Source organism: Bubalus bubalis, chromosome 12 (assembly GCF_019923935.1).
Source record: "Bubalus bubalis isolate 160015118507 breed Murrah chromosome 12, NDDB_SH_1, whole genome shotgun sequence".
Lineage (NCBI taxonomy): Eukaryota > Metazoa > Chordata > Mammalia > Artiodactyla > Bovidae > Bubalus > Bubalus bubalis.
The window spans coordinates 98,397,946-98,455,636 of record NC_059168.1 but is presented as its reverse complement, the minus strand read 5'-3'; the positions used below and the strand labels follow the sequence as shown (position 1 = coordinate 98,455,636).

Sequence of the window (57,691 nt, the reverse complement as noted above, 5' to 3'; positions counted from 1 at the left end):
CTTTCTCAGAATCATCCTTGGACTCCAAAAAAAAGCCATCCCTTTGCCCTTCCTGGATTACCAACACTCCTCTCTTCTGGATCCTTCCTTCAACATTCCAAAGGACTTAAAGTTCCCCCAACTTAAAATATGAATACAGTCACCTGCTGGCCCCCAGTGGCAGCCCTATCTCTCTCCTTTCCTCCAAACCTCTGGAAAAGGGGGTGTGACCCATGCTTTGCTTCTGGTCTCACTTCTCCACCTTCATTCCCTGCTTGACACACACCAACGCTTCTCCAGCCAAACTGCTGCTGCCAAGACCTGCATCCTCCTGGCCCCTCCCCCAGTGGAATTCCTCCTCATCCAAGAAGGCTCCCTCTGACGCCTGACCTCATACACCACTCCTTCTTTCTGCAAAACTGACATGTATCTCCCCTTCCTGCTGCTGCTGCTGCTGCTAAGTCGCTTCAGTCATGTCTGACTCTGTGTGACCCCATAGACGGCAGCCCACCAGGCTCCCCCATCCCTGGGATTCTCCAGGCAAGAACACTGGAGTGGGTTGCCATTTCCTTCTCCAATGCATGAAAGTGAAAAGTGAAAGTGAAGTCGCTCAGTCGTATCCAACTCTTAGTGACCCCACGGACTGCAGCCTACCAGGCTCCCACGTCCATGGGATTCTCCAGGCAAGAGTACTGGAGTCGGTTGCCACTGCCTTCTCCACTTCCTACCAGGACCCATCTGTCTAAAATAGAACTCCAGTCTTTCCTCCAAACCAGCTCCCACTCCAGTGGCCTCCCTCCAACTTGGGGACCTGATGATAAGTGCCTCTCTCTCCGCCCACTCCACACTCTCATCATGGCCAGGCCACCTCAGTGTCTCCTGCACATGGTCACTCCTGTGGCTCAGAGCATCAGCACCACTCCCCCAGGCCACTGCACCTCCCAGTACTCACACCCCTACCCTAGGCCTTCTCTCTGGAAACCGTTCTGCACTGAGTGGTCCTTTCTTTTTCTTTTTTTTAAATTTGGCCACACCGCACAGCATGAGAGGCTTCCCTGGTGGCTCAGACAGTAAAGAATCTGCCTGCAACGCAGGAGAGCCAGGTTCAATCCCTGGGTCGGGAAGATCCCCTGGAGAAGGGAATGGCAACCCACTCCAGTATAATTTTCCAGTATAATCCCATAGACAGAGGAGCCTGGTGGGCACAGTCCATGGGGTCACAAAGAGTCAGACACGACTGAGTGGCTTCACATGAGGGATCTTAATTCCCCAACCAGGGATGGAACCTGGGTCCCTCGCTCTGCAGTGAAAAAGCCAAGTCCTAACCGTTGGACCACCAAGGAATTCCCTCAGTGGTCCTTTCTAATCGGCATGATGTTACACCCACTGGGGGCGGCCAATGCCCTCAGCATAGAGCTCAGATTCCTCCAGGAACAAGGAGACCCTTCATGGACTGCCTGATGCTTCTCCATCTTCCCTGACTTCCTCTCCCCTATCTCCTGCCTCAGCCAAACTGGACTATGTACAGGTTCCAGAACACTCTGTGCTTTAAGACCTTCCCATATTCTCTCTGTCTCTTTTTTAATTCTTCTGCTTGAACTGATCTTTCTCTTTCTGGTCAACTCTTCCAAGCCCTCTGGAAAGCCTTCCCGGATGTCATGTTGGGGACCTACCACTGCATTGCATCCTATATAGTCCCGTTCTCTCAGCAAATATTTACCGAGCACAAGTCATATGCGGTAGAATTCTAGGTACTGGGGATACAGAGGTTCCGTCTCTGTTCCTAGGGTGCTCACATTCCGATGAGGGAAGACAGACAGGAAACGAGCAAACTGACAAATGAATAAATAATTTCAGAGAACAGTAAATGCTACAGACGAAGTAAAACAAGTTAACGAGAACAGACAGTATCCGAGGGTGGAGGCAACACTGAGTAGACAGGTCAGTGAAGACGTTCCGGAGCATAAGGGGAGCCAGCCAGGAGGAGATCTGGGAGAAGTTGTTGCATATGGACATGGGGCCAAGACCCTGTGGTGGGAACAAGCCAGGAGGCCAGGGCAGTCGGTGCAAAGTGAGCAAGGGGAGTGTGGTAAGAGGTGGGGACCACTTAGGGTCTTAAAGCTATGGTGGGATTTTGGATTTTTTTTTTTAAGTGCAATAGGAAGACATTGGAGAGTGTAAGCAGAGGAGTAACATGGTTTGTCTTAAAAAGATCGCTTTGGCTGCAGCTCAGAGGGTGGACTCTGGGGGCAAAGATGGAAGCCCGGGAAAGCATGTTACCAGGAGAGCTGATGATGGGCAGGGCTGAGATGTATAAGTGATTAGATGTGAGAAATGGAGGGAGGAGTCAGGTGACTCACAGGGTGTGATGTGGGCTGGGACTGAATGAAGAAGATCTATGCAGGGGCAGTAGAATGTGAAACCAGGTTCTGCTCTGGACCTTGTTGTGAGCTGCCTTTTATCAGACCTGCAGGTGGAAAGATCACATGCCAGACCTGCCTGGCTGTGAGTGCTGAGGCAAGGACCCGTCTGCCTTTCTCACTACTTATCCCAGCCCTACAGCAGGGCTAGCCCGGCATTGGGTAGGCTCTTGATAGAAATATGATGTTACTGAGTAGGGTGGGCTGATCAAGCGCCTGTACCCTTACTGACACTCATATATATATATATATATATATATATGTTTTTTTTTTGCCTTATAATATAAAAATAGGACATACTCTTCAAAGGTAATATGACATCAAACTCAGAAACTCTAAAGCAGTGATTCTCCAAGCATGGTCCTTGGACCAGCCAGCATCAGCCTCGCCTGGAAACTGTTAGAAATGCAAATTTCTAGTTCCCTCCCCATACCTGTGGAGAAGGAAATGGCAACCCACTCCAGTACTCTTGCCTGGAAAATCCCATGGACAGAGGAGCCTGGTAGGCTACAGTCCATGGGGTCGCAAAGAGTTGGACATGACTGAGCGACTTCACTTCACTCACTTCATACTTTATCACTGGAGAAGGAAATGGCAACCCACTCCAGTATTCTTGCCTGGAGAATCCCATGGACAGAGGAGCCTGGCGGGCCATGGTCCATGGGTTCGCAAAGAGTCAGACACGACTGAAGTGACTGAACACGCATGCACGCCCCATACCTGGGCTTCCCTGGTAGCTCAGCAGTAAAGAATGCAGGAGACTTGGGAGATGCCAGTTCCATCCCTGGGTTGGGAAGATCCCCTGGAGGAGGAAATGGCAACCCACTCCAGTATTCTTGCAGGGAAAATCCCATGGACAGAGGAGCCTGGCGGGCTACTACAGTCCAAGGGGTCTCAGAGTTGGACACGACTGAGCAACTGAGCAGCAGCCGCACCTCTCCATACCCGCTGAATCAGAACCTCTGGGAGTTCAAGTTAAACAAACCAACAAGCCTTTCAGGTGATTTTGGTACCGACTCAAGACTGAAGCTGCTATTCTATGGGGCCTAAGGTCTCACTCTTGGGGTAATGCCTAGAAAAAAATGTTTGGGTCCATCTGGCTGAATAGGACCCAGACCACCCTGGACCAACATCTAGCTGGGCTCTAGATTCCTCCCCCCACCAGCACCTTCACCCCCATCCCTCAGTCATGGTAGTTCTGGCCAAAGCCAGGCGGTGGCGCCAGTGCCTCAGGCTCCGCTCTGGCTTCCAGAAATAGAGACCCTGGAAGGACTATCCCCCTCCCCAGCACCCTCTTCTTCCCTCTGGGAGCCTCAGCTCCAAGGTCTGCCCACTGGCAAAGGCTCTGCAGAGTGGCCTTCATCAGAGAGGGGGCTCTGAGGTTGGCACACCCAAGGTGAGGGCCAACCCCCTCTTCCTGGAGGTTAAGAGGGTGGGCAAGAGGAGACCCTTAGGTCAGAGAGAAATTAGGGGTCTCTGGCCTATGGGACTTGGGGGTCAGGAACCCTGGCAGGTGGCTGTGGTCTGGTGTACCCTGGCCACACCCCCATTAACCCTCTGCCTTCCTTGCCCAACCTACCGTGAGGTGAGGTCTCAGGTGCCGTTTCCCTTCCAATGGGTGGGGGCAGCCTAGAGGTACCCCAAGACCTGGACAGAGCCCCAGGGCTGGGGGTCTTCACAGCCTGGAAGCCAAGTAGATGGGGAGGGGAAGCCCACGGCAGAGGGGGTGCACGGATGGAGCTCTTACCAGCTGCTAGCTTCACGTCTCCTGGGTTGGGGGCTCTCTGGGCCCCTGTCCTGCTTTGTGGCCAAGGGAGCCCAGGTTCCAAGCCGGAGGAGGGGCCCACACATGGCTCCTCATCCTGGTATGCCGCTCGGCAGGTGGGGGTCCAGGAGCCCCCACCGGGCTCCCTCCCACCTCCGGTTCCAAGCTGGGTTCCAAGATGACCCAGGGCCGAGCGCAGTCTTGCCCCCCATCTGCTCTGCTGCCCCTCATCCTTCCTATTTGAGGGGAGACTGAGGACCCCCCCTCCAAATCCCAGCTGGAGTCACCACTCTGCTTAGACCTAGAATAGCTCCAGCCTTCTCTCCAGGAATCTGCCCCTCATCTCCAAGGGTCCCACCCAACGCCCACCCCACCCCAAAGGACCACCCTCTTGCTCTTGGCCAGGCCCTCGTCTCCCAGGAGCCCAGATGTGGAGCTGTCCTCTGAGGCTCTGCCCCGGTCTTCAAGAGGCTGGGGCCCAGCCAGCTGTTTTCCCCAGGCAGCCAGCTGTTTTGCCCATCACGAAGCCGCCCTGGCTCCTCTGCTAAGATCGTTGCCTGCTGCGTTGCTGTGGCTGGACTGCAGCGTGGCAGCCCCGCTGGGCCAGGGCCTGGGAGCTGTTAACTCCTCTGGGCCCAGGCAGCCCCTGCCCCTCCCAGCCTGATCCCTCTGGCCTTCCTCCGACCTACAACCTGCAGCAGTAGCCTGCTGCCACACTTCTAGAGACCCCTAAGCAGGCCAAGCATTACTGTCCCCACCCCCACTCAACAACTGCGAACCCAACCCGCAGCCCCTCCCCTCAACAGGGCCTTGTCCTCAGGTGACCCCAGGTGAGAGGAGGGTTCAAAAGGATAAACGCTACCCCATTCAGAATAATAAGGGGAATAGCTCTCATTAACTGTGTGCTGTGTGTGCCAGGCATTGTGCTAAGTGCTCGAAATGCATCATCAAACTGAATTTTCACAACAACCCTGTAAAGTAGGGAATATCTTAATTTTATAGATGAGAACACCAGGGCACGGTGAAGCTAAGTCACTAGCTCAAGCCCACACAGAACCGGGCTTTGAAACTCCAACTAGGCTGACTGCCCCTCTGGCTGGCCCTGGTGGGTTGCTGTTTAAGCTTCCCTGAGCGTCTCACCCCAGGCTTTCTTTCTCTGGTCTAAACCTCAGTAGTGCCATCTGTGAAATGGGAAGCTGACGGGTGGAATCACACCACCACCGGCTCCGTGGGCTGAGTCGGGAGCCATGCCAAGCTCTGTGCTCAGCACCTTCCAAGTATTATTAGCGGATCATTCCTCTCGGTGGCAGCGGTCAGCCTGGGCTGAGATCCCAGCTTTCCTGCTTCCCAGCAGCCTGGGTTTGGGCAAGGGAGTTTACCTCTCAGAATCTCCGTATCCAAAGCTGGAAAATAAGAACAGTATCTACTGTTGATTTTTTGTGAAAAGGATGAGCTAAAGCAGGTAAAGTGGCTTACAGACACAGACAGAGTGGGTGGGAAATGTTATTCCTTCCTATTATGACTATAAACCACAACCCGGGGACTTGCCTGGCGGTTCAGTGGCTAAGGTTCCACTCTCTCAATGCAGGGGGCACAGGTTTGATCCCTGGGCAGAGGACGAGATCCCACATGCCGCAGCTAAGACCCAGAGCAGCCAAATAAACAATAAGGGCTTTCCTGGTGGCTCAGTGGTAAAGGATCTGCCCTGCCAATACAGGAGACATGGGTTCAATCTCTGATCCGGGAAGACCCCACATGCCTTGGAGCAAACAACAAAACCTGTGCACCACAACTACTGAGCCTGTGCACCCTGGAGCCCGAGCTCCACAATAAGAAAAGCCACTGCAATGGGAAGTCCGCGCACCACAGCTAGAGAGTAGCCCCTGCTTTCTGCAACTAGTCAAAAGCTTGCACAGCAATGAAGACCCAGCGCAGCCAAAAGTAGATTAATTTTTTAAAAGTCAATAAATAAATATTAAAAAAAATAAGATAGGGAACTTCCCTGGTGGTCCAGTGGCTAAGACTCCATATTCCCAATGCAGGGGACCCAGGTTCAATCCCTGGTCAGGGAACTAGATCCCACATGCTGCTGCTGCTAAATCGCTTCAGTCATGTCCGACTCTGTGTGACCCCATAGACAGCCGCCCAACAGGCTCCTCTGTCCCTGGGATTCTCACATACTGCAACTAAAACCCAACACAGTCAAATAAATAAATAAAAATAAATATTAAAAAATAAATGAATAAACACAATCTGGAAGGATCTGAATGGTCCACCCACCATAGTGCACCCCCATGCCCAGCACGGAGCTGGCATGTTTGAGGGCTCTGTCATTTCTTGTGAATGCGTGCACCGTGGTCCAGTGATACTCATACCCACCCGGGCACAGCAGGCTTGAGAGGGTGCACCGTTGTCCCCATCGCATAGTTACGGGGGTAGAGCAGTGGGAATCCCCAGGTGCCCGGCTCTGAACACATCCTGAGGCCGGAACCTGGCCTGTCGGGAAGGGCAGGAGAGACCAGGGAACAGGGACAATCCCAGGGCCGAGACAGCCCAGAAGGTGACTGGGCCGATGCTGGGTGGGATCCCAGGGTCTGGGAACGACCCCTCAGGATGCAGTGACCCGTGCTCTTCCCCTTTGTCCCCTCCCCCCTGCCCACCATGGGTCAGCTCCCTGGTTCCAGCCTAGACATCTGGAACTGGGACAGACAAAGGGCCGTGAGGAGGGACAATAACCTTCTGTCCATTTTCAGATGCCGGGCCGGGCCTGGCCAGGGCTGGGGGCCGGAGCCCCGGCAAGGCGGTGCCAGGCCCCCCGCGGGCAGCGGACAATGTTGGCAGTGATGGAGAGGAGGCATTTCAAAGCGTTTTGTTCCCGGTGACCCCCTCCCCCCAACATCTCGCCCCAGCTTGGGGTGAGGCCCCAGCCCCACCCCCAGCCACCCAGGCCCCTGCTCCGGGCAGCTTGGGGACCGGCCACATTCTTGACCTCAGGGGAAAAGTTTAGACTCTCTGCGCCCTGGGCAACAATAACAGTGTCACAGACCTGATTTAGGAGCAGCGCTTACCATCACAAAGCGGCAGACAAAGAGCCTGGTCTGAGAACGCGCAGGGCCTCTGCGCCTACTCCTCCAACCGCTGTTCACTCCTCTCCAGGGCCCTGCCTGGGCAGGACTGGGTACCAGGGCCTGACCCTGGGCATAGAAAGCCAGAGCAGGACTCAGGAGTGAAGGAAAAGGGATGGAGGATCCAACTGGGAATGAGGGAACCTGAGAGCTTTCCTGAGAGTACCTCTCCTCTCTGGGCCTCAGTTTCTCTCTCTGTAACCAGGTGGCTAAACTATAAGGCTCAAAGTAAGAGGCTCTGATCTGCAGACAGAGGAGGTCTCTTTGATGATGATCATGAAAAGGATTTCTCACTTCATTCTGGGCGCTTCACAGAAGCCAGGCACTGAGATCACTGACTGACCCCTTGCTACCTTAAGCCACCACTTCTTTTTCTTTTTTAAATGATGGAGACCATGCAGCAGCATCCTCTGCCTCTTACTCACCCAGAGGAAGAGGAGAATTATCAACAGCCAGTGGCAGTTGCAGAAATAACCCTCAGAGCAGGTTGCACACTCGAGAGAGAACGGAGAGCCTCTTCCTTGGGGTTTCTGGTGTTTGACAGGGTCAGAGAAACTTATCTAGTAATGAACTATAGACAGGATTCCTGAAAGGAGAGTTTTTCATCCCCTTTGATCATTTAATCCTCACCAACCTCACAAAGCGGGTGTACCGTTAACCCTAGTATGCAGTTGATAACTGAGGCTCAGAGAAGCTGAGTTGTTTGTCCCAGGCCACACAGCGTGGAGGTTACAGAGCCGAGATACAAGGCAAGGCTGGTTCCCCTCTGATTATAGATTCTACTGTGGAAGGAAGGAGAGAAGGACAACGAGAGGCAGCTGGACCCTGCTGAGTCCTGGGTGGGAGGGCCTCTCCTCCCAGCCAGAAGGCTATGAATAAATAAATGTCTGATTACCCCCAGGGGGAATTCCACCCTTGGAGCAGGTGCCTTTAAAAACTAGATTGATTCTTGTCTGTCAGCAGAGGTTGGCTTGGCCAAACACCCAGATGCAGGGGATTGGACACAATGACCTCTAGTGGAGACCTCCTAGTAATTAGAGGCAGGATAGGGGGACATTTAAAGGCTTAGGATGCTGGAGGCAGCCTGTGAGTTCGAATCCCAGTTCTGACTTTTCCTAGCAGTGTGTCCACAGACAAGTGACTTCCACTTTCTGCGCCTCGGTTTTCCAGTCTGCAAAACTGCACCCACCTTCAAGGAGACCATTCAGCGAAGTACAAGCAAGGCTTTGGAATGGCCCCTGACTCAGTGAGGGCTGTCTGCTACACAGGGCAGGACACCTCAAGGTGGGCACTTTGGGGACCCTGTGGTAGGCAGGCAGCTGTTGGCCTCGCTTTCCAGGGAGTGGTTGGGCTTTGATTACAGCATGAGGCACTATGGTTACACCCTGAGCTCTAAGGAGGCCCTGTATTCTGGGATCTGAAAAGCCGAGGCCAACCATGGCTTCCGAGGGGCCATCAGAAGAGACTGACTTCTCTGATGCCTGGGCAGGGGCTCTTGGGCCCTGGGCACGGTGCCTGGAGAGAGGACAGAAAGCGAAGGATGCCCTGGGAGGTGCTGTCTGCAGTCTGCCCTCCCACTGCTGTCCCTGAAAAATCCAGAGGGACCAAACCATATGTGGAGGGGGACGGCCAGGGACCTGTGCATGGCCGGCATCCGCAGCACAAACGGTACTGCCCCTGGCGTCCTCAGGGGGCCTGGTGGGCTTGAGTTCCAACTCCGCCACCAGGATGAGTTGCTACCCCTCTCTGAGCTCATCCCAAAGGTCGTTTAGGATCCAGAGTGTTCAGAGGAGACCATCCCAGGAGCCTCTGTGATTCCACAGGTCTAATCAAAAAGTTGGCTTGGAATCCAAGAGTCCTGCTTGCCAGACTCCAGCCCCTTCTGCCTCCCTTCATCTGCAGACTTCAGCTCCAGCTCCTCTAATCACCCTTTGGCTCCTCTCACCAAACTACCAGTGCCACGCGCACCGCAGACAGAGGGCGAGACAGCCCGACAGAAACTGGCGCGGATTTCTGGGGATGCGTGGGGCTCCTGGGAGCCCCAACGAGGACAGCCTCCCACTCCCTCACTGCCTGCTTGGGGGCGGGAGGAGCACTCACCTGTGGGGCAGAGCATCTGTCTTGGGGTCCCCTCGGCCCTGGAGGCGGGTGGTACTGCTGGAGCCGCCGTCTCTGGCACAAGGTGACTTCCCTACCCAGTTCCTGCTGCTGAGAAGGGCCGGTCAGGCAGGCCTTCAGGTGCCAGCCCACCCTTCCTGGGCACAGATTTTCCTGGCATCTGCCGGGTAGGGAGGGCACTGGCTGAGGGCTGGGCCATGGGGATGGGCAGGATTGGGGCAAAGGTGTCTCCTAGGGGGCTTGTCTGCGGTCCCTGAACCCACTCCTTCTCTGGACACTGTGGGCTGGGGGTCCAGGAAGCCATGGCCCCTTGAGAACCTGGAGAGGGTGGATGCAGCAAGGCTGAGAGGAGCCCCAGGCCCTGCCCCATCTGCCCCCCGCACCCCTCCATGCCCCCGCCCCAGCAGGCCAGCACGGGCTCAGGCTGAGGTGTTTGTTTTTCCTGTCTTCACACTGACTCCATTCAGAGCGGCCTTTCTCCACCCCCGGCCAGTGGCCAGGGAGCCAGAGCACCAGGGAGAGAGATCACTGCCCCCACCCTCCTCTGTTTGCAACCCCCTCCTGCCATCTTCCCCTCGGGAATGTCAGCCTCCTCGAGGGCTTCCTGGTTTGGGGCGTACTGCAGAATTTGGGGGGGACTGGGGCAGGGGGGCCCACCCCAGAGAAGAGTAAAAGAGGGGAACCAAATGGAGCCGAGGCGGTGGGGAAGAGGGGTGTGACGTGAGGTCAGGAAAGAAGAGAAGAGGGACAGGGCTGTACGAGGGCCTGGCAGGGAGCAGGGCTCCTCACACAGGAGGCTGGGGCAGAGGTGGGTGGGGCGGGGGGCGCACACAGAGCTGGAGCAATGGAGCAGGGGACGGCACTGGAGGCGGGGAGCACCTTGACAGGCTGACGCAGGGCCGCATGCCTGGCCCTGGGCCCTCAAGGCTTGGGAGCTCCTGACTCCCACCTGAAGAGTAGCCTCTTCCTCATCCCTGGGCCCAGGGCCCCAGGCAGGGAGGCGGGGGGGGGGGGGGGGGGGGCTGTGACCTGGTCTGGGGCCCCGGGGGAGGGAGGAGGGTGAAAAGTTTCCCCAAGTCAGAAGGCCACGGGGGAGGATTCTCAGGGGGGTCCCGTTCTTTGCTCCCTCTGACTGTCACGTTGGTACATAAAGGGGGTAGAAAGGTCAGATGTGGCCTTTCAGGCCCGTGGGAAAAACTCTGCCCATTTCCCTAATCCATATTTATTGGTGTGAGACACTGGGGTGGGAGGAAGCCCCCCGCCCCCACCCGTCGCCCCGGCCAGGCCAGGTTAGCACTAAGAACAGGCTCCATGTCACCCAAATCCTACTCTTTGTCTCCAGATTGGCTCCAGAGTCCTCCCCCTTCCCTCCTCCCCTTTGCTCCCCTCCACCCCCTTTGGGGTTGCCAAGCAACCGTGGAAGGGTAGCTGAGATATTTTCTTTATTACAAGCAAAGGCAAGACAGCATCATGGCCCCAGGAGGGGAGTAGGCTGGGGGCTGTGCTCTAGGGGGACCTCGCTACCTCGGTCTGCTCCTGGGTGTGGGCAGTGGGGAGACAGAGCCTCAGAGCCCAAGAGAAAGGGGAAGGCGGAAGCGAGTGGCGGTGACTAGGTGGACGGGGACACAAATGGGGACCCAGTCCACAGAACGCTGGAGAAGCGGTGGAGCCCGGTGGCCCAGGCCTGAGCCCTCACCTGTAACCCACCAGCTCTGCGTCCTGGGCCAGGTCACTTCCCTTCCCTGGCCTAATTCTGCCCCTTGATAAAATGAGAATAATAACGTGTATTATCTCATTTAATGCTCACATTAACCCCATGAGACATTCATTCCCCTCCACCTTTTAACGGCTTAGGAACCTGAGGCTCAGAGAGAATGTGATGTGTTTCCCAGGGAAGTGGCAGAAAGTGAAGATTCCTGAGCCCCAACCGTTTTCTTAACACCAGCTTTATTGTGATGTAACCCACATACCATACAATTTGCCCATTTAAAAATGTACAACTTGGGGACTTCCTTGGTGGTCCAGGGATTAAGAATCCATCTTCCAATGCAGGGGATGTAGGTTCAATCCCTGGTAGGGGAACTAAGATCCCGCATGTCATGGGGCAACTGAGCCTGCACCCCAACTAGAGAGAAGCCCACACACCCCAACTAAAGAAGGCTGGGCGTGCTCTGATGAAAGATGCCGCATGCCACAACTAAGACCTGATACAGCCAAATAAATAAATAGTTTTAAAACACAAAATGTACAGTTTAATGGCTTTGAGTGTATTCAGAGTTGTGTGACCATCACCACAATCAACTTTCAAACCTTTACATCACCCCAAGAAAGAAACCCCGTACCCATTAGTTTTCACTCCCTATTCCCCCCAACTTCTCTTCTCTCCATCCCTAGGTGACCACTTTTTGCTTTCTGTCTCTATGGATCTGCCTATTCTGAATATTTCCTTAAACGGAATCAGACAATATGTCTGAGTCCCAACTTTTAACTTCCAGTGGCTCCAACATCACCGGGTTCTGGGGAAATAGGGGTGTCAGATGGTGGCTTGGCTAAGAACATGGCCTATGCTGACAGGCAGACTTGGTTCTAAACCTGGGCTCTGCACCTGGGGGCAGTCACTTCCTTTGTCTGGTCCTCGGGTTCCTGGTGTGTACAATGGGAACGCTAACAGTGTTCCTTACAAAGCCGTGAGCCTTGAGAAGTGCTTGGCCCAGGGGACTTCCCTGGTGGTCCAGTGGCTAAGAGTGCACTCCCAATGCAGGGCGCCTAGGTTCTATCCTTGGTCAGGGAACTAGATCCCACAGGTGGCAGCTAAGACCTGGTGCACCCAAATAAATAAATAAAAATAAATATGTTTAAGAAGTGTTTAGCCCAGCACCTGGAACTTAATATATGGTTGTTTTGAACTAGATTACAATAACCCATACATCTGGCCCACCCCTCTATTAATATTTATCTCTTTACCCTGGCAATTAATAAAAGCACCTTCTAAGAGTCAGGCATTCTTCTAGGAGTTGGAGACAGAGCAATGAACAGGACATGATCCCTGTCCACATAGGGTTTACTTTCTAGGGGAGAGACAAATTCGACAGTGGGTAAATAGCAGGCTTTCAGGGAGGGCTACGTGTAATAAAGGGCTTCCCTGGTAAAGAATCCACCTGCCAGTGCAGGAGATGTGGGTTCAATCCCTGATCTGGGAAGGTCCCTTGGAGAAGGAACTGGCAACCCACTTGAGTATTCTTGCCTGGGAAATCCCATGGGCAGAGGAGCCTGGCGGGCTGCAGTCCATGGGGTCGCCAAAGAGTCGACTGAGTGACTGAAGGACAACAACAACGTGTAATAAAGACAACAGCACAGCATGAGAGGATGAAGCAGGTGGGGGAGGTCGCTACTTCAGTGTGGAAGGTTTCTCTCTCCTGCCTCTGCTCGTTTCATGGAGAAGAACGTCTTTCGTAAACTGCAATCTATTGCACAGGGTGGAGGGGCCCTGAGGGTGCCCTCTGAGTGGGGCCAGTGGCCAGGCTGTGTCATCTTCTGAGACTGGGGATGTGTCGGGTTGTCCATTCATTTCCAGGGCAGGCCACTCAGCCTGTCGCCATGTAAGAACACTGGCTGCTCTTAGAGAACTCCGCACGGATGGGGCAGTAGGAGCCCCGAGCCGGCAAGGGCCTAGGCTGGGGAGACTCACTGAGTCATCACTGGGCTCTTTTCTCTCTCCCAGGCCACAGTGAAACCTGGACTGACGGGAGCATTCGGGGACAGGACTCCGGGGGTGGACATATCTGGAACAGGGATGCAGCCTGACTGACCTGTGGCCACAGCTGCTTCCTATGCACCTGTCGCCAAACTCTGGTCCTGAGCCTGCCTCTGAAGCACAGAATCACAGCTGCAGCGTGAAGGAAGCCCCCTTGAATGAGCCCCCCGTGGCAGTGCCTCCAGCCCCACACTTAGAACCTCAGCTGAGTGGCTATATTATGCACCCACAGTGAATTCCTTATTCACTTTATCTTCCATTAACTGTCCCAATGTCTGTTTTCTCATCCATCTATCTGTCCGTCCATCCACCCATTCACTGAAGTACGACTCCTATAAAGCATTCACCCATTCATTCAACAATTCGATTACTTGAGCATATCCTTTGTGCCGGGCACAGTGTCTGGTCTAGTCCTTGGTCAGATGCCAGTCCTGGTAGGAAGGGCATGCCTAGCTGGCAGTGTGGGTGGCTCGGCCACCTTCTTCCTGAGAGTTGGTCTTTCTTAATAAGGGAGAAGGGAGAGAGCAGAGACGGAAGATTTGCGTGCGCCCTTGAGCCTGAACGTGAATGTGCGTGTGTGTGTGTGTGCTGGAAGATAACGACAAAACCTGACTGCAAGCAAACGCAAGGTGTATATGGACTTTCCCAACACCATGACCATCTAACCGTCTCTAGGGAAGCAGAACAGGCATGATGACCCCATTTCAAAGAGGCAACAACTAAGGTTCAGGCTGTAGGAATTCACTTGCCTGGAGGTGCAAGGCGATGCTGCCTCTCCCAAACACCGGCTCACCTCCTTCCTACTGGGAGAATCAGTTAGTCCTGTACAGTTGCAAAGGATTTTGCCAGAACTTCAGTTAAAGGGTTTTCCTGTGGCCCTCATCCTTTCACTGGGGCTGGTTCCTTTCTGTGTGCCTGTCTGTCTGTCCACTGGATGGAGATACTTCTGGACAGGTAATGTCACTCTGTTCATCTTCCCCTTCCCCCTCCTCCCAGGTACCGGCATACACATGGTACAAATGCTCCCTAAATGTGACTCATTGCCAAGTAACCTGAGGTCACCCGGACTGCTGTTAAGAACTGGGGGTGGGGGGCGCGGGTGCTCTGCTTTGCCATCACCTAAGCCCAGCTCCCCCACCAGCTCTCACCTGCAAACCACCAGTAGCCTAACTGGTCTCCGTTGTAGGCCAGCTTGCTTCTATATTCCGCCCCCCTCCCCTCCCCCTTACTTGCTACACTCCAGCGCCAGCAAACCTTTAAATATGTAAATCTGAACTTCTCAGACCTCCCAGGATCCCCACTGCGTTTAGGGTAAAATCACAGATCCTCCCAGCATCCTTCGGGGCCCTGTGGGGGTCAATCCTGGCTCTAACGCCACTTCCCCTTCGCGCTCCAGCCATGCCAGAGCTTTTTCCCTCCCAGAACTCCCCAAGTTCTTTTTTCGCCTGTTGGCTTTGGAGGTGCCCTTCCCTCCTCCTCAGCGCCCACCCGCCTTCACCTCGCCAGCCCCTCCTCTCCTCCGGACGGCTCTCCTTTCCTGGCGCTCTCCTCTGCTGGGCATCTCCTCCGGGGATGTCTGCCCACGGCTGAGTCCCCGCCTAGCACACAGTAGGCAGGCTATAAATATCTCTTCAGTGACTGGCGGGAGGACCCTTCAAGGCGCCTTCCTTTCCCTGAGGGTGAGGGGAGCTGACCCTCCTCTGTCCGGGACTGACAGCTTTAAGTAGCTCTGACAGACACCCGTGTAGAGACTCCTCTCGCTCTCTCTGTCAAGGTTGTGTTTCTGCCAGGCTGGTCTGGGGCTGGGCCTGGATTATAATTTATAAACAGACACAGGGTGCCTCCTGGGTTTCAGTTCTGAGTGTGCACTTATGCAAGTCCTCTCCGTATCTTCTGGGTATCCATATTTCACATCAAGGGTGGGAATCTAGGGTGGGAGTTGGCTTCCAGCTCTGGCTCTGTCACCTGCCACTGGGGACTAGGGACTTAGCTAGCCACCAACCTCAGTTTCTTCATCTGTAATATGGGGCTGACAACAGTGCCTACTTCCCAGGGTCGTTGTGAGGAGTTAACAGGCTCCTACCTTTAAGGCGCTTAGTGCTCGGTACTTAAGGCACTTGTCACAGTTATTATTATCAGATGGAGCATTCCCAGGGAGTGAGTTAGGACCTGGTGAGCAGGGCTCCCTCTCTATAAAACCTCAACTTCGAGTATTACTCATCAGAAGTCTTTTTTCTCAACTTCCGTATGAAATTCCAAGAAGTTCATGGGGTTCGTGTTGAAGTCAGCGATGGCTATTCAGTGATTGTCTGGGGACAGGGCACGGTACTAGGCTCTCAATGCAAAAAGATCCGGAAGACCTACTTCCTGATCCAGTGAAGAACACAGACCGACGGAGACTTGCAGTTGAGTGGTGGCCCACGGAGTGTGGGCAGAGGAGAGGATTTCAGCAGCAGGGGCGAGGCTGCTTTGGTGCCTGGGGAACCCTGGAGTACATGGAGAGCGGAAAGGGAAGAATGGCGAGGCGTGAGCTCTGCGGGTCAGGAACTGGGTCTATGTCCCCCTGTAGATTGAGAGCCTTCTCTGCATCAGACCTGGCTGGTCTGGGCTGGGGTAGGCGCATATCAGACCTAGATGGAGCCCCTGCCCTCCTGGACCAGAGTGGCTGTCCAGTGGAAAAGACAATGACCAGACAAGAATGAATAGATTCCACGCCCCTCTCACGCCCTTCTGCTCCCCCACCCCACCCCCACATCCCTGGCAGAGCTGAGATATCCAGGAGCCCGCCAGGAGGTATCCTGGGAGTAAGCCCTTGTCCTTGGCTGGGGAGAGGGCAGTCTCCAGACCCCTAGTGGGGGTGTGGTCTCTGGAGATGGTATCTTCAGCCAGGGGGGCTTGGGACTGCATCTCCCCTCCCTTATCCGGCAGCACAGCCTTTTAAGGGGGTGACCCTCTGACCTCTATACTGTTTCCCCTCACCCTCCAGCTCCAAGCCCCTGGGGCAGGAGCTTAAGGCAGGAGGGGTCCTGAGGCCTCAGGTTTAATGCAGATGTGTTTGTGTGTGTGTGGTGGGGGGGTGGCGCAGGATTGAGCCTTCAAAGATTCTGGGGTCCCCTGGGCACTCTTGGGGATCTCAGTCAAGGTCAGGGGCCTAAGTTAGGTCCATGGGAGTGCAGGGCCGAGATGCGTGTGCCCGGCCCAGGAGGAGGGAGGGGGCGATGGGCAAAGGGTTCAGTCGAGGGAGCAGGCGGGGCACTGGGAGTCCAGGATGCAGGATGGGGGTGGGAGGGCGAGGGGTCCTGCCGGTGCGGGGAAGGGGGGCGGCCCCCGGGGAGGGGCACGCTATGTCTTTAAGAGCTGCCTGAGCGCAGGTTGCAGCTGCCTGGCCAGCCCGAGAGACAGCGGAGATTCATTACCCGCCGACACAATGACCATTGATGGCCCCGTGGCGTTATTCAAATCCAGTACCAATTGCAGCCGAGCCCCTTTCTCCGCGCCAGGCCCGTATTGTTGGAGCGGCCCACTAAAAGCCCGCCCCGGCCCCGAGCCGCCAGAGGCGCCCGCTCGGGCTCAGCCCTGCGCCTCGCCAGCCCGCCGGCTCCCAGCCCGGCTCCCCGGGCGCTGCAGGTGACCCGGCGGCGCATTCCAGCGCTCCCCGCCGTCCCAGCCACTGCCGCCGCTGCCACCGCCGGCACCCCGGCCGCGACTCAGCCACAGGGAGGGAGAGCGCCCGAGCCGGTGCGTGCGCGGGGCTGGGCGGGGGCGGGAGACCCAACGGTGCAGCAGCCAGGACCCCGGGTTCGGAAACGCGACCCCGCCTCGGGCCCCCGTTTTCCGGATTCCCAGCGAACCCGGGGAGCCCAGGCTGGGGGCGGGGAGAGGGGAGTCGGGGTTCCCCAGGCCTGACACAGGAGGCTCCCCCGACCTGGGGCGGCGCAGAGACCCAGCGCGGGCTACTCTAGGGACCCCGGGCCGCGATCGAAGGAGACGCACGCCGGGGCGACGGGTATCCCCACGCAGGGTCGGGATCCGCGTGCTTGCTCGTCCACCTTACCGCGGGATGGGCCGCGATCGCCGAGCGTCTGCGAGGTCCGCGCAGCTCCGGAGATCTGGTCCGGTGCTTTACAGGAGCGAAGCGGAACCCCGCAGGAGACCGGGGCCCTGAACTCAGGAGCTTCGCCACTGATTGTCCAAACGCAATTCTTGTACGAGTCTGCGGCCAACCGAGAATTGTGGCTGGACATCTGTGGCTGAGCTCTGGGAGCGACAGGGGCGGGAGCCGCAGGGAACCGAGCTCTGCGCAGGCAAGACCCTTCGGGTGGCGGCTGGCTGGCCCCAGCGCGAGCATCGCGGCCCCGGCCGGGAGCGCAAAGGAGGGACGCCGGTCCCTGTCACCAGCGCCGCCATCCTCCTCTCTTCGTCGTCGTCGTCGTCGTCCTCCTCCTCCTCTGCGGGTGACCAGTCCTGGCTGGCGGGGTCCTCCAGCCGACAGCGTCGTCTCCCCCCTTTTTCAAATTTCGGCCGGGAACGAAGCTGGCATGCCACGGCGGGGCCCAATTGTGGTCCGGAGAGCTCGTCCTCGGCCGGAGCCGCAGGAAGTCGGGGGCGAAAGGAGATGCCGGCGGACTGCGCTTGCTAACTCGTTTTGAATTGATTATAACCTAGCTTCCCCTGCCAATACCCCCAAAACAAACCTAAATCGACCCCTAAATCTCCAATAAACCGACCCCTCCCGCCAGCTCCTCCAGAGCTTCCTCCGGCTGCTGCTGGAGTCGGAGAAGCGTCCAGAACGATGCGCTCCAGCCGGGCAATCGCCTCGGCTTGGGAAACAACTTGGAAAACGAATCCTTTTCATTAAAGACAAATCTTCTGAGATAGTGGGGTTTATTTGTTTATTTCCTCAAAAGTGGGTTCAGGAGTTGCCTTGGCAGGGGGGCAGCTGGGTGGTGTTGGGTCTGAGCCCAGGTCATCCATCCCTGACCCTTAAGTGCTCAAGCTGGAAAATGACCCCAAATGCTGTGGAGTGTGGCCCTGGCGAGTTTCAGGGCACCCCTCCTAGCGTGGAGAACCTGCTTTCCCCAGCAGCGTGTCTTCCTGCCCTACTCCTCAGCAGTAATGCACTAATTCGGGTACTGGGGAGGAAGGGCTAGCCCGTTTCTACCCCTCCTCTCCCCAGTGCAAGCAGGAAAGGAATCCTCTCACCCAGTTTCCAGGACTTGGAATGCTGTGGGGAGGGGTGGGGTAGGGAGTGGATAATGGGGCACCGTAAAGCCCAGCGGGGCTGAAGTCCTCCCTTCCAGGTTACAAGAAGCCGGACAGGCTGATCCTTAAAGCGAGGCTGTCCCTTGCCCTGCTGCCTAACATGGAGACCCTGACCTCAGCACCTAGAACGGCTGGTCACACATCCTCTCTCTTGACGGGCACCTGCACCCACGCTGGCCTTCCCTTGCACCCATAACCTCAACATGGCTACCCCCACCCACCCACACACACACCCAGAGGGCCTTCCTCCACCTGCAGCAGCGCCGGAGAGCTCACCAGCCAGGGGGGCATCTGTCCCCAAGGCCTTGAGAATGAGCACAGCCCCCAGCACTGCTAGGACAACTGTTCGACACTTCCGTCTCACTGCAGAGTGAGAGCAGTTCCACCTTAAATTATTAACATTTAATGAAAAGCAATGTTTGGGGCGGGATGATGTTAATGCCCTATTTTTTTTTTTTTTTTTGAGGTCTCCCTCCAGCAAACAAAGCTTTTTCTCCAGGTCTTGGGAAGTGGGGCTCAGCAGTCTTAACTATGCTTCCTCCATTCCGCGGCTGCTGGCTGCGGCTTGTGGGACAAAGCCTGGCCTCGGACATACGGGTAGGGAAGTGTCCTGGGACCCAGACTGGTCAGCACAGACTGGCCCTGCCACCCCTTCTCCAGATGGCCCAACCATATCATCCCTTCTCAGTGTCTGGATAGTCTGGGTTTCAACTCCTGCTCTTTTTTGGGTGAAGGTCAGTTCTGAAAGCCCTGGGGTGAGGACAGGGAGGGTGGGACCAGCGAAGTGACTGCCAACTGGGGGAATGTGGGGTCCCACCGGTTTCGGTTTCTAAGGATGAAGTTCCAGGCAAGGCCAGTAAACAACTTAGTCTTTTATTTGCCCAAGGCCAGCTGTTGCAGGCATTGAGGCCCCTAGACTTCCAGAAGGGATGGGGGTGGGGGGAGTCACCCTGCCTCCCAGGTGCTGCCTGCCCCATCCTGCTTCCTGCAGGAGATGGGAGAGTAGAGAAAGTGTGCCCTTGCACCATCAAGTATCTCATTTGTGTGTGTGTGTCAGTTGCTCAGTTGTATCCGACTCTTGCAACCCCATGGACTGTAGCCCACCAGGCTCCTCTGTCCAAGGGATTCTCCAGGCAAGAGTACTGGAGAGGGTTGCCATTTCCTTCTCCAGGGGATCTTCCAGACCCAGGGATCGAACCCACATTTCCTGCATTGCAGGTGGATTCTTTACTGTCTGAGCCACCAGGGAAGTCCCCTCAGTTTTCAGATATTATAAAAATTCCATTGTCGTTAGGGAGGAAACTGAGGCACATTGACCCCCCACCCCAGGCCTCTATTTGCCAGTCCAAGGTCTAGCGTACACCCTCCCGCTCTCCATTCCCAGTGGAATGAGCTGCACACAGGCAGCCTTTTGCCGTGTGTGGGGGGGAGGGTTTCAGGAGCCCATCTGGTGGCCTGTGTTGGGGGAGGCTGGCCAGGGTCAAGGGCTGTGGGTGGGGGAGCAGGAGGAGGGGTGTGGTTGGAGGAGCAGCTGCTGTGTGTGTGCGTGGGGAGCAGTCGGTGCTGAATAGGGGACCCCAGCTGGGGTTTCCATAATTATATCAATGGGGGACAGGCAGAGCCCTCTGCTGTCCAGATGGGGAAACTGAGGCGAAGGCTCCTCCTGTCTTTGAGAGGGGAGGGGCCTGCCATCAGCTAGTGAGGTTCATTCCTCTTCCCCAGGAAGGCACCGCAGCCCAGGAGCGGCAGTGCCTTGTCAGCAGTCACTCAGGGAGACACAGGAGGGACAGCAGCTGGGTCACCTGGCCGCACAGACCCCCTCCACTCCGGCCATGCGGAGGGGTACCCTCCCCCACCTCAGCTGCTGGGAGGAGGAGTGCCCGGCTCGGGCGCCTGCCTTCCCCTGCTCACGTGCCCGAGAAAGGCTCATTTTTAGCACCTGGCCTCTTTTCCCTGCCTGGAGGGAGCTCAAGGGACAGAGTAGGGAAGAAAGCAGCCAAGGGGGACAGGAAGATCTGGAAGTAGGGCCCCAGGGGATTGTCTGATTCTTCTGTTCTCCCGACCCCAAGGGGGTCCAGGCAGGGAGAGGGGCCCTTAGCCGCCATGCAGCGTGGAGATGAAGAGGACGCTGTCTTGGTCCTGAAGCTGGTAGTCCAGCTCACCCTGGTCCAGAAGAGAGAGAAGAAGACCGTCAAGGGCACTTTTCCAGTTTTTCCCCGGGGTGTTGAGAGGGGAAGTGGGGCATGGGGGCTAGCTGCTTTGAGAGGGGAGGACAGAATCTATCAGAAAGAAGTGGGTACCCTATCTGCTAACTAGCAAACCTCCAGGATAGAGGGCAGCTCACCACTTCCCCAGCAACCCACGCCTTCCTCACTCAGGGTGGGAGGCTTGAGGAGCCGCCGTCTGGACACCAGGTTTGGACAGAGGGTGACCCCGCCACTCTGGGCCTGATGCGAGGGAGGTCCAAGGCTTTCCTACCACAGCGGTGGGTTGGGGAGGGGTTGAGGGAGGGCTGCTCCCCGAGGTACTGACCAGCAGTTCCCAGTCGGCATCGTTAACCAGCACCAGAATCCCTGGCCGCCTGTGGGAAAGATGGTGGTGAGTAGCAGGGTGTGAATGGCAGGAGCTGGCGAGAGCAGGGGCAGAAGCTTAGATGTTTGGGCTGCAGAGTCTAAGGGGTGGAGGGGCGCCTTTGCTCTGGGGGGTTCCGTCAGAGAACACCCAGGGAGAGGAGGTGACAGGCAAGTCTGAGGGCCAGATGGAACACATGTGAGAACTCCACTGCCACCTCCCAGATCTGGGGCATTGCTTCGCTGAGCATCAGTTTCTTCATCTGAAAATAGGGTAAATCCTAAGTGTCTTCCTCACAAGCTCCCTGGGGAAGATGAAGTAGGATGTCACGTGGGAGCTGCCAGGGAACCACTGGCAGCAGCCTGTCCTTCCAGGGGTCTAAATTCACTGTCCCAGGCCTCCTGCATGTGCATCCTGGGGAGGAGGCCATCTTGGCTGCTCTGAATCAGGGAAGTCTGCCAGTGGCCCCCGAGCCCCTGACAGCCTGAGAGCCGCCCTCCCTGGAGTAAGGCAGGGTAGGCCGACATCTGGACAGGCACCTTACTTAACCTGGTTCCTGCTGGCAAGGACCCAAAGAGCACTGCTGTCCTTGGGGGTGGCTGCCACAGCTGCTGGACCATGACCTGGGCTCCAGGCTGGATGGCAGCCTGAGCCCCCAGGGCCTGCTGGTGAACCTCTGCTTCCGCAGAGGAACAAGTGCCACAGGTGCCCTGCCCACTTCTGTGAAGTATGAGGATGGCCCTGTTGTAGGGGTAAAGTGACTTCTTGGCACACGGAACCTGGATCCTTTCCCAGGAGGCTGAGCTGGGCCTGAGACAGACACAGAAGCTTTGGGCCAGGTGAGGGGTGTCCTCAAGTGAGCACAAACATGCATGTGTGTGCACATGCGTGCAGTGACCCCCTGTAACCCGAGACCTGCATTGTACGGCCCGGAATCTATGAGGCACACTTCAATTTAAATTACATTCAAGTAAAACTGAACACTTGGTTCCTCAGTCACACTACCAACATTTCGAGGTTTCAATATCCTCAACGCCTAGCAGCCACCACACTGGATAGCACAGAGAGAGAACATTTCCATCACTGGGAGGGCACCGTCTGTCCCAGGCTGTCAAAGGATGAGAGAGACCTTGGGGATCATCTTTTCTCAGTGCTACCTGTACAGAGAGAACCGTTGAGCCCAGAGAAGGGAAGTCACTTAAGCAAGGTTCTTTGGCAAGTTTGTGGCATCCAGAAGGCAGGATCTAAGTTTTTGTGTGTTGTTTTTTGGTAAATTTACCAATCTCCTGACCTGGACTTTTGGGGGAAAAAAAAAACAAACCCAACAGTCCAATGTAGTAACAAGAAAACTGAAATAAACTTCCACAGAGTTGGGCAGCAGCAGCCCTTCCTTGGAGGGCTAAGAAGAGGATCGAGGGGAGAGGGCCTGGAGGAGGCGGAGTCTGAACCAGGGCTTCAGACCTCCTTCCCTCAGCCCGCCCTCCTTGGGGAAGGGGAGAAAGGGACTCACACGCTGTCTCCTTGGATGAACAGCTCTGGCCGCTCTTTTAGCAAATTCTTCTTGATCCAGACAAGGAGGCTGCGGATATCCCCTGCAGAGGAAGGCACAGAACAAAACTAACGTCAAATTCAAGTGCTTCTGGCCCTGAGGGCCCTGCCTGGAGCAGGAGGACATGCCCTTGGGGCTCAGAGGGCCTCTTTTAGACCTGGCTGCCATGGCGCCTGGACTTGTGGTTTCCAAGGTGAGGAAATGGAGAGACCAGAGAGGTCTTCTCAGAGGCAGTGGCACCTGGCCTTGCTGAAAGCTGTAAGAAGAGGTAACGGGGACTCAAGGTGGATAGTGGGCGGAACAGTCACGTCCGAAAGGGCAGACACAGACCTCCACTCACGAGGCCTAGGAGATTGTCTGACACTGCCAGGGGCAGGCTTCTCAGAGAGCCTCTCCACCTCTATCTCCCCAGCCAGTCCCAGATGGGGAGCATTCAGCTTTGCTCTGGGAAGGTCTGCATATATTTCCCTTTGTGAGGGAAGAAAAACAATTGCTGAGCTGATAACATCAGTTAATTTCCTCTGGCAGAAGGAGAAGGATCCTTCACCAGCCAGAGATGCTGACAAATCACAGTCCCTCTGCTCCCCACTTTGCAGAGCCCTCTAGGCCAGGGGCGGCTACCAGGGGGAAGCGAGAGGCTAAGGTCAACACAGCCTCTCCTGCTCGGCTGGACACTGAGACCTGCCTCTGTGTGGTTCTGGGGCAGCCACCAAGCTCTGCACCTCATCTGGAGGCTAGAGGCCACATGTCCCCAGGGCCACCTCTCCTTTTCTGGGGGTCAGGTCCCAGGTCACGCACACTATCACCCCTTTGAAGGCTATGGCTCTCAATGATCCACTCCTCAAGCAGAGCATCCCTGAGGCTGCAGGACTTTTCTCTCCCTGAGAGGACAACTAGTCTCTGGGAACCCAGCAGGGGGCTGGAGGTTAGCCATGCGCCTCCTGAGTCAAAGTCTCAGAGGGGACTGCTGTCCTGGGCCTGTGCCAAGACAAAGCTCAGGGGCTAAGATGGAGAAGGGCCCACGCACTGCCTTGGTTTCCCTGACTGGAGGCAGACTCCTAGCATGCAGGCCAGGAAAAGGCTGTGGGTCAGGAAGGGGCCCGGCTCTCCCCAGGCTAGGCCCAGCGCGTGTCACCCACAGCACCAACCTTGGGCAGGGTTTTAAGGCACTCTTACGGGCCTGCCTGCCACCCCCTCAGGAGGCAGGCAGGCTACACCCTGGATGGCCTGGCTCACTCTGCTCTGTGCCAGCTCCCCTGGATCGTCTGCCAGCAGAGCACAGGGCCATGGGCAGTGGCCACGGGCTAAGACTGCGCCTTTCCATTTTAATTCCTGCTTTTAAACAAAGCCGACTGGAATCCTCAGGGTCCCTGGAGCGGGCAGGGATGGGGCGTGTTGCCTCCAAGTAGCTGTAGTCCATTTCGACTCCTGGCTGGGTTCCTCCCCGAGGCCTGGGTTTCAGAGGTTTCCCCGTGGCCTCCATCTTGGCACTGTCTGGTAGGCCGCCAGCCCATACATCTTGTGGCCGCTCGATAGAGCTGCTGGGGTCTGACACATCCGTCAGCCAGCCCCCGCGGGCGGGGCTCTGACTGTGTGCGTGGTGCTCAGAGGGCCTGGGCAGGGCCTGGCCTGAGGGCCACCAGCTGCACCTCCACAGCCCCCGCCGGCCTGTTCCGAACCAGGACTCCCTGGGTCACCGCCCTGGCTCCCTCTAAGGAAGGACCTGTGCTCTGCTCTCGTAGGCTGAGAGCGGCGGGGAGGACTAATGGTCATGTCGGGGTCATCCCAGTGACGGCAGCGTCATGGTGTCCCCGAGGGCTGGGCCGGGGGGGCGTCTGCTGCGGGTGCTGGCTCATTTATCATGATGCTCCTCTTTGCTGAGGTCATTCCCTCCCTCCTCTGCACCCCCCAGGCCTGCTCACATTCTTGATAGCCTGTTACCATGGTGAGGCCACCGCATCACCACCCGTATTGTTCCCCCATGCCTGGATTTGGGGGTGGGGAGAGGTGGAACTCCCGACTCCCTTCGCAGGCAGCAAGGGCCACTTGGCCTGGCCTGAAACACACCCCCAGGGACATCTTGCTAGGCTTGCTGAGGCCCAGACAATATGCAAATAGCCTCCAAGCCAGATGGTCGGCTTCCAAAGGCGCCCAGGGGAGGAGGAAGGGTTAAGCAGAGTCAGGGGCTGGTGGTGGCTTGGGGATGGCTCTGGGAACCTCACTGTCACCTTCCCTCTCTGCGTCCTCCTGCCTTCCGTGGCTTCCCATGGTGGCTGCCCTCCGGCGATCTCAGGAAATCGCTCGGGAGACAAATATTTACTGAGCAGCTACTATGTGCCAGGTGCCACGGAGATGGCGGAGAACAAGCGGACACAGAGCCTGCCCGTGTGGAGCCTCAGTCTGGCAGGGGAGGTGGACGGTACTTTATTAGTCGTGACAAATGCGCTCTCCTTTGTGTGGGAGCAGAACGAGTTTTTCTGAGGGTGTTCACCTTGAAGCTGCGGCCCCAAGGATGAGTCGGGTGGGATGGGGGAGCAAGCTAGGGCAGAAGGAAGAACATATGGGAAGACCTGAGGCAGGCTGGAATTGGCAGGTTCAAGGTGATAGAACTGAGAAGGCCGGAAGGTCAGCATGAGATGCAGCCAGGGAGGCAGCCTTGGCTGGACTGCGCAGGGCGTGCAGGGGCCTTGAAGAGGGGCTGCTGGGGAAGAGGGCCCCCTCCTCGGGAGCCTGAGCCCTAGCACACAGCATAGAACCTCGCACACAAAACGCCCTGGACACATTTACTGAGCACATGGGTCTGAGTTTGACTGTGTCATTTCCTAGTTAAACGACCATGGGTAAGGAACTCTCTTCAGCTTCCTTCTTTGTAAAATGGGAATGGTAAAAATGCCTCTGAGGGGTGTTGTGAGGCTCAAATAAGATGATCCATGGAAAGCTCTTGGCACTATGCCTGGCATGGCCATGCTGTAATTCTTCAGTCAGCCAGAGGAAGAACCCTTGTTTCCCTTGCTGCCCCCTTTAGATGTTTAGACTCCTCAGAGGCTCCCTGGACAGCCCCAGTGGAAGGACTCATACGCTGAGGGCACGCAGCACCAGGGCAGGGAGATGAGCACAACCCCATGTCGGGTTTCCCGTGCAGAAGGCCTCGGGACCTGGCCTGCCCACTGTGGGAAGAGCAAGTGATGGGACGGGGCTGCTGCTCTCATGGCGGAGTGCTTATGAGTCTGGGTTCTGGAGCTGGAAGGCCCTGGGGTGTGTGCTAGGCGGCCCTGGGTAGAAGTCACTTCGCCTAAGTCTCAGCGCCATCCTCGGACAAGGGAGGGATAATAACCCAGGTCTTGAGCCAGTGGCAGGCCTAGCATGGTGTCAAACAGACAAGACGAATGTCAGTGATTCAGGATTCCTTATCCCGGGGGCTGCCAGAACCTTCCCCTAAAGGCCGCTGGGAAAGGGCACCACGCACACCCCCTAGACCTACAGAGGCTCCCACCAGAATCCCATGCCCCAGTGGATTTGTCCTTGTCTGGGGACAACGACCACCCACTGTGGCGCCCCCCACTCCCAGTGGTGTCAACAGAACTTCCGGTCTCATCTGATGTCGCACAGCCGACCCTCATCCAACCTCTTCTTGCAGGCGTCCAAGGGGAGATTTTCTCCCAGCCTGAAATCTGGCTTCCGGTCCCTCCCACCCACAGAGCCTAGCTGGGCCTAGGGACCACCACGCCAACGGTGCAGACTCGGGAGAGGCGGTCCCCTATGTCTTCTCTCCCCCAGGTTAAGCTGCTCTGGTCCCCACCAAGTCCACCAGGCTCCAGGACAGGACTCTGGGAGTCTACCCCAGGCCTCAGCTGAAAGGGGAGAAAAAAGAGCTGGGATGGGGGGAGAAGAGAAGAGAGGGTAGAGGGAACATCAGAGGGTCCATTTACAAGTGAATGGAGGTAAGAATGGAGCAGTTTGTGGGCTAAACTGGCCTCAGAAGGAGGTTTACAGATGTGCGAGGGGACGCTCCTCATTGTTTAATTAAGCAGAAAGTGGATCTTTTCAAAAGCAATTTTGCACAGGGACTGGGAGGGGTGAGGGGGAGAGGAGGGTGGTGGGGAGGGGATCAGCAAACAGGCCCCAGAGCGGAGAAAGGAACAGCTGGCCCCAGAGAGGCTGTGAAATGCATGCTAAGCAGTTTAAAGCGCCTGGGAGCGCCCAAGCCACCCCTGCCTCCCGCGCCAGACTCCCTTTAATACAAAGGCGGGGCTGAGAAGCAGGGAAAGGTGAGGCGGAGTCTCCTCCTGGGACCAGGGCAGGTAAGGCCCATGCCGGGACCATCGAGGTTCGGGATTTGCTCCAGGCCCCTGACCAAGCCTGGTCTTCGAGCCTTGAGTTGAAAGGATCCTTGATGCATTAAAAACCAGCTCCCAGTTGCCAGGCCCCAAAGCCGGTGGGTGCCTCCCAAACTCAGCCACTCAAGGCCTGTTCAGTGGAGGTGGCTGTTAAGAACCCTCACCTCCCTGCACAGGCAGCCGCTCACTGGATCAATGCACCCTGCTTCCCAGAACCATGTGCTTAGATCTGGAAGCAACTTTTCCAAACTGCAGGTGTCAAACTGATAACCGACTCGTGTGCGCTCGCACTCGGTCGTGTCCGACTCTGCGACCCTGTGGACAGCAGCCTGCCAGTCTCCTCTGTCCATGGGATTTCCCGGTAAGAATACTGGAGTAGGGTGCCATTTCCTTCTCCAGGGGATCTTCCCAAGCCAGGGACTGAACCCTCGTCTCCTGCACTGGCGGGCAGATTTTTTATCAATGAGCCACCTGGGAAGCCCAATAATGAGCTCAAGACAGACTAAATCGAGTCCAACCTCCCGCTTTACAGGTGGGATAAGAGGCCCGCAGAAGTAACTAATTTGCCAGTGCATGCTGCCAGGGTGCCTGTCTCGCCATCCCGCCCTCTTTGGCCTTTCCCAGCCTCTCATTCCAAGTTGGCCGGGTTGGAAGCTCTCCACTGGCCCAGGACCCAGGGCCCTGGAGTCCCCTTGTTTGTGAGACTTGTCACAATCCATAATCTTATGGCCGCTGTTTTCTCTGCTGGAGTCTCCAAGACCTGCTTGGCCAAGTGGCAGCCCCTGGGCTGGGAAGGCTGCCAGATGGCAGATCTGGGCATGGGCTCGGGGAGGAGTGAGGCTCTCCCTGTGGCACCAGGCCCCTGCCCTCCTGTTGGGCTCTGTGTGCCAGGGTGAGGCCTGGCAGCTGCCAACCAGCTCTGCTGCTGTGATGTGACCCACGCCTCTGGGCACAGCAGGGCCCAAGTGGGAGCCAGAGGTAGAGACCCATGGCCAAGGGCCCAGAACTAAGCACGTGGGCCACTTCCGCTAGCCTCCCGTGCTTCCTTTCATTTCATCCCAGAGAGGGGAGGAGAGCCCCCTACCTGCCCCCGAGGCAGTAGATGAGGGATCCAAAACCTGGGTCTTAGGGACTTCCCTGGTGGTCCGTTGGTTTAAGACTCCATGTTTCCAATGGAGGGGCCTTGGGTTTGATCCTCGGTTGAGGAACTAGGATTCCACATGCCATGCAGTATGGCCAAAAGATAAAAATAAAAACAAACCTAGGCCTTAGCCAGCTTCCCTGCTTGAGTAACTCTGGACAGGTCACTCTCTCTGTGAAGTTTGGTTTCCTTGTCGATAGATAATATCTACTGGGGTCATTATGAAAACTAAGATCAGTAGCTGTTGGAGGCATGAAAGTGTGAAAACTGGAGAATATCCTGCAGGTCTGAGATGTGATGTGATTCGGGGAAGCTCTTGGGATAAATGGTGATGGGATAGTGGCACCCTGCAGGATGGGGTGACCCTAGCATCGGATTCAACCCCAGCTCTGTCAATGACATAAGCACATGGTCAAGGGTAAGACCTTGGACATTTCTGAGTTTGGGTTTCCACTTTTTTTTGGGGGGGTTCCACTTTTTAAAGTGGAAGTAATGATAGTTACCACCTAAGAATCTGTGACAATCACTTGTACCACACACTGGGGTTCTGCCTACCCTGTCAAACTCAACCTGTGCTGAGGACACTGGCCTTCCCTCAGGTCCTTGACCACCACGAGGCCTTCTGCCTGGGGGCTTCACAAGTACCGTCCTCTCTACTTGGAATGGGCCACACGCACCTCTGCTCTCCCTCCAATTTGTTAGGTTGGCTTCCTCCCGTTCCTCAGGGCTTTCGCCTCAAAGTCGTCTCTCTCTCTCTCTTTTAGTGCCGTGCAGCATGCGAGATCTCAGTTCCTGGACCAGGGACTGAACCTGGGCCATGGCACTGAATGTTCCGATTCCTAACCACTAGGGCACCAGGGAATTCCCTCAAAGACACTGCTCTAAAGAGGCCTCCCTTGCCACCCTGGTGTCTCACTCAAAGCACCCTTTTGTTCTGATGCCAGTGATGACCACTCGTGCTGTTATACATCTGCGCCTTTACTTCTTCACTGCCTGGCTCCATTTCCGTTCCTCTGTTAGCTCCATTAGCGCAAGAACCATATCAGTTCTGCTTAAGATCAAATTGGCACAAAGGAAAACACGTGTGTGTGTGTGTGTGCGTGTGAGAGAGTGTATGCATGCGCTCAGTTGTGTCCAACTCTTTGTGAACCCCTGGACTGTCCAGGCTCCTCTGTTTACAAAATTTTTCGGGCAAGAATACTGGAGTCGGTTGTCATTTCCTACTCCAGGGTATCTCCGACCCAGGGATTGAACCCACATATCTTGCACCTCCTGCACTGGCAGGCAGATTCTTTACCACTGCGCCACCTGGGAAGCCTGGCACAAAGTAAAACATGTGTGCATGTTCAAAAACACGGGTGCCAACCACAGGAAAGAATAAAGTACTTTCTTCTACGACTGACACTTGGTGAGCGTTCAGTCAATGAATAAATGAAAAGGACTGGAATTATTAAACTTGGGCACCTTCATGCAGAGCAAAAGCAGGAGGAAACAAACCCTAACTTGTGATGTTTTAATAACGTCCTTGATAAGTCTTTAAGGCTGCATCTTTGAGAGGCTTCTGACAGCCCCTTGTTTCCTCCCAAGGCTGCAAAGCCATCTGTCAAACTAAGAAACCATCACCTACATCATCTTGGAACTTCCCCCATCAGGGACACAATTCCACAGTCCTGACGTTTAACCTCAGCCTCATGCCCACACCCAGCTCCACGGGGCAGCACCCTGTACCCTAGCCTCTGAAGGTGGCACAGAGACCCACTCTATGCCACTGCCCTTCAACCCCAAGGGAGGGTCAGAGACAGCCTTGGTAATGGGTGAATCTGGGCAATAACTGATACCTGGCAGATGCATGTCCAGTTCCAGAAGAATCCTGTCAAACCTCACTTGACTTTCTCTACTGCCCACCTCCAGGAACCTCATTTCCCTGGCTCCCCATACAACGGACTTCCTCTTCTTCCCAGAAGTATCTCAGCCCAAGGTGAGATGGGCTGCCACTCCTGAATGTTCTGCTCTTGCTAGGGCTGCAAAGCCCCTCCACAGTGGCAGTGTCCAGCCCCTGCCTCTGGGCTACGCTGCTATTTAGCCAGCTGGACCTCTGGAAATCCTCCTCCCCCTTCCCCCAGTCTGAAGGCAGGGTCTGTCTGCCAGTGCCTGGTACATAGTCTACGGCATGGGAGGTGCTCAGGTGCGTTTGCTAAAGAAAAGACGAACAGGTATTTGAATGAACAAATGGAAAAAACCCTCTGTCTCCCTTAGTTAACCTCTCCCCTCCAACCTCCTTGGCTAGACACTTTTCTCCTCATTGAAATTCATTTAAGTCCATCTGCATTGTTCCATTCTTGACAAAGGTTATCTCCTTTGTGAGGACACCCCTCTGCGGCCATCCAGTGATGGCAGAGATGCCTGGTACGGCTGGCTGACACCTTTTAGCAACCCTGAGAGATAGGGATTACCATCTCCCCCTTTCACAGATAAGAACGCAGAAGCTCAGAAAGGTGAGGTGACCAGCCGAAGGTGCTAAGGGGATTCAAACTCAAGCCTGAATACACAACCTGTGCTTGGAAGGACGCAGCGATGCCATATCTTCCCTACAAAGCTGGCTGAGTCTGGAAAGTACGGAGGAGACAACCGGTGATCTCTCTCCCTTCCTCCCCACGGCCCGGGAAATCCTACCCACTCTCACTTGACCAGGCTGAGTGACCTGTGGAGCAGCTGCTGCTCAATGGTGCTCAGAGAGCCCGTACTCACAGGGTTCCTCCTGTCCAGGCAAGGTGACCTGATGCTTCTTCACACCGTCGAACAGGAGCTCCGCACCGCCTCTGCAAAGGAGGGCCAGAGAAAGAGCCTCAGAGACCGAAAGCTGAGGAGGCTGGCACCAGGTGCCCAGGAAATTCAGAGACCAACGTTCAGGAACACCTTGGATATCAGCCATCAATTCTCAAATGTGGCTTCTTGATATGGTAAAGCAGGACAGAAATAATGTTTTTTAACATTTAAGTACCCAAATTTTCAGACTCTGCTTTGACTTTTCTGAATCAAGAGGTAGCTTAGCATACAGGGGCAGAGCATAGGCCCTGAGGTGGAGACCAGGCCCCACTCGGGCCTGACTGGCGAGACCCTAGGCATGGGATGACATCTTCTCAAGCCTCAATCTTTCCGTCTGCAAACATGTTGAGGAGCTACCTCACAGCACACCGGAGACCCTGGGTATTTTCCTAGGGCCAGGTGACACTTTGAAATTCCCCTGCCTGTGCCTTGTCCCCACCCCTGCTGCTGGCCTGGTAGGCAAACCAAAGTGCTAGAGAGTGAGAGACCCCCACTGGACTTAGCAATAATCTTGCCCTTTACAAAAACATTCGTCGTCTCATTTCACCTTCATGGAATCCTGGGGAAGGAAGGAGGGAGGCAAATATTATTAACTCCGACCAACAGAGAAGCAAGCTGGGGCCAGGAGAAGTTAAGTGATTTGTCCAAGGCCAGATAGGCAGTGGCTGAACTAGGATTTGAATTCTAACTGGTTTGTGGCAGAAACAACTGACTCCCCAGAAGGTCAGGAAGCCCCTTGAGGGCAGAATCTGGCTCACTTCTAGGTCCCAACACCTGGCTAAGGGAAGCCTGGGCCAGCAGAGAGGCTCCGCCAAGTGCAGATGCCAGACTCCTGGTGCGGATACTCGGGCTCTCCCAGCGCCACGCTGCTCCTCCCCCAGCGTCTCGTCTCAGACCTCACATGGACCTTAACTGGGAAGCCTTAACAGACTTGAGACGGGTGCAATGACTCCCACCCCACCACCCTTCCCCAGTGCCGGAGAACAGAGGTGTCCTGAGACGGTCCACTGGGAGGCAAAGGCAAGGCACGCATTGTCATGGGGGAAACATGGGGCGACTGTCATCCAAACAAGGTCACGCTTTGTTGATGCAGAAATGTGGAGGGGGAGAGGAGGCCCATCTGTGGCCGCGCGCAGGGCCATTTCAGCTGCAAGCCCATACAGAGCCTCCATTTATCCCCTTCCAAGAGCCCCACTCTCTCTTGGGTAGGGGCTGGCACATGCAGCAGCTGGGGTGGGGGAGGGCGACAAGCAAGGGGCGACAGGAGTTGGGGGGTCAGAGGAGTGGGAACTGGAAGCGCTGGCACCCAAGCAAACAACCCAGATTGGCCAAACCTGGTGGTGCCAGGCGCAGAGGCCAGCGCTGTTTTCCCTTCACAAGAGGATAAAGAACCAGTCTGGCTCAGCGACTGACCTGTCACTGCTGGGTTTGCCAGCGCCCAAGGGAGGGGCTGGCATTTCTGTGGTCAGAACACTTGGAGGGTAGGAAGGTGCACTCCCAGCCTCTGAAGTGACTCAGGGAGGCAAGAAGGGGACCAATTTGGTCCCAGAAGAAAACCAAAGCCAAACTCTCGTAGGTCCTACAGGATTTGCGACTCAAACGCAATTAAGGCATCACAACCCAAGATACCTCATCTTTCCTCCGCTTCCCAGCTCTTGGTGGGAGGTGTCTGTTGGTACCAGTGAGTGGTACAGACACTCTTCAAATGGTCTTCACTTTTTGAAGTTTACCTTCATCTTTTTATCTGATATATTTTACTTTTGTTCATTTCCCCTCTACCTATGGGGATGCAAGTTCTGCCTAAAACAGGGCCTGGTACACAGCAGACACTCAAGAAATATTTGCTGAAATGAGTGAACATGCCCATTTCCCCACTTTTTCTCTGACCCTAATGGCATTCCCTTCCTTTGCCAATACCTCCTGGACTCAAGGAAGAGAAAAAGGGAAAAGGAAGAGGGACTCTCCTCTGTGGGCTGCAGTGGCACCACACACACCTGTACCACCTACACTGCATCCTCTGTGACCTGAGAAACGGCTCTGGCAGGACGAGGATGGCAGGCCCGGTCAGTGATAGGCGGGAGAAAGGAAAGCAGCCTTCCAGGGTGTCTACGAGAACCGGTGGGGCTGCAGGGCCACAGCTGCTCACGGGAAAGAGGCAAAGGCCCAACCCTTTGGAATCTTCAAGGATCAGGGTGGCACTCGGGGACAAAAGGGAGAGCCTGATGGGCAAACCGGTTTCTCTGCAAATCTACTTAAGTTCAGGGTAAAGGGTGAAGGAAGTGGGCTAAGAGACAGAAAGTTAAAGAAAGGCCAAGGGGAGAAACAGGCACTGACAGAGACAAAGAGAGAAGGACTCTGGGTTTAGCCTACATATTGGGCATTCCTGCTTCCCAAGAAGCTGCAGTTCTCATGGGACCCTGTGGCAGTGGGTGGTGGGAACCCTGTCTTGCCTTGCTGGTGTTCACTATTGCTCTTGGGGTAAGGGAGACCGAGATGGTGGAGCCAGAAAACAGGAACTCCAGCACGTCTGTAAGCCCTGGAGGGCAAGGACCACGTCTTCCTCATATGACTTCCCCACTGCTGCCAGCACAGGACCTGGCAGACAGAAGGCATTTCTGAAGACAAATGCCACGTCTGACTCAGTGAACATGAAAGGTAAATCGGCTGTGGGTGGTGGTGGTGGTTTAGTCACTAAGTCGTGTCTGACACTTTCCGACCCCAAAGACCATAGCCCGCCAGGCTCCTCTGTCCATGGGATTTCCCAGGCAAGAAATACTGGAGTGGGTTGCCATTTCCTTCTCCAAGGGATCTTCCTGACCCAGGGATCAAAACTTCACAGGCGGATTCTTTACCACTGAGCCACCTGGAAAGCCCAAGCCAAGCTAACTGTAGATAAGCCTCAACACTGGTCATCTGTAGCTTATCCGTCTTCAGCTCTGCTGAGGCCTGTCAAAACAGCAGGGACCTCCTGGAACCTGCAGGCTATGGGGGATATAGCTGGGCAAAGGGTCAATAAAGCAAAATAGTCAGGTGGCCAGACTAGCACAGTTCTAATTGGATCCATGGTGCCAGACAATATCATCAATTAAAATGCAGTTAACATTCATGAGACTACCCCCTCGTAAGGGACAGCAACGCTGAACACTGGAGGGCATGGACAAAGTTCTATTTATCTTTGTACCCTCTGTGCCTGGCTCGCTGCCTGGCACATGGTAAGCACTCAATAAATGACTGGTGAATGGACTATGCAATGAAGGGAATCCATGAAAGAAACTGGGGGCATCCAATAGAAGGAAAGGCATTTATAGGCAGAGGTTTCCGATTCCCATCCCAGACTTTCCCTTTCACATAAGCCTTGGCTTGTTTATCTTCACACACACAGACAAATCTAGTCCCAGCTTTTCCACCTGAGTCTAGAAATTATACCGTCCATCTCTTAAGATCTGTTTCTCTGCCTTCTCTCTAAGCTTTGCACTTTTTTCTTTCCCCCCAGCTCTGAAATCACATGAAAAACCTTCTGTAAGAGGTAGAAGAGAATGCCTTGAGGAGATTTCCTCCTTGGTCTGTGTTTCTTTGGTAATTAGCGTGTGTTCCCCCATCCTGCACTTTTTATCTTGAGCATTCTGCAGTGGCAGAGAGGTAAAGAATCTACCTGCCAATGCAGGAGACCCAAGAGTCAGGTTCGATCCCTGGATCAGGAAGATCGCCTTGAGAAGGACGTGGCAACCCAGTCCAGTATTCTTGCCTGGAAAATCCCATGGACAGAGGAGTCTGCTGGGCTGCAGTCTATGTGGTCCCAAAGGGTCGGACACGATTGAGTGACTATGTACACGCACTAACCCTGTACTGTCAGGGTTAGTCTTCACTACTGTGCTACCTAGCCCCATATCCCCACCTGACTTAAAACCTGCAGAAGGCACTCAGTAAGTTTACTAAATGTACCGGAAAGGGTTCAGGTTTAACACCCTCAAATCTTCGGAAAGGTTGGTCTGTCTCGGTCCTAGGAGCTCAAATGCCAGACACACGGGCCTGCTCCAAAATGGAGCTGGCAAACAAGGCCGGAAGGCCTGCGAACAAGTCACACCTTTTGAGTCCCGTAGGGCGCAGGGCATGGAGGAGTGCCAGAAGCATACCTACAACTCCCGGATATGCGCATCTATTCCCGGACATACGGCCTCGTCGCCCAGGGAGACCGAACCTCAAGCTCTCCCAGGCGGATGGCGTAGCTCAGGGAAGTTGCCGGGGGCCTCGGCGATTCGGTGGTGACAGGCCCCAAGGCAGAGGGAGGGGAGTTCCGGGCCCGACGACTTCAATCCATCCCCACGGCGCCCCAGCTCTGTGACTCACCCGAATTCCACCTCCACTGACAAGGGCGCTGCCATGTTGAGGAAGCCGAGCTCACAGGAAACTCCCCTCAACTTCCGGCTCTACCCCCCCGTTTCCGGTTTCCGCGGCCGGAAGAGGCGGGGCCGAGGAAACTCTCCTTCTCAGCTATTGGAGGAAGGTTTGGAGCCGGAAGCTGAGGCCGGAGGACCGTGGGCCCTGTTAAGGGGCGTTTTGGTTGGTCGTTCTGTTTCTTTTCGGGACGGCGCTTAAACAGCTAGGGCCGGAAGCGACTGACGTCAGCCACAACTCGGCGGAGGAGAGACCTGGCATTTTTGCGCTGTGACCGTGAGCCACGTTCCGGTTTATCTTGCATTAGTTACCATATTACCTTCTGTCAGCACACCGCTTGGACGAACCCGTCCACTTGTCTTGAATTATCAGTGGCATCCAAATAAGCTCTCTTGAGCCATCGACTCGCAATCCAACCCCCCTTTCGCCGTCGATTTAGATTTCATTCATTCAGCAGATGTTTGTTGCACGTCCTCCGTGTACCTGACATTTTGGTCGGTGCTAAAAGATGCCGGTGGTGAATCGGATCGGCAAGGTTCCTGTCTTTAGGGCACTCACAGTCTCGTAGGGGAAACGAATCAAATAAACATACTAATAAGCGTAATATCTCAAACTGAACAATGATCCGGCATCATAAGAACTTCAGAAAGAAAATGGGCTGCACTGGACTTGGGCTGAGCTCTAAAGCCTGAGGCGAGCTAAGTAGGTGGATATGAGGAGAGAAAATCCGCTAGGAGCATTCCACCGAGAACGGAAAGTGCAAAGACTCTGGGTAGTAGGACATGCTGAAGCACCAAGAGAAGGTAGAAACTGGGGAGCAGAGGGCCTGATAGGACATGAGGCTAGACATGTAGGCAGGGGCCAAATCATGACTGTGAGCCAGGTAAGAATTTCAGTCTCTTATCCTAAGAGCAGTGGTAGGCCTTGGAAGGATTTTGGGGTGGGGGTGTGTTTGTGTGTGTGTGTGACATTATTAGAACTGTGTTTTAAAATGTCCTTCCTGGGACTTCCCTGGCGGTCCAGTGGTTAAGATTCTGTGCTACCACTGCAGGGGGCCCAGGAGTGGGCGCAGGTTTCATCCTTGTTCAGAGAACAAAGATCCCCCATACTACGTGGGGGCAGCCTAAATAAATAAATAAGTAAAACATTCTTCCTGGCTGCAGTGAGAACTGGAAGGAATAGGGAGGGCGATAGGGAGACTACTGGAACCTGTTACAAAAGCCCAGGGCAGCTAAACCACACTTCCAAAACCGAACTCATCGTTGGTAGCTTAAGGTAGTGTACCCTGGTGGTTAAGGGTGGATGTAAGGATGTGGTCACCGCTAAGGGCTCAGAGTTCAACTGCCAGCTTTACATCCATGTCCCACCACTTGCCATGTGCGTCTTTGGTTAAATCCTTTAACATCTGTGCCTCAGTTTCCTCGTCTGTGCAAATACCACTGAGCCACTTCACACACACACACACACACACACACACACACACACATTCTAAGATATTTCATTGGCTCCTCCAAGGGCTAGAAACCTTGCCTGATTCACCTTAGAGCCTTAGCTCATGGTAAGGAGCTTTATACATTGTAGGGGTTTGGTAAGTGCTTGCTGAATTAATGAATGAAGGAATAAGAGAACACATATCAATTCCCTTCTCAGTCATTCACTGGCTTCTCTTTCCCAACAAGGTAAAGACCTCTGATTTGATGCCACCTTTAGTTAGGCCATGTAGAGTTGAGTATTTTCTAACTCTGCAGACTGCTGCCTGCTGAGCTGGCATGGGAGAGCTAAGGAGCTTTTGAAAAGCTTCATTCATTTGACAAACATTCATTGAGCACCTATTAAGTGCCAGGCCCAGGGCTGGTACTGGGAACACAAGGGTGGACTTTTAAAAAAAACCAAGGGGTCCCTGCTTTCCTGGGGCTGATATTTTGGAAAAGACACATGTGAAAATGGACCACACAGTGCAATCAGTTGTTATGAAGGGCGAACGTGGGACCTGTGTCCAGCCCCAGGGTCAGGCAAGGTTTCCCAAAGGAAGTCACATCTAAGCCCGAGTCCCAGGAAATTATGGGAGGTGGAGGTGGCAGGAGAGGACAGGTAGGGAGGCCAGAGATGTTCGTTTTTCCCAGAGAAGTGGAAACCCTTCCCACATCACTTCTAGGTAAGTCAGCCCACTCTGAATGCCTGGCTCTCATACTTAGAAAGTGCTTCCTCCGACTCCAGCCTACCTAACTCAACCTCCTGTTGTGTGCACTCCTTGGGACCCTATAGACCCCTGCCAGGCTCCTCTATCCATGGGATTTCCTAGGCAAGAATACTGGAGTGGGTTGCCATTTCCTCCTTCAGGGGATCTTCCCAACCCAGAGATCGAACCCCCATCTCTTGGGTGTCCTAAATTGGCAGGGGGATTCTTCACCACCTGGGAGGTAAATTCTTGTGCCACCTGGGAAGCCCTCAGCCTCTTGTGCTCCTGTGACCTCAGTCCTGTCCTATGCTTTCTGACCCTGTGGACTGTAGCCTGCTAGGCTCCTCTGTCCATGGGATTTTACTGGAGTGGGGTGCCATTTCCTTCTTCAGGGGATCTTCCCAACCCAGGGCTCGAACCTGCACCTCCCACTTTGCAGGCGATTCTTTACTGCTGAGCTACTGGGGAAGCCTCAACCTCCTGAAGAGAAGTGAAGTGAAAGTTGCTCAGTTGTGTCTTTGCAACCCCATGGATTGTAGCCCGCCAGGCTCCTCCTCTGTCCCTGGGGATTCTCCAGATAAGAATACTGGAGAATTCGTCTGCAGAGGGTCTTCCCGACCCAGGAATTGAACCGGGGTCTCCTGCACTGCAGGCGGATTCTTCACCAGCTGAGGTACCAGGGAAGCCCCTCTCAACCGCCTAATCAATAGCAACAACCATTTTTTAACGTATTCTTTCAATGAGTAATGACCCCCGACTCTGCACCTGCCAGGTGCTTCGCATGCATGACCTGCTTGATTCCTCGCAGGGGCTGTTAGCCTCCATTTTCAAATGTAAAAACTGAGGCTCAGAACCGGTGACTCGTTTACGGACCCCCACATGTCAGGCCTTAACCCCAGGCTGTCGTGCCTTCGGGACCCCTGACCCTCACCGCATCCTGTTGGGCTCAGCTCACCCAAATGCCTTCCTCTGGGACCCAGGCAGAAGAGGGGTGTGGACCCAACTCCTGTCCCTCCAGCAGGCCGGCCAGCCAGGCATTGGGCTGCATCCCTTCTGAAGCTCCAAAGGGAGACAAAGGCGGGGTCTGCGGGGGAGACAAGGGCGCGGGCGCCCCCCTGCCCGCTGCCCTTTGTCTCCCTGCCTGCTCCCTCGTGCGCCCCGGAGGCTGGGAGGCGCCTCTCGCAGGCTTCCTCCTCCCATTCTTGTGCTAATTGGGTGTCAAGCTGAGATCAGTGAGAAAGGAATCCGCCCTGGCTCGGGTTAAACTGCCGCCAAAGACGAGGGCTGAGCCCAGAATATCATTAGGCTGGGAGGAAGCGGGGCCCCCCTCCTCCAGCAGAGGGGTTGGCCACGCATTCAGGCTCCTTTGAAAGTCGCTTGGTCGCCCCTTCCCTTACCGCCAGCGCCTCAATAGGCCCCTCGGCGGTATTTAACCTTCTTCCCAGGAATTGAAAGTGATATGCCAAGCACTGGCCTAGGCAGCCACTTGCCTGTCCAAGGGCGGTAGGACCTCCGGGGATGCTCAAGGCAGGCCTCTGGCAGCCTCCCTGGGCTCAGATTGCAGATGGGAATACTGAGACTGGGCAGGGCGGTGCCTCCCAGCGCTGTTATTCACAGGCCCTGTGGTCTGGAGAGATGGAGCCTCTCTGAGCCTCAGATTCCTCATCTGTGGAATGGGGATAAAATAGCTGCTTTGTGTTACGGATTTAATGATGATGGTCAAGTGCCTGGCGTCGCATCCAGCACATAGGAAGCGCTCCACTCCTGGCGGCTGTTAGCAGGTCAAAGGAGTGCGTTTGGGCTTATAGAAGGGTTTCCTGGCAGAGCTCCCAGTCCTCCAGGTGTGCAAGGAGTGCCTGCAGCAGATTCACTTTGCATACCCTGCCTGGACTCTTCCCCAGCCCCACCCCTGCAGCCCCACGGGCCCTTCTTTCACCTGCGCTGCTCGCCCTTCACCTCCAGACCTTTCGCTGCCCCTTCTATCTGGGCCATTCTTCCCCCTCCTCTTCTTGAATGACTCTTCCTTGAAAAGCCTGTGGCCATGAAACACAGCTTCCTCACCTCCTACCCCGGCCAAGACATGGGGTTAGGGTGCAGCTTAGCACATGCCCTTGGCTTCCTGACTGGCTGCCCCCTCTCCCCGGCCCCCAGACAGTGGGCTCCCTGAGGACAGATCTCACCGTGTACCCCCAACCCCGCCCCTGGCACAGAGGCCTTTTGAATCTGCTCCACAGATGTGTGGACACAGTACTTTGTAAACTGTGTAGACCGCCAGGCTCCTCTGTCCATGGGAGTCTCCAGGAAAGAAGACTGGAGTGAGTTGCCATTTCCTTCTCCAGGGGATCTTCCCGACCCAGGGATCGAGCCTGTGTCTCGGGTGTCTCCTGCATGAGCAAGTGGATTCTTTACCAACTGTCACCAACTGGGAAGTCGAAGCGCCATGTAAAGGTCAGGAAATGCCCAGTATACAATAACTCTTGTGAATTAACCTCACAAACATGTATCAGGCACCTGCTACCGGCACGGGCGACAACTCAGCCATGGTCTGGAAGGCAGCCGGGCTCAACACTCTACCACCATGCTGTACAGCCTTGGTTTGGGGTGAGCAGAGGCAGACAGGGGAGCTGCGAGGCCCAGGGGCCCCCCAGCCCCAGCCCTTCTTGGAGGGGCTCGGGAAAAGGGGCTGGTGTGGAAGTGGGAAACTTAGGCCTAGGCTGGGATCTTAACACGGGAAGATAACAGCACCAGTTCCTGGGCTAGATCTGCGAGCACAATCGCATTACATGTCCACAGCTGTCCTGGGGCAGGGATTCCTGTTGTGTTTAGTTGCTCAGTCTTGTCCAACTGTTTGCAGCTTCATGGACTGTAGCCTGCCAGGCTCCTCCATCCATGGGATTTCCCAGGGAAGAATACTGGAGTGGGTTGCCACTTCTTTTTCTAGGGGCTCTTCCTGACCCACGGATCGCACCCATGTCTCCTGCATTGGCAGGTGGGTTCTTAAACCACTGAGCCACCAGGGAAGCCCACCTAGACCATCATTTATAGGGGAGGACACTGAGGCTCAGCCTGGTAAGTGGACTTGAGAGCAGACCTGAGCAGGAGCTTTTGACCACCATTCCTCTATATTGGGTCTTGGTGACTGTGCTCAACCAAAGGGAAGGAACAGGCACCCCTGGGGGCTCCTTCCCATCGGAGAGCCCTCCCATTGGTGAAGGTTAAAGACACAAAGCTTCACCATCAGTCAAATCCAGCCCCTTGGAAGCCCAATCAAAGGCCCACCACGGAGTCCTCTGCGCTGGGTCCCTTGCCTGGGGGTCAAGTGGGGACTCTGTCCCTCCTTCCCGCTTTCCTTGCCTGAGCGTGAAGGGCTGGATCCGATTCTGCAGCACCCACGTGCCCTCTGCTGGTCATACTTGGGCACTGCACCCTTGCCTGCCACTCCCAAATCCCACCAGGTTATCACCGCCCTCCAAGGGCCAACTCCAGCTCTGCTGCCCCCTCACTTCCCCCAAGAGTGGCACCATTACTCCACTGTCTTTCAAAGGTCACCCTCCAACCCCAGGAGGTACCCCAGACTTATCCTGGCCACCTATCACCCAGTCAGCTGCTGGCCTGGGGTGTGGCTCACAGTTGGCTCTACAAGCATGCATGGCATGGAAGCTGCCTTCTGCACCAAGGAGGAGGCGGTAAGGGCATGGGGCTGGCATTGCAGTCCCCAGTATGCACTCTGTGACCCCAGTCAAGTGACGGATGGTGGTAAGGGTTAAATAGTGAAGATGAAGCCCTGGGGTGCGTGCCCTGTCTGCAGCTCTGGCTTGGGGTGAACGGTCTCCCCTCCCCAGCCCCCACCCCCACTTCCCACTGGGCTGAGCACTTCTAGCCTGGGTGTGACTCCAGGGATGGGCTCCAGGGGACAGCTGGCCCTCCAGACTCACCAGCTCTGGGAAGATGGCTCCAGGAAGCCTTCCCAGACTCCACCTGGCTGGCCAGACCACCTGCTCTGTCCCCTGAGAGCCCCCAACCCCTTGGGAAAGTGCAGCCCTGGCAGAAGAAACACCATGAGCAGGAGTGTGGAGCTGGGACCCTGTGCTGGCCTAGGGCTTCCTCCTTCTGTGGCTCTGAATGGCCCGTTCCTCAGCCTGCCTCCCTTCGGCTCTCTGAACCCTCCTGATTCACAGAGGAGACAGTTACTTGCCCAAGGCCACAAGCTCCTAAGTGACACCTTGCAGGGCTCAGGGGGGAACTGCCCCTCACCTGAGATGTGGGGACCATGGCATCTTACCTGCCATATCCTTTGGTCTAAATGAACGAAGGAATAGGGGAAGGATGAATGGGGCACGAGCTGGGGTCCCAGCAGGCTGGGGTGAGTGTGCACACAGGCTCGGGGAGGCAAGGCGGAGTTTATTCGCCCCTGAGTGCCCCACACCCCTTCTCCCCTCACAGCCAGGCCAGGAGGAGATGTGGACAGACTGGCAGACAGAAAGGCTGCCTGAGGGACAGCCAGGCAGCCACTCAGAGGATGAGAGGGGTGCCCCATCCAGGCTGCCTGCTGCAGGGTGGTCCCGTTCTGCCTGGCAGGGCTGAGGAACACTTGCGTGGGCCCAGGGCCTGGATCCTCTTCAGATGCCCAATCGCCGGCCCTCCCTGCCCATTGTGCTGGCTTCCTGAGTCTGGGGGCTTCTGCCCTGGTCCCATTTACAAGCTGCCTGTTCTCTGCAAAGTGCTTGGAGACCCTCTATTTCCCCTTGTCCTGACCTGAGTCTCAGCCTGAGGCCCAGAGACCCCTACATGGCCTTGAAGACATAAAGTGGATCTGAAGCTTTCACAGAAAGCCTCAGGGCAGAGCAGGGAGGTGGCAGTGAGTCCCTTGGCAGTTTTGAGGGGTAGGTGTTGGCACCCCGGGGTGTGTGGTGCCAGGCTCTGCTTGCTTTGGTCTGGCTTCACCCAGGACCCCTCCGGGGTGGGAGCTGAGGCTCTAGATCCAGTATCCGCTGGCCCTCAGAGGGACTCGGGGCCAGTCACAGCTTCTCCTGGCCTGCCTGGATGCGAGTGTAGGCCTCTTGGTCCAGTGGGATGTAGCGGCCCTTCCGGGCATCCAGGTAGAACAGCTGGTCTTTTACAACTGTTGGGTCAAAGCCCTCCTTCCGCAGTTCTGTCTTCTGTAGCTTGAAGGTCCCTGAGGGAGGGAAAAGACAAGTGGGAGAAGGGTCAGAGGGTGTGGGGCAGGGGTCCGAGCTCCAAGAATCCGCCCACCTGGGTTGAGGAGGGGCAGGGAGGAGGGCTGGAGGGAACACAGGTGAGGGGAATCGTGGGAGGAGGGACACAGCCCTTTACAGTCTGCAAAGGCTTCATCCATTACAGTATGCACCGCTCCTCAGCAGCCCTGGCAAAGGGGAGGGGGTGGAGTTACCCACCCCTCTTTGCAAAAGGGAAACTGAGGCCCAAAGAAGGGAAGCTATTTGTCCAGGGCCACGTGCTTGAGTGACAGCAGATTGAGGGCAGGACACAGGCCTTCCCTGAAGGCTTGTTTTAACCTGAGCACCTCCCAGGTACAGAAGTAATCTCAGGTAATCTGCACCTCAACCCCGGGGGCCAGGCATAACCATATCCTATGGATTCTGAGATGCACAAGATTTCAGCATGTCTGAAATAGTTCAATTACCATATTCCCCCTTAATAAATTCTGTATCTTTCACTCAACAGTATTAGCCCCACTAGACAGATGAGAAGACTGAGGCTCAGAGAAGCACAGCTCTGGGCCAACGTTACACAGCTAGTAAGAATTTGAACTCAGGTATGATGGATACCAGAAATGCCTACAGCTTCCTGCCCTGGCTTCTCCTCTGTCATGTCCATCAGCCAATTCTCCCAGCAAGAGCTGGAGTCTTTTTCAACGCCTACTTGAATTTAGACTAGTTTTACAACTTACTCTGACTCAGAGAATGTGGCAGAAGCCACACTGTGGGCGGTCTGGGTGAGTTAAGGGGTGTTGAAGCTTCCATCCTTACCCGCTTGGGGGCGCCTGAGACCAGACTGACCTCTGAAGGATGGAAAGCCATGTGGAACAAAGGGGAACCATCCCAGCAAAGGCCACTTAGACAAGGTCCATCTAGTCAAAGCTATGGTTTTTCCAGTAGTCATGTATGGATGTGAGAGTTGGACTATACAGAAAGCTGAGCACCGAAGAACTAATGTTTTGAACTGTGGTATTGGAGAAGACTCTTGAGAGTCCCTTGGACTGCAAGGAGATTGAACTAGTCCATCCTAAAGGAAATCAGTCCTGAGTCCTTCCAATGAATATTCAGGACTGATTTCCTTTAGGATGGACTAGTTCAATCTCCTTGCAGTCCAAGGGACTCTCAAGAGTCTTCTCCAATACCACAGTTCAAAACATTAGTTCTTCGGTGCTCAGCTTTCTGTATAGTCCAACTCTCACATCCATACATGACTACATACAGATGGCTAACAAACACATGAAAAGATGCTCAACATCATTCATTATCAGAGAAATGCAAATCAAAACCACTATGAGGTACCATTTCATGCCAGTCAGAATGGCTGCGATCCAAAAGTTTACAAGCAATAAATGCTGGAGGGGGTGTGGAGAAAAGGGAACCCTCTTACACTGTTGGTGGGAATGCAAACTAGTACAGCCACTATGGAGAACAGTGTGGAGATTCCTTAAAAAACTGGAAATAGAACTGCCTTATGATCCAGCAATCCCACTGCTGGGCATACACACTGAGGAAACCAGAAGGGAAAGAGACACGTGTACCCCAATGTTCATCACAGCACTGTTTATAATAGCCAGGACATGGAAGCAACCTAGATGCCCATCAGCAGATGAGTGGATAAGAAAGCTGTGGTACATAAACACAATGGAGTATTACTCAGCCATTAAAAAGAATACATTTGAATCAGTTCTCATGAGGTGGATGAAACTGGAACCTATTATACAGAGTGAAGTAAGCCAGAAAGAAAAACACCAATACAGTATACTAATGCATATATATGGAATTTAGAAAGATGATAACAATAACCCTGTGTACGAGACAGCAAAAGAGACACTGATGTATAGATCAGTCTTATGGACTCTGTGGGAGAGGGAGAGGGTGGGGAGATTTGGGAGAATGACATTGAAACATGTATAATATCATGTATGAAACGAGTCGCCAGTCCAGGTTCGATGCACGATACCGGATGCTTGGGGCTGGTGCACTGGGACGACCCAGAGGGAGGGTATGGGGAGGGAGGAGGGAAGAGGGTTCAGGATGGGAACACAGGTACACCTGTGGCGGATTCATTTTGATATTTGGCAAAACTAATACAATATTCTAAAGTTTAAAAATAAAATAAAATAAAAAGATTTGGCCACCTGATGCGAAGAACTGACTCCTTAGAAAAGACCCTGATGCTGGGAAAGATTGAACGTGGGAGGAGAAGGGGATGACAGAGGATGAGACGGTTGGATGGCATCACCGACTCAATGGACATGAGTCTGAATAAACTGAGAGTTGGTGATGCACAGGGAGGCCTGGCGTGCTGCAATCCATGGGGTTGTAGAGTCGGACACGACTGAGCGACTGGACTGAACTGAAGTGGGTCATCACTGGCCACGTGTGGCTATGTAAATTTAAACAAAATTTAAAATTCAGTTTCCCCGTCACACTAGTTGCACTTCAAGAGCTCAATAGTTATTGGGGGCTGACGGCTGCCGTGTTGGAGAGCGTGGTCAGAGAACACCACCATCACCGCAGACAGGTATGTGGACACCACTGCAGGGCCAACCAGCTGGGAGCCCCACATGAGGGAGGCCACCTCACACCCAATGGCACTATTTCTTTAAAAACTTTAAAAAAAATTAGTGTTTTGGCCACACCCCAAGGCATGTGGGGCCTTAGTTCCCTGATCAGGGATCTAATCCTGTGTATGTGAACCCACACACCCCCTGCACTGCAAGATGGAGTCTTAACCACTGGATAGCCGGGGAAGCTGTGGATGGCACTATTTGACGCTAGGTGGGGCCAACAGAAGAACGCTCAGCTCAACATCACCCCAAATTGCCAACTCACAAATTGTGAGCAACTAAGACACCTGTCTGGAGCCCTAAGTAAGCTTGGGGGCTGTTTGTTCTGCAGCAAAGCCTGTCTGAGGCCTAAGGTCTGACAGCCTCCCTGTCCCTCCGGGATGCAGAAGTCACAGTGGCCATCTGGTCCTTGGGGTGCTTGCTGTCTGTCTGGACCCACCGCTTACCCTGCTCTTCTCTCATCTTCCTGTCCCCCGGGGCCATCTGCAGCCCCTCGGACATTGGCGGGCTTTGCAGGACATGAGTCTGACTGGGTCACTACCCTGCTCCAACCCTCCTGTGGCTCCCCCGTGCCCTCCCATCCCACCACACGCTGCTGCCCACGCCTCACTGGCCCCAGCTTCGGGGGCCTCCTTTCAGGCCCCTAGCAATCAAGCACCTCCCTGCCTCAGGGACTCAGCACGGGTTGTTCCCACAGCCCAGGGGGCCTCCCGTCCCCACAGAGTTCTCTCTCTCACTAGGTCTCCCGCTGAACTGGAGCATCCTCAGGGGAGCCTTCCAGTCATCCCCAAGTCACGTTCCCTTTCCTATCAGTTTGACCTGCATTCCACTCTTTTATCTTAGCAATTGCTTATCCTGTGGCTGCCTCCTGCTCTGGAAACTCCCAGGAAGCACACAGGTCCTGCTGGATTTGTCGTCTCTATCCCCAGGGCCCAAGCACAGTGCCTGGAGCAGACTACCACACTCAGTCAGTATTGGTTCCACTAACAATGGACACACCATCTCTCTCTGGAGGCAGTGTCAGCTCACAGCTAGGTCATGTTGCCGACCACCCAGAAAGGCTGTGGGGAAGGGTGAACAACAGCCAGCTGATCTCCCTAGAAGGACCCGGGAAGGGGCCTCGGCCGGCACCCACCCATGATTTGGAGCTGGGGGTCGGGGGACAGACCTGTCTTGTGCAGCTCAGGCAGGAAGCGCAGGAAGATGGGGCGGGCGTACAGCGGCAGCTCCTTCTGCAGGAGCTGGGCTAAGTGCTCCAGGTCACAGCTGCCAGAGGAGCTGGCCACAGCAGCCATGCCGGCCCGGCCCTCGGTCCCTGGGAGGGGGCGGCAGAGTGGACGGTGAGTGGCTGGCTGGCCACGGCCCCACTGGCTGCTCCGCACACACGCCCGGCCCCTCCCGCCTCTCGGGATACCTGGCACCTCGACGCCGTACACGGCCACGTCGGCCATGTCCAGCAGGCGGCTGAGCGTGCCCTCCACCTCGGTGGTGGACACGTTCTCGCCTTTCCAGCGGAACGTGTCCCCCGTGCGGTCGCGGAAATACACGTAGCCCAGCTCGTCCATCACCAGCACATCACCTAGAAAAAGGAGTCGTGTGAGGCAGGGGGGCCCAGGGGCTTGGTTGGGGGGAGGTGTTCTCTGAGTGTGGGGCCCTGCAATCCCTTCCCCCCTCCCCAGGGGGCAGCAAAGGCCTCCAGAGGGGTGCCCACCCACCGCTGAGGTAGGCCTGGTCCCCCTTCTTGAAGACATCCCCGGCAATCTTCTTGTCGTTGGCACCCTGGTTCAGGTAGCCATCGAAGCGCCGCAGGGGGTCTTGCTGGATGATGACGCCCACCAGCTGGCCCGGCTCACCTGCGGCCAGGGGAGGCGTGGTCAGGTCCCCCTGGGGTCTCCATACTAAAATACCCCCAGCAATGCCCCCTTTCTCCCTCAGCCCGGGAGCCCCAAGGGCTGGGAGCTTCTCAGTAACACTTGGTCACTGAACAAATGAAAGGGTGGTCAAGCTCAACGTGGACGGCCTGACTAAAGCCAGCACTCCCCAGGTTCCGCTCTGCTCAGAGGTCTGCATCCTGTACCACACCACCTCCTCAGGACAACCTGCAGGAGGGGACTCAGGCACAGAGCTGGGGAGCTGTGGCGGGCGGGGCCCAGGGTCCACAGCACCAATGTGCACGAATGGGCTGATGGGTGGATGGGATGGTGACTGAGTGGATGGATGGATCAAGAAATAAATGCCATGCAGCCCTAAGAGAAGAGCTGACATCTGGCCGCTGATCAGGACGGGGCTCCTCACTCACCCAACCATCCCCGCCCCGTCCCCTTCCTAAGCCAGCCCCTCCCACTCTGACCCCGAGTTGCAACCCTCGGGCAGACCTGGCTTGCAGGGAATGCAAAGGCCGTCAGGGCCCCGGATCAGCTCCATGGTGTCCTCGTTGACGCGAACCAGCCGGATGGGGTACACGAAGGACAGGATGCGGCTGTTGAAGCCACAGGCCCCCACCTGCGAAGGCCAAGGCTTGGGCCCGGGCTCTCCCACCACGGGCCTCAAACTGGAAAGCCTGGGGAGCTGCGAGCGGGGCTCCGGCTCCCGCAACCGCACTCCATGCCGGAAGCCCGCCCTCCCCTCCACCTCAGTGTCTCCCATGGGCCCGCTGCGTCCCCAGCCTGGGCCGCACCTGGCCGTCGAAGTTGCCCAGGCTGCAGTTGCACTCCGTGGCCCCGTAGAACTCAGCCACCTGGGGGATGTGGAAGCGGCTACAGAAGTCGGTCCAGATGCACTGCCGGAGGCCATTGCCGAGCGCCATGCGCACCCGGTGCTGGCCCTCCGCCTCCCGGGGTGGCTGGTTCAGGAGGTAGCGGCACAGTTCGCCGATGTACTGCACGATCTGGGGGCGGACCTGGCATGAGTCTGGGCCCTGGACGCTGCCCCGCCTTCGCTGCCCTCCCAAGCCCCCACCCCTCCTATCCCCGGGGCCAGCTGCGTGATCTCTTCCCTCTCTGGGCCTCAGTCTCCCCATCTGAGCAATGGGAGTGCTGCCCCGAGTAAACGGCTGGCTGCCTTCAGCTCAAAGACGGGCATCCCTGAGTAGAGCTGGTGGGGGGCACGGGGCGCTCCACTCTTTCCCTTTTCACTCACCGTGCAATTGTACTTGATACAGTCATCCCAGAAGCGGGAAGCCGAGAACTTCTTCCGGATCACCACGGTCATGCCGTGGATCAGGCACTGCCCTATTCCCACGATGTTTCCTGAAGGCAGAGGGGGGACCCGGAGGTCAGGGGGACAGAAGCCCTTTCTTTCCAGAGTCTCGTCTTTTTGTTTATTTTGGCCACCAAAGATGTCATTTTATTTTTTTAACTTTATTTTGCACTGGGGTATAGCTGATTAACCAACAATGTTATGGTTTCAGGTGAAGAGAGAAGGGACTCAGCCATACATAATATATGTAACCATTCTCCCCCAGACTCCCCTCCCATCCAGGCTGCCACGTAACACTGAGCAGAGTTCCCTGGGGCTATACAGTACTGAGTGAAGTACGTCAGACAAAGGAGAGATATCGTATACTCCAGAGCCTCCTCTTGTATAGTCCAATCCCCTCAAAGACTCTCCCTTTCCCCTGTCCTGCCCTCCAACTCTAACTGGTCACATCTCTCCCCAGTCAGACACCTTCCATGGCTCCCCAGTGCCTACGGGTTCAAGTGCACATTACTCAGACAGTCCCCTGAAGCCTCTGGAGCTGGCCCCAAGCTCCTTTTCCCAAAGCTGTAACACTGCCATTCAGCCAGCTGGAACTGAGGTAGCCTGCCTGGCTTCACATCTGCCTGTATTGGGGGGCCCTTCCTCTAGGAAGCCTTCCTGGAGTTGGGCTCTTCCTTGAGTTGAACTCCTTGCTCCCTGCCCCTCTCCACACTCAATGCCCTTTCTTGCCTGAGAGTTCAGGGTAGGGTTCTCATCATTCAGCCTGCCCCCAACACACACTTAAACTCTAAGCACCTTTAAGGGCAGGAACTATATTTAGTCCATCTGTCTTTCTAGAAAGCCCCCAGACCAAGCAGCCAGGCTGCCCACACCCATGGAAATGGACTGAATGGTCAGACCAGCCCAGGTGCCCTGTGGGGCACCACCACACCCACCAATTATGCTGGTGTGCCCAGTCTCATCAAGGTCAATGCCCACATCTGGATTTGAACCCAGATTTGACTCCAAAGCTTGTTATGTTTCTACTGCAACGTATAGCCTGCCAGGAGGGGTAGGGCTCTGAAGGCTCAGGGGCAGCTGGGCACCGAGGGGGCAGGCCCAGGCTACCTGCAGAGTGGTAGAGGGGGAGGCAGTCATAGACGATGTCGTCGGGCCGCATGCGGAAGCCGTAGTACACCAGGGCAGCCATCCGGTAATACCTGGGAAGGCAGAGGGCTGAGGGCTCCATGGGCCCTTGGAAAGGCAGGAGAGGAGCCCCAGGCCCCACCTCCCCAGGTCCCACCTCCCCAGGTCTCCCCACCAGGGCACCGTCTCCTTACCTGCTGTGCACCACGATGGCAGCTTTGGGCAGCCCGGTGGTGCCTGACGTGTAGATGTAGAAGAGCTTATCTGAGGAAACAGGCAGGAGCGGGTGTGAGAGGGGCCAGTGCAAGGCTGGGCACAGAGTCAGACATTGGTAGGTGTGTATCACTTAACACCCACTCCTGGCACACCTACTCCCCAGACATCACTACCTGCTCTAATACCTGCGCTGGCTCCTTCAACACACTCTTCTGAGCCCTCATTCTGTGCCAGGGCCAGGGTGACATCAGTGACTAATATGAGCACAGGCCTTGCCTAGGAGGGAGGTGCCCGCCCAGTGGGACAGGAAGATGAGGCTACTGGAAATGCGAGCACTGTGTGTTGGCAAGCACAGGGCCTGCCAAAGCCTGGCGGCAGCACTGGACACAGGCTCCAGGAAGGGGAGGTAGCTCCAGGGAGGGCTTTCTCAGAGGAGCTGATGCCTGCTATGTGGGAGGTATCAGCTGCAGACAGCGGGGCTCAGAGGCAGCTTTTGCACCAGCAGCCCTGTCTTTATCCCCCTAGATCTGAGGACCAGGGACAGTCACGTCATGGTCTCTGTGTGAGGCTCAGTCCCACCAGGCTGGAGGTTCCAGGAGGTCAGGCATGCCATGGGGTGATGCCACATGTTATGCAATAACTCGTGTTACAGGGTGCCCACGGCATGTCAGCCCAAGGCTGGGCACCAGACTCAACCAGCCAGAGGCCCTTCCCTCAAGGAGCTTACAAAAGCACCCAGCACACAAGAGCCACTGATGGCAGAGGTCAAACGATAATGACCCCAGCTCTCCATGGGACCTTTTCCAGCCTTCAAGCATAGGTTCAGTTGCCATCCCCAATTTCACGGCTCTGGGAACCGAGGCTCAGAGAGCAGCTCAGGTGTTCAGGGTCACACAAGGGAAACAGTAGAGCTGGGACATGAACTTGGCCCAGGCTCTGAAACCCCCGGCCCCAGGCCATGCGGCAAGCAGTGAAGTCCACAAGGCAGGCTTGTGGAGCGGAGAAGAAGAGAGGCGAGAGGGTCTGGAAGGCTGCCTGGAGGAGGGGGCAGGGGGCAAGCAGCCCAGAGCAGGGGGAGGATCACAACAGGGGTCTGCCCTGGACGGGCGCTGGGTGACTATGAAAGGGGCTCGCCGAGGGCCTGAGCCCAGCCCACACTCGGACAAGGCAGGCTCCCGGGCTTCATGTGCTCCTGCATGCGTCGGGCATCAGCGAAGGCTGTTCAAGAACTGCCTGCCACTTTCACACACGCCAGCTCACCCAGTCTTCGCAGTAAAAGCTGGGGACTGTGGCTCATTTTCCCCGAATGGAAAAGGGATGTGACATGACTCATTCCAGGTCATGTGGCAAGTTTACAGAAGAACCCAGGCCCCGAGGCCCCCGCTCTGTCTCTTGGCCATCTTTGAACCCTTGTGTGGCGGTGAGGGGCTCACCTACGAAGCCCTTGTTGGGACGGCTGGGCTGGTGCTTGGGGGCATCTTCCAGGAGCGGGTCCAGGTGCTTCGTGCTGGTGGGCACCGTGCTGGGCTCCCAGGGACCGGAGCAGAAGAGGTTGAGCGAGGGATCCAAGTTGGCATGGATCTCAAGGACAGCTGCAGGGGAAACAAGACAGATCCACAGGCAGGCCAGGGCACTCCTTCCTCCCCCGGCCCTGTGTTCCAGGGACCTCTACTCATGTCGGGGCTGAGCATGGTGTCAGGGGATGCTGGCTGGGTGTGGCAGAGAGGTGGGTGAAGCGCTTGGGACTTGTTATAAGGAGGATGCTGAGAGAAGCAAGGGCTCCGGCGAGCTGCTGGCTGATCATGTGGCAGGCTCTTTACATGCAGGCTCCTGCTCACACAACTCAGGAAACAGGTACCAGTAACAGCCCATCTTACAGATAGGAACACTGAGGCCCCAAGCACAGCAGGGAGTCACAGCTAGAATGTGCCAGATCTGGGGTTCAAAGCCAGCTCTACCTCACCTCAAGGTTTACGCTTCTATCCACTGTATGATGCGAGTCTGTGGGGGACTGGTTAGGAGGGAGGAGTCGGGGGGCGGTCAGAGGCTGGCAGCCCTCCAGCCTCTTCAGAGGGTGGTGGCCTTCTCTCAGGCTCCCCTGTGCAATACAGATGTCCAGATACTCAGCGACCGGAGCACAGGCCGATCCTGGCCCACTCAGCCATACTTTCTCTTAACTTCTTCCAACCCTCTCACTCTTTCTCTGCTGCCTCCTTCCTCTCCTCGTTTCAGCATCTCTGTAACCTCTTCTGCCCATCAGCCCACAACATTAGCCCATTAGTCACAACAGCGTGGGGAGAGAGAATAGGCACACTGGGGTCAAGCCCAAGGTCAAATCTCGGTTCTGTCACCCACTTAACAGCTGTGTGGCTCTGGGTGAGTGCCTCGCGCCACTCTGAACCTCGGTCTCGTTCTCTGTAAAGCCAAGATGACACTCTCTGCTTTCACCAGGCTTTGTGAAGATTAGAGCTGCTTCTGTGAAGCACCGAGCTCAGCACGTGGTCAGTGCCAGCGCGGCAGCCAATCAACATAAGCTCTGAGGCACAGCAAGGAGCGGCTTCTTGCTCCCATTTTACAGGGCAGGTAGGTGAGGCCATGTATGGATGAGAGAGCTGGACTATAAAGAAAGCTGAGCACCAAAGAACTGATGTTTTTGAACTGTGGTGTTAGAAAAGACTCTTGAGAGTCCCTTGGACTGCAAGGAGATCCAACCAGTCCATCCTAAAGGAAATCAGTACTGAATATTCATTGGAAGGACTGAAGCTGAAGCTGAAGCTCCAATACTTTGGCTACCTGATGCGAAGAACTAACTCACTGGAAGACCCTGATGCTGGGAAAGATGGAAGGCGGGAGGAGAAGGGGATGACAGAGGATGAGATGGTTGGATGGCATCACTGACTCGATGGACATGAGTTTGAGTAAGCTCTGGGAGTTGGTGATGGACAGGGAGACCTGGCGTGCTGCAGTCCATGGGGTCGCAAAGAGTCAGACAAGACTGACTGAGTGACTAAACTGATTGAGATGAAGCCAAGTGAGTCACAAGAATGGTTACCATCGTGTCTGAGGGCTCACCTAGCATCAGCTGCTTTGTTAATGCTTCACTCTGTTAAGCACCTCCCTGAAAACGGTGCTGTGGTGAGGAGACTGCGGCAGAGGACTGCCATCTCCCTGGGTCTCCCGGCTCCCGGGCGTTGTGGGGGAAGAGCCCACACCAAGGGCTCATGCCCTTAACCTCTGAGCCACACAGCCTCCCCCAGGGGCTGGAGGTGGGTTGTGACAGTCCCATGGGACTCCCTGCCTGTCCCTTGCCACTTTAGGGCTCACCTGGGGCCATCTCGCTGCCGAAGACGAGGGCCCGGGCCTGGGAGGAGGTCAGGCAGTGGAGCAACGCATCCCGCCGGAGGTTGGTGTTGATGAGCGCCGCCTCCACGCCCAGCTTGGCCATGCCCAGCCACAGACCCACAAACTCGTTGCGGTTCTCCATGAAGAGGGCGACCACATCGCCCGAGGCCAGGCCCTGCGCCTGCAAGAAGTTGGCCACGCTGTTTGAGTAGTCGTCCAGCTGCCGGAAGGTCCAGTGTGTGTCTGTGCCCTCGAAGATCAGGGCTGTCTTGTCCGGGTGGCGCTGGACTGTGGCGGCGAACAGGATGGGCACTGTGCGTCGCTCCCGTAGGTACCGTCGGACCTTGGCCTTCACCCTCAGGAGCACGGTGCCGCCGCTGGGGAAGGGGAGGAGGAGCAAAGGAGCCGTGACTGCCGGACTTAGGAGTAGGGGGTCCCGAGACCCTGGTTTGATTGCTTGCGACACCCCCTTTCCCAGCACCCGTGTGCGGGGCAGCGTTACCTGAAGTGGTTCACTGATGATGCACGACAACACGGGCACCCAGGTGACGACTCCTCCCCACCCGGTACAGAGGAAGACACCAGTGCCCAGCACTTGGCCTGGGCTTCAAGGTGGGGTGACGTGGCAGTGCTGACATTTGTACTTTAGTCCCCTCTGACTCCAGAGTTCAACCCCTATTGCCCTCTAAGCTCTGCTCGGAGTCTGCGGCTCTGTCATGGCCTTCCACGACTCCAGGGACCAAGCCAAAGTCCAAACTCCTCGTCTTGGACCTGGCACACCCCCGGATCATCCCTCTCCCCCTCACCACTCTGGTAAAAAAGGACAAGTTTGCAATTTGTCCGGTCTCCCTCCCTGTGGGCCCGGTAAGGGTGGGGCTCTGTCCTGCCTCACCATCTTGCTCCTGGACCCCGGTCGGTGCCAGGCAGGGCATTGATGTTCAACAAATGTTTGTGCAACAAGCTTTTGGCAACATCCCCCTACCTTGCCCTGCCACCTCGGACCCCTGAACTCTCCTGGCTCCCCAGCCTCTCAGCCTTTGCTGCTGCCATGCCCTCCGACTGGCACCCCCTGCTTCCACCTCCTGGAGGTGACTCTCAAGCATACCTGCTTCTCCTCTTGGAGGCCTCCTCTGATTTCCCAGGGCCCAGGCCTGAAGCCGTCTCTCTGCTTCACGCCCCCACACCTCTGGGCTGCTACCATCCTTCCTGCGGTGGCCACTCAACACCTCCTTTTGCAATCAGCTCAGATTGACAAACACCGAGCTGCCTGTTCTGGGTGCAGGTCACACTGCTGGGACACTACCATGAGCAAGACAAGACTGCCAGGGGCTCTGTTCGCAGGGCCCTGCTAGCCTGCAGGTTTTCTGTGTCCCCTGCCAGTCTCCCTGACCAGTCTGAGCCTGTCCCAGGTCCAGGACTGCCCTGTCCACTCAACCCCACACCCAGAGTCAGCCCAAGGTCTGGCGCAGAGCAGGTGGCAGGCAGGGTTTCTACAGGATATCCTCCTTGTGGACCATACCTGCCCTTCTTTGTGGAGCAGGTTCTTTGTGGGCATGATTCAGGGTCTGCTCCAGAACCCGTGCCAGCTGGAGGACAGGGACTTCCCCATAGGGTTCCTCTTCACCCTCTCACAAGCTACAGGATCTTCTCGGGACCCCTTACCGAGGTCTCCTCAACATGCCTGGTGTTCAGTGTATGGACCAGGACCCCAAGTCTGCTCCAGGCCAAGGGGCACCAGGTTAGGGAGATACCCTGGGAAGACACTTTGACCGTGGCAATGGAGGTACCATGTACTATTGCAAGGGGAAGGATGCGGAGCAAAGACTGCTCCTTTGGGGCCCAGGTGCTCTGTGCTGGTAAAGGCCATGTGGTCTGGTTTGGGGAAATTAAACCCAGAAGAGTGTAGGAGACCCAGGAAGGGCTGTTCCAAGTACTCACAAGATATCACGCCTGACAGTCTTGATAAAGATTCGGATGAAGCGCCAGCCGCCAGACCCCAGGTAGAGGAAGAACAGGGAGAACCCCACTTGGGTCCAGGGCAGTTTCAGCACCAGCCAGGAGAACAGCAGCACCCCCAACAGAGACGCCCCAAGCAGCATTGTGGCCTGTGGGCACAAGGCAGTCAGTGGACCCAAGTGCCTGGGTCCCCTACCTCCTGGCCCGGGCAGCCAGGCCACTATCGTCTCAGATGGTCACGTGTAGTGAGGTCAGATGGAGTAGGGTAGCTGAGGACTGGATCCCATCCCAGGACAGTCTGGAAGGGTCAGGCTAGAGGCCTGGACTTGAGGTGAGGAGCTGGGTTGTGGGTCAGAGCCTGGTTCTAGCCTCCCAGTCCCATCTCTGCCTAGGACTCTCTGAATGATCTTGGACAAGTCCCTTTCCCACTTTAGTCCTTAGTCTTCCCCTCTGTGCAATGGGTGTAATGACCATTGGTCTCAGAGGACAGTCTACTCGCCTGACATCTAGGATCCCAACCAAAATGGCTTGGTATTGACTTAAGTACTTCTGGCTTGACTTCCCACTCAAAGACCTAGAGAGTTTCTGTGGATGATAAGGCCAAGCCACAACACCCAGAGAGGCAGCTTCTTGGGAAGGGGCCTTGCTCAGTCCCTGCCCTTAGGCCTGGGAGCACCATGCCTCTGCTGGCCCACAGGGGGCGATGGAGAAAACAGGTAAGAGCCTGGAGGTGCCAGAGAGGTGATCGCCCAGAGGAGAAAGGTATTGAGAGAAAGAAGGCCTTGAAGGCACCCCCACAAACACACTCAGCAAGCCACTCTGATGACTCTTCGGGAACTGGGGCTTAAGGGAAGAGGAACAGCTGGCAGGGCTGAGATTAGGGCTCTCGGACTCTATTCCTAGCACTTTTCAGACTTGCTCAAGGGACAGCAGACTGGGCTGTTTGCCTTCAGGCTCTCCTAATCCTGGGGAGGGGCTGAAGGTCACGGCTATGAGGTAGCCTGAGATTCTCCAACCAGGATGAAGACATGGTCTGGACCCTTAGACCATCTCCCCTCTCTTCCACACGAAAAGCAAAAACCAGGAGGAGGACTGCACCAGCGCCTCCAACTCCAAAGCCAAAGGTCTCCAAGGTCCCCAGAACTGTGGTCTCCCAGAGTCCGTCAGGGCAGAAGGCAAGAACCCGTCCCGAAAGGCTCAGGGTTGTGGACGAGGAAGGAATGGGATGCCCAGATCGCCCGGAGCCGCGATCCCGGGTCACTACGGATCGCACCGGCCCCTAAAAAGCCGGGGTAACAGAGCGCCCGGCAAGGAGACAGAGCAGTAGGGCGCGCCCCGTTTCCCCTTCCCTCCCGTCCCCAGCCCAAGCCGGTACTGCCACCTCCCCCGGATTCGACAGGGAGCATTCTCTCGCCCGGAGACCCATTGTTCTGGCCCGTGCTCACCTGGCGTCAGCCCCCGCCGCGGGGCACCCTGTCCAGATGCGGCCCGCCGGCTGTGGCAGAGTAGGGAACGCGGCGCGCATCAGCCACTCCTGGGCGCGCGGAGCAGGTTCTCAGCAGCGCTTTGCCGGCTTTGCGCCTCGGCTGGCCCGGGCCATTCGGCCGGCCCCGCCCGCCGCCCGGCTCCGCCCGCCCGCGGCGCTCCTCCTCCGCCCGCCTCCCGCCATCCAAACCGGCTGCGCCGGCCGGCAACACCTCCTCCGGCGCCTTGCCCACGAGCGAGCGAGCCGCAGAGCCGGCCGGTGCCGCGCAGCCTCTGAGCGCCCGGCTCCGCCGGATTCAGCCCGCCCCCTACGCGCGCGACGGCCTCGGGCGCGGCGCCGCGCCGCACGCTGGGGATTGTAGTTCGCGCGCCGCGCGCCCCCGCCAGGCCGGGAGGAGACAGAAAGGCTCTTCCTGGACCCCCACTCCCCCCAACTCGTGGGCGCCCGGACGAGGGGGGGAAAACTCCCCCCCACCGCCCCCACCGCACCACTGGCGGGGATTCCGGGAATCCGCGCCCAGACACTGACAAACAGTGAGGCAAAGGCCCGGCGCCACACCTAGCAGGGCGCTAAAAGGGCGGGTTTTCAGGCAGAGGTATGCCGGCGCGGGGGAAGACGAGCAACCGGCTCTGTGGCGCAATGGATAGCGCATTGGACTTCTAGCCGGCCTGGGTGTGGTTATTCAAAGGTTGTGGGTTCGAGTCCCACCAGAGTCGAATTTTGACGGCGCTTTCCTCACTTCCATTAGGATATTTTGTGGCCTCCAGTGCCATAAGAAGGAAGGACTGATGCTGAAGCTGAAAAACTCCAATACTTTGGCCATCTGATGCGAAGAAATGACTCATTTGAAAAGACCCTGATCCTGGGAAAGATTGAAGGCGGGAGAAGGGGATGACAGAGGATGAGATTGTTGGATGGCATCACCAACTCTATGGACATGAGTTTGAGTAAACTCCAGGAGGTAGTGATGGCCAGGGAGGCCTGGCGTGCTGCCGTCCATGGGGTCGCAAAGAGTCGGACACGACTGAGCGATTGAAGTGGACTGAACTGAGTGCCATAAGGTTCAGAACCCCCCCCCCCACCCCCCCCCCCACGCTTCTGCAGACCTCAGGCTAGCGCCAGTGCTTCTGGGACGGTAAT

General features: G+C 56.1%; 2 protein-coding genes and 2 non-coding genes across 5 annotated transcripts; 1 reads left to right on the top strand and 3 right to left on the bottom strand.

Annotated features, from left to right (window-relative positions):
• Positions 1 to 7,681: 7,681 nt before the first annotated feature.
• On the bottom strand, positions 7,682 to 7,891 carry LOC112578289. The gene has a single exon (XR_003102585.1). It is a non-coding gene; the product is annotated as a small nucleolar RNA U3 (small nucleolar RNA).
• An 11,384-nt stretch (positions 7,892 to 19,275) lies between these two features.
• URM1 (ubiquitin related modifier 1) lies at positions 19,276 to 35,311 on the bottom strand. 2 transcript variants are annotated; one of them, XM_006065370.3, is made up of 5 exons: positions 35,195 to 35,311; positions 30,770 to 30,840; positions 22,505 to 22,586; positions 20,956 to 21,004; positions 19,276 to 20,586 (listed from the first exon to the last, which is right to left on the bottom strand). In XM_006065370.3, the coding sequence occupies exons 1-5, from the start codon at positions 35,227 to 35,229 to the stop codon at positions 20,518 to 20,520; spliced, it is 306 nt and encodes a 101-aa protein (XP_006065432.1). In that variant the 5' UTR covers positions 35,230 to 35,311; the 3' UTR covers positions 19,276 to 20,517. The 2 variants fall into 2 exon arrangements, with proteins under 2 accessions (XP_006065432.1, XP_006065431.2); XM_006065369.3 differs by lacking the exon at positions 35,195 to 35,311 and adding an exon at positions 34,981 to 35,173.
• A 6,491-nt stretch (positions 35,312 to 41,802) lies between these two features.
• Positions 41,803 to 56,667, bottom strand: SLC27A4 (solute carrier family 27 member 4). The gene is made up of 13 exons (XM_006065371.4): positions 56,511 to 56,667; positions 55,048 to 55,214; positions 53,092 to 53,486; positions 51,201 to 51,359; positions 49,746 to 49,815; positions 49,534 to 49,625; positions 48,367 to 48,476; positions 47,906 to 48,115; positions 47,604 to 47,730; positions 46,944 to 47,081; positions 46,643 to 46,807; positions 46,397 to 46,543; positions 41,803 to 42,597 (listed from the first exon to the last, which is right to left on the bottom strand). Exons 2-13 carry the CDS (start codon positions 55,206 to 55,208, stop codon positions 42,440 to 42,442), a joined length of 1,932 nt encoding a protein of 643 aa, XP_006065433.2. The 5' UTR covers positions 55,209 to 55,214; positions 56,511 to 56,667; the 3' UTR covers positions 41,803 to 42,439.
• A 509-nt stretch (positions 56,668 to 57,176) lies between these two features.
• Positions 57,177 to 57,267, top strand: TRNAR-UCU. Its single transcript is given in 2 exon segments — positions 57,177 to 57,213; positions 57,232 to 57,267. It is a non-coding gene; the product is annotated as a tRNA-Arg (tRNA).
• Positions 57,268 to 57,691: the final 424 nt, after the last annotated feature.

What these genes read in the sequence shown, in the direction of transcription:
- URM1 (XM_006065370.3), bottom strand. Translation starts at nt 35,229, where the DNA reads ATGGCAGCGCCCTTGTCAGTGGAGGTGGAATTCGG. An exon ending in TCAGTGGAGGTGGAATTCGG is followed by an intron (nt 30,841 to 35,194) that starts GTGAGTCACAGA and finishes CCTCCTTTGCAG; the next exon opens with AGGCGGTGCGGAGCTCCTGT. An exon ending in ATGCCGACTGGGAACTGCTG is followed by an intron (nt 20,587 to 20,955) that starts GTCAGTACCTCG and finishes CTTCTGGACCAG; the next exon opens with GGTGAGCTGGACTACCAGCT.
- SLC27A4 (XM_006065371.4), bottom strand. Translation starts at nt 55,208, where the DNA reads ATGCTGCTTGGGGCGTCTCTGTTGGGGGTGCTGCTGTTCTCCTGGCTG. An exon ending in TCCCAACAAGGGCTTCGTAG is followed by an intron (nt 49,816 to 51,200) that starts GTGAGCCCCTCA and finishes CTGTTTCCTCAG; the next exon opens with ATAAGCTCTTCTACATCTAC. An exon ending in GGACCAGGCCTACCTCAGCG is followed by an intron (nt 46,808 to 46,943) that starts GTGGGTGGGCAC and finishes TCCTTTTTCTAG; the next exon opens with GTGATGTGCTGGTGATGGAC.